The following is a 60,948-nucleotide window of genomic DNA, read 5'->3' as shown; positions in this document are numbered from 1 at the left end:
GAGTTGAGTTCGAACTTAAAAATAATTGTCCGATCTAATTTAAATTGAATATACAGCTTAACAGTATTCGAATTCAGCTCGACTAAATTACACCCTATAGTCTAATTTCACCTGTCACTCATCTGCAATTACCTTCTAAAGAATCATAGATTAGGAAAGGAATTTAATTATTTGGATTACATACCTAAATGGGATGGAATCTTATGGTATGTCTACTTTTTCTATTTTATCTATTAATTTGGCCAAACATAAGCAGCATCGAGTAATTCATTCTTAGCCTCCCCCTCCCTCTCTTTACATATATATATACACACATATACATATGTGTAAACAAAATTTCTCTTAATCTAAATCTAGCTTTCGGTGTTCTTCTAAAGATGACTGGTGTTTAACAAGAAGGTGATGATCAAAGTGTGAGCATCCATCTCCTTAAGCAAAAAATGGCTGATTTTGCCAAAGAAAGGAACTGGGATCAGTTCCATAGCCCTAGAAACCTCCTTTTGGCCATGGTAACTTATGCTAACACATGATTCTCCTTCATTGAAATCTGTTGGGGGAGGTCGCTCTCTGGTCAGTCTTGTACCTTCAACGAAAGTATTGTTTTCGGAGTATTTAGCCTTAGATTTTTGTCTCCCTACTTTGAGGAGAACAAAAAAGGGTTCATGGAGTTTGGCAAACTTATTTAATCAAGTGGTAGTGTTCTTACCTACAAAGACATGTGTTAAGGGCATGGATTCGAACTCCACCAAAGTCAAATGCTAAACATTTACTTGGTGGACTAAGTGCTCTTGTCAAACTCCGTGAACCCTTTTACCCGAGGCTAAAACCGAACATATAAGCATCCCAGGCACAATACTTCCACCCTTCAAGGGCTAGTTCAGCAGACGATACCTCAAACAGATGATGTTAATGAATATATATAGCTTTTTATGTCTTTTTTTTTCTATTATTATTGAATATTTGAAATATTGATTATATATTGATATAGGTAGGTGAAGTAGGGGAACTCTCTGAGATATTTCAATGGAAAGGTGAGGTTCCTAAAGGGTTGCCCGATTGGAAAGAAGATGAAAAAGTTCACCTCGGTGAAGAGCTTTCCGATGTGCTACTTTACCTCGTTAGGCTATCTGATATTTGTGGCATTGATTTGGGGAAAGCTGCTTTGCGTAAAGTTGAACTTAATGCTATCAAGTACCGGGCCTCGAAGAACTACAGCACCAACGACGACAGCACTGCGGAGATGTGTGGTTGATGATGGTGAAACACCCATGGTTTTAATAATATGTTTGTGATGTTTACTTTGTTGGTTGATTCTTCAGGGTTTTGGGGTTACTTTTGCATGGGGGACTGGTAGTAGTGTGGGTAGGTATGTTTGGTATTTATTCCTATATTGATTTCTTTTGTCACTGTTTTCGAATCCAATCCTTGTGAGAGATAATTTATAAGAAACGATTAAAGTAGACCGTTTCTTGGTTACACAGGGTAACGTACAAATATATTCGATTAATGATAAATTTATATGTTAACCGGATGCTTAAAGTTGTAAATAGTGATAGATTTGGTCAAAGAATTGAAACCAGCAATGAATCTTCTATAGGGCAAAATATTGATAATCTTTATTATGAAGTTTGCTTGGAATACATTGATTTACCCAGTGTATTGGGTTGTGATTAAAGGTACTCATGGGCCGGGTTGGATTAGGTTCGGGTTGGGTCTAAGTATGATATTAACATACTTTATACTTACTCAACTTAAAATCTAGGCCTAAAATTTTACCTAAACCCGTCTATATTTACAAAAGACTAACCGAGGCTCATTTTAGGTCTGCCCATATTATTTTTTAATTTTTTTAAAAAAGTATTTATATTATATTATTTTAATATTAATAATTTTATACATTTTTTATTTATTGAAAATTTTTATATAGTCATCTTAACAATTTTTTTATTGTAGAGAAAAATAACACTCCTATTAGCTAGGAATGAATAGAAACAATGGTTCCTTTATATAAGGAATCATAAGTATCCTCTTCTAGTAGCTACTGTGGTGGAACTGGAAAAAAAATTACTTGGTTTAGCTTTCCTATTGCCGCCTTTGCCAAACAATCAACTACCTTGTTGCTTCCTCGCAAGACATGCCTAAACTTCACTTTTCAATCCTTATTACACATTTCATGAATTAACCAGACTTCTACAATGTTACTAATTAATGCGAACCCATTATGGATAGTATCTATAAGCATCGCATTATCACAATTAATCTCAACCTGTTTATAACCCTTCAACCAAGCCAGTTTCATCCCTTCAACAATTTTTGTGCTTCAATCTTGAATATCTCATCCATCTCTGTTACCATGTTAAAACCCATCAACCACTCCCCGTCTGAGTTTTGCATAGCTCCTCCAATCGCTGCTTTGGTGTTGTTTTTTGATACAGAACCATCAACGTTAATCTTGAACCAACCTGAATCGGGATGCTGCCATCTTTGTTCAGTTTTAGAAGAGCAAGCCAAATGATCTATAACAACTCAAATTTCAGTGGTGTCGGAAACAGTGGTTCAAGACCACTAAATCTGACGAGTGAATTTGAAAGTTTTATTATTTAGTATTTACAAGTTAAACGTGATTTTAGGAAGACTTTTGAAATAATGATTTGTGTTTTAAAAGAAAGTATTAAGTTAAGTGGTTTCGAAAATGAGGTATCGAGACCTCAATTTCATAAACCGAACCGTAAATATTTTTATAAATATTTACAGAGTGTCATTAAGTTAGTATTAAAGTTTCTTTAGAAAATTTTAACGTTTTGATAGTTAATTAAGTAAAAAGGACTATATTGAAAAAGGTAAACTTGCTAATTAAAGAAATAATGATTAAATAGCTTAAGTGGTAAATAAGGGAGGACCAAAAAGGCAATTAGATACCTATTAGAAGGCTTGGGCGGAATAAGCAGAGAAAAATCTTGAAATTAGGTAATTTAGGGGCAAAATGATCATTTGGGAAATTAAGGTAAAAATTAAAACAAAGACCAAATTGAATTTCTAGACATTTCTTCATCAATCTTCAGCCAAAAACAACCATAGAGAGCTCTTAAAGCTGGTTTTTCATATTTTTACTTCATGTGAGTTCAATTCTTGCCTTTTTCTTGAAATTTTTATGATTTTGAGACTTTTACGATTAGATCCAATTATCTATTTCATTAGTTTTTGATTTTATGGGTAATTTTGAAAGTTACCATTGATAATTTCTGGATGTTTGTGATGAATTAACATGGATTTAGAGCTTTAATTTTATTATTTGATGATTTTATCAAGTGATTTCAATAGAAATTGATTTTAGGACTAAATTGTGAAAAGATTAAATATTAGGGTTTGATACTAAAATTATATTGATCAAAGGTTTTATAATAGTTTATAATATTTAGATAAATTGTAAATTGAGAAAAATTAGCTCATTTGATAGGCTAATTGGCGAGGGGCTAAATTGCAAAAGCTATAAAAGTTGGGGTAATTGTGTAATTTCAAAAATTAAAGGGAATTAATTGTGAAGTGAATTAGAATTGAAATATATGCTAAGGAATGAATAATTTTATATTTTATATCAAGAGCCCATAGATACTCGTGAAAAAGGAAAATTAGCAGAATAGTCCCTGAACTATTACAAATTCCACAATTTAACCAAGGTAAGTATTATGGTTAAAATTTAATTTTATATGTTAAATTGATGAAAGGTATTATGTATTTATTCATATCATTTGTTGAAAATAAAATTATTGTTAAAGTTATGAAATTGAATTGAATGCTCAAAATGAACGGAATGCGAGATTGAGTACAGTCATTCAGTGCAAAGGAGGAATTGACGGTAAATTACCCAAGTAAACCGAGGTTCAGCATTTGTTGCCAACTTTCGTGTTTACTTTCCATTTAGCTCTCATGAGCTTCAATTAACTCATATGAGTTTCAGTTTAACCCTATTGGGTTTTCGTTCAGCTCTTTTGAGCTTCAGCTTAACCCTTATGGGTTTTCGTTCAACCCTTATGGGTTTCTGTTTAGCACTTATGTGCTTCTGTGCAGCCTTCGGGCTTCTATATACGATGTACTCATGTCCGTAAGATGTTCTCCGATTTGACAAGGGTTGGTAAGTGACATATGGAATTAATGTCTGAAGATTTATACTTATTATTGATATCAATTTGAAATAAGTGAATTCATTGATTAAAGTTGTATTTGGCAGGAATAGTATATTGAATGATTTACTTAAATGAATTGCTATAATATATTCAGTAAGATTTATGTTTAAAAGCCAACGAACTTACTAAGCTTCATTAAGCTTACTTGTGTTGTTTAATGTTATTTGTAGATTTTCGAGAAGTTAGGAGGTCGGATCAACACATCGAGCCACACTGTCCAACTTGTTTCGTTAGATTTTGCAATACATATTATGGTTTATATGGCATGTATAGGGATTGAAATGATTGAGTAAACGTCAAGAATTACATTTTGTTTATGTTTCAAGTTAACTTATATATGTATGGTTTTATCATGTTTGGTATAGTATTAGTGTGGTTAAAGAATGGTTAGTTCCTAGGCTTAGTGATGAATAAATTGGTAAAACATGTTGATATAAGCAGTTGCATGTGTGAATTGTTTTATGTTCTAATTAGAATGTTAGAATATATGTGATAATATGATCATATTAAAGATAGGAGTTGGTTGCTTTAGAGATCTTGTTATGGCCTATATGTATGAAATTTGAGGTGTGTAGGTTGAAATCAAGCATGGGTGAGAAAAGAGGCCATAAAATGACCTATTTTCGTCCACACAGGCAAAGAAATAGGCGTGTGTCTCAGCCGTGTGTGACACACGGCCTAGCACATGGGCATGTTGTCTGGCCGTGTGTCCTCTACATCTTAAAAATTCGAAACAGAATGCCCAGGTTTTTACACACGGCCTAGCACACAGGCATGTGGCTTGGCCGTGTGACCCTTGCACCTTTCACACAGCCTAGCACACGGGCGTGTGGTTGGCCGTGTGACCCAAGTTAGTGAGTTACGTAGGTATGGACACAGGTTGGGACACAGCCGTATGCCTCACATCGAATGCCCACACGTCTTAAGACACGGGCATGTCTCATGGCCAGCCACACAGGCGTGTGTCCCCTACTCCTAAATTTTTTTTTGAGATTTTGGGAAAAATTTCTTGAGTATCCGGTTTAGTCCCGGTGCACTTCTAAGGTGTATATTAGGCCTCGATGGCTCATTCAAAGGACAATATGGGTACTTTATGATTGGTTTTTGATATGTTTATTAAATGTTATAAAATGTTCATATTTATTTTGTAATATCTGGTAATGCTTCATAACCCTGTTCTGGAGACGAATAAGGGTTATGGGTGTTACATGATCCATCTTGGCACTATACCCGCAAGACTTTGTCCAAACAAGAGCCGATGCAATGAGTTCATGACTGCTACTTCTACCATTTTTAAAAACGAAAGCATTGCGATTTTTCCAAATGAACCAAGTCACTATTGAAAAAAGGGTCGACCATTCACCACCTCCCCAATATGAAAGTTGAAAAAAACATTCCAAGCATTCCTAGGTAATAAGGACTTCTACACCAAATGGGCGAAATCACAATCTCTCATAGCATGGATTGTTGATTCAATTGACTTACCACATTTTTCACAAAAAGGAAAAGAAGACATACCTCTTCTACTCCTCATTCGTATTTATTCTGTAAATTCTGGTAATGCTTCATAACCTTGTTCTGGCGACGAATAAGGGTTATGGGTGTTACATGATCCATCTTGGCACTATACCCGCAAGACTTTGTCCAAGCAAGAGTCGATGCAATGAGTTCATGACTGCTACTTCTAGCATTTTTAAAAATGAAAGCATTGCAATTTTCCAAATGAACCAAGTCACCATTGAAAAAAGGGTCGACCATTCACCACCTCCCTAATATGAAAGTTGAAAAAAACATTCCAAGCATTTCTAGGTAATAAGGACTTCTACACCAAATGGGCGAAATCACAATCTCTCATAGCATGGATCGTTGATTCAAACGACTTACTACATTATTCACAAAAAGGAAAAGAAGACATACCTCTTCGTGTGCTTTCCTCATTTGTCAAAATCTTGTTCCAAACAAGCATCCACAAGAAAGTTCTTACTCTTTAAGGGATTTTCATTTTCCAAATGACTTCATCATCCTTCAGCTGATTAGATGAGATGGGACAACAAAGATGTTTGTATAACTCACGCATAGAAAATTTCCCGGTAGCCATCCACTTCCAAGAGAGATGATCCACTCCCGACTCCCTTATAGGAGGGTTGCAAGCTTGTATTCTGTCAACCACCTCTCTAGGGAGGATTGCATCTTAACATTATTTTAATGTTTACATTATAGTAGAATTATATATTTAGTATAGGTTTATTTTTTTTAATGTGTTCTAAATTACATAATATATAAAAATAACATAATATAAAGTATTATAAACTTAAAATGGGTCAGGCCAGGCTCAGGTCTTGAATGTTCAAGTTCGAGCCCAATCCATATTTTAAATGGGTTTTTTTTTGCCCAAACTCATTTTTTGAGCCTAATATTTTTGCCCAAACCTTTCCAAATTTCAGGCGGGCCTTCGGGCTGAACAGATAGCTTGACCCATGAACAGGTCTAATCACGAATTTAAAATATTTTTCAAGGTCAGACTTAAATTTGTCCAAACTTGTATATTGTGTTTATATATTATTATAATTAAATTTAAATAAAATATTTTTATTATTTAAATTTAATTTAAGTCAATTCATTAAAAGTATTATCCAAACTTGATTCGAGTCAAATGAGCGATTTATCTCATGAATAAGTCTAAATTTCGGAATTAAAACTAAGTTTCCTCTTCTATATTTGCTGCTGTGGGCTTAATATATATTTCATAAAAGATTGGCCTTTCTTTCGGTACTTGTTGGCTTTAGGCTATTAAGACCTAAGGTATTGGGCCATAACTAGTATACTATAAAGGAAATGAATACGAGAAAGTCTAATTATAATAGTTGATAATATTGGAGAGAGATTTTAAATAATCGAGTTTTTAAGTAAAGTTTTGGATTCAAATTTCATAGATTAAGAATATAGTATTAGGTTTTATGCTATTAAATCTAATGATAAGAAATGATCTTAAGCTCTTAAATAAAATTTTATGTTTAAGTTTTGTGAATAAAGAAAACAACGTTTATTCCAGTTTAAAAATTAATCTAATTAGACTTTAAATTTAAATTTAGCTAAGATGTAATCATTTAAAGTGAAAGTATTGGATTCCATGATGATTGATACCTCTTACCTACTAATTTTCATTGAACCCATTTGAGGAAACCCCATATCTTCTAATCATTACCACCACAACCCTATAAAGCTAAAAAAAATAGCCATATATTATTAAGCTTTTCTATTGCCATCCTCCCTTTAATAACATTAACATCATGTTATAATTGCTTCCATTATGACCATCATGATTAGCAAGACCTTCCTCCATCTTTACACTTACTATATAAGAATTCAAAGAAGCAAATTAACAAACACTTGGTAGAGCTTGTTTGTTGTTTTCAAAAATAAAGGATGATGAAGAAAGGTTCTATAGCTATCTCAATTTTCCCAAATTCATCAATGTTGATGGGGTGGTGCCGAGGACGGAGGCAGCTACGACGAAGGAGGGGAAGTACTGTACGACTAGGGAATAAGCGACGAGGGTTTAATATGGGATTGCGACCGGTGATTCGGTTAGGAATGATGATGGTTGCTCCTTTAAGATTGCTGAAGAGGATGATCATGGAAATTAGACCAAAGGGAAATTTGATTGAAGCTTATTATATGTACTTACCTTTCTTAAGGCCTCAATTGTTTCCTTTGTGTTGATATAGTGTTGATATTTCTTTTTATTGTTAGACGGTGTACTTAAGTGTACATGATTTCAATTAAAATGATATCATAATAATAAAATAAAAATAGATAAAAAAATCACTCAAAGACTTCAAATTGTTAATTTAGATCAAATTCTGCTTTTGATCCTTCTACCATGCTAAATTTAGCATTTAATCCTTATATATTTTAATTCGATATGATTTAATTTATTTTTTATTCTATAATGCGATTAGTTGGTTCATATTGTGAACACTATTAACTATTCTTATTAAATTGCAGATAAGTTGCATATTATTTTCTTAAAAATAGTTAAAAAGTGTTAATAATTCGGTAGAAGGACTAAATTAAAATTTTTAGTATAGTATAAGGACCAAAACAAAATTTTGATCTTAGTTTTACATGGATAATAAAATGGATAACAGTATAAGTCTTTTCCTTCCTCAACCTTAAAACCTTCTCTTCAATTTTTTTTTCTGTTTGTTTCTCGAGAAAAAAGAAGTTTCCCAAACATGATACTCAGCCAAACCCTTCTTCTTCGAGCTTCAATAAACCTTCCTCCACGAAACGTTAATGCCCCAATCTTCACCTCAAAACCCAGTTCACCTCCCTTTTCTCTCCCCATTAAACCCTCAAACCCCAATACCAAAACCCCCAAATTCACCCCATTAGCTTCCATTACAGTACCCTGCAACAACAACCCCCAAACTCAAACTCAGTCCCCACTCAACGATTCAACTCGAACCCTCAAAACCCTTTTCTCCCTAACCCTCGCCGCCACCATTCTCTTGACCAAAACGATCCAAAATCTCGCCGTGGCAACAATCCACCGAAGCCCCACCGCACTATCCACCACGGGCACTCTCTTCTTCGCTTCCTTAAAAGACCGCCCAAGCGGATACCTCAACACGCCGTTGACGGTGGTGGCGGCTGGTTTATCTAAATGGCTCGATATTTACAGTGGGGTTTTGATGGTTCGGGTTTTGCTTAGTTGGTTCCCTAATATACCTTGGGATCGGCAACCACTTTCGGCTATTAGGGATCTTTGTGATCCTTATTTGAATCTGTTTAGGAATATAATTCCACCCATTTTTGATACTCTGGATGTTAGTCCATTGCTGGCTTTTGCTGTGTTGGGTACCCTTGGATCGATTCTTAATAACAGTAGAGGAATGTATTGATTGAAATTTTGCTCATGCCACAAGGAAAGTGAGTAAGAGATTTTAATCCGAGCTTTATTGTTTGCTTTCTATTTTTTTTTTGCTTATTAAAAGTTTTTTGTTATTAGATTCTTTCATGGTTGTTTTATTAGAATGCTCTATATTTTTTCTTGTTGTGTATGGAAGAATTTTTATGGAGGAATGCATTATAACTGTTCTTTTTGTTGAATTCAAGCTTGAGAAAAGAAAGTATATTTTGGTTTTTGTGATGGGAATTTAGAACTAGCCATTAGTTTCATCAGTTCCATGGCAATTCTAAGAAGAATCAGATTCAATCATACATGGCAACAATTCGAGCTCATCAAATCTGAAATTGATCCCAATTTGAAATAAATTTAATCTGAAATCACGTCATCTAGAACAATTTGATTTTAAGTGATTAAAACCTAAAATCGGTAATGCTTTGACGCAAAAAAAAAAAAAAAAAACTTCAACCTTAAGCTTGTATTACCCCTAATGATCCAAAAGTTTTAAATTTTGAGCAATGACAACCTGCATCTGGAGAATTTTTAAGATAAATTTATCATCGTCTTTATATTAAGAATTAAATTGTATTCAAATTATTCTATTTACATTATATCTATTAAAAATTTTATTTATTTTTACGATTAAGAATTGATGTGATTGTCAGAATAGTTAAATCATACATGATCTACCATGTGTACCTCAAATTATTAATGTATAAAAATTAATTTACTTTTTGATTTAATATAAAAAAATATTTTTAATTTTTTAAAAGAGATGAAAAAAAAAATCTAGCATAAACATGAGGGTGATATGTTTAGAGAAACGTCTATTAATTAGTGGAAATAGCGTGAAGATTTGGTCACCATTTCACCCTCACACATTCATGTGTGCTATGTTACTGTTGATTGTTACATGATGGTGGCTTGTGTCATATTCCCTAACCTACGTCTTGGAATTCTTACATTATGAATCTCATTCCAAATTCGACATTATAATTTTTTGATTGAATTGATGTGATTGTCAGAATAGTTAAATCATACATGGTGAAAGATGTTCACTAGTATGAGTTCGAATCGCGTTAGTCATTTTTATTGTTTGAGTTTTATTTTGTTATTGTAATTCATAAAAAAAACTTATAATGTCGAATTAAAATAAAAAATATTAAATTAATTAATTTATAAATAATTGAACACCAATCGGTGGATGATGAATTCAAAAATTGGATGATATAATGAGTGGGATTATACTATTACATATAAAATTCACAAATCACAAATCTACATGACTCGTCAGTCGCCACAAATATAATCAAAATAAATATTTCCATATTATCAAATCCATTCCCTAGCACTTTCTCTTTCATCCATGTTCTATCACACAAATTTTTTCCTCTACCAAAAATAATCAGGTTTTTGACTTAAATTGGAGTACTCAAAAAAGACTTTATAAAGAAGAATAATTATGAATTTAAAAAAAAATAATTTTTATAAATTATAAAACCAATATAAAAGAAGCTTCTAGACTTAATATTGAAATGACGGCATTAAAAAAAGATATTTATAGATCTCAAGAATATTAATTTTTATAAATTATTTAATGCATATACAAAATATTTTAGTTTCGACTAGATCTATTCATGGGACAAGTCATCCAACTTGACTTGAAAGTCCATCCGAAAGGTGGGAGGATTTGAATAAGAATATAAGCCCGAAAAAAAGACTTGGACAAAAAAAAGGCCCGTTTTTGCCTCGGGTAAGGCTTTTTTGGCCCTAGCTCAATTCGGCCCAAATTAGCAAAAAGACAAAAAAAATGCTATTTTCTTGTTGTTTTGCTACAATTTCACTATGTTACTATTATTTTGTTGTTATTATTTGGATATTAATAACTCTTATTTTAGTGTTAATTGTGTTACTATTTTAGAGGCATTTGTTTGTTAAGTTACACCTATCTTAGTGTTATTTAAGTATAAATATTTTTTAAAAAATTTATTTTTAATTTGTTGGAAAATATTTATTTTAATATTTTTAGTATTTTTTATGTATTATATTTTTTAAATTTTTTATATAAAAAATTAATTCGAGCAGGTCAAGTCGAGCCTAGGTTTTAACATTTTTATCCAAGCTGGGATTGAGTAAAATTTTAGGCTTATTTTTCGTGTCAAATTAAACCCAAGTCTAGCAAACGAGACTAAAATTTTGGCAAGACTCAACCCACAAATCTACTTGCTTCCATTCAATAACAAATATACCATATTTTTATAATAATGATAATAAATATAAAATATTATCATTGTGTATTAAAATGATTTTCCGAAGTTAATTGGATTATTTGCTAAAATGTGACTTAAATTTTAATGAATTTTAGATTTACAAATTTATCTAATTGTATGTCAAAGTATTAATATTATATTAGTGTTAAATATTGATTTAAATCTAATACAGATGTATTAAAACCTTTTTCAAATATATAAATCAAATTAAAATTATTACAAAGTAAGTTTTTTAGAATTGAGGATAGAATTCAATTAAATAAATTATTAAAATAATTATAAAAATAAAAAAAGTAATTCAATCATTCAATTTCACTGTTTTCTTATCTATATCAATTAATGTATACTGATTTCTAAATCAATTTATTCAAACTTTTCTCCGAACTAACATCTTAATCACTTCAGGATAAGTGCAGTCAAGTTTGATTAAATCCTTGATGTAATGCTAAATTAGTAAACCCAAGTAGTTCTTTAAGAAAAGAAAAGAAAAGAAATTACAAGTAGACTTATCATTTAACATCAGCCACCAACGATTAACCACTGCTGTCAAAAGAAAACGACAAAAACCATTTCCATACAACACACACAAACAGCAGTATTACATCAAAAGAGCCGATGGCAGTTTTAAGCTTCCACTGGGGCGCATTTGTTGGAGGGGGAGCAGATGAGCCAAACATATCCGTATGGATCCTTAACCTTACCTACGCGACCGCCGCAGCACGCGCCGCCTCCTTCGGTTACCTCACCCTCTACAACCGCTCCGGCGCTAACGGCCTTGGAAATGGCGGCTTCCACGTCATCAGTTTCCAGGCAGAGTTGATTTCCGATCCCTTCGATTTTCTGTCTGTTTGATTTTAATAACCACAAAAACCAAAACAACTCACAAATAATAATAAAGAATTTGATTAAGATAAATCGTCGATGAAATTGAATACTCATCAATAAAAATACTTAAAAGGGAGAGGAAGAGATGAAGATCGTACGGAGCGGAGTCGTCGTTATATACGACGAAGGAACAGCCGGCGAGCTCAAGCTGAGCGCAGAGGATGTTAGGGAGGTTCTGTTCGGCCGTTGGCGGGGGGCAGCAAGCAGATCGGCCTGCTTCGACGGCGCCAAAAGCGGACTTGTAGAAATTAACTGCATCAACTGCCTTTGGCGTCTTCACCATCAACTGTGGCTTCACCGCCGTGAACTTCACCTGAGCCTGCTGCTGTGCCATCGATGAAAATTTAAAGAAAAAGAATATCTAACTGAGAAAATCCCAAATGAAAATGACAGAAAATTGGAACGAAAATAGCAATGATGAATGACATGAGTGAGTTTTCGAGGTATTTATAGAAGCAATTAAGCGGCTAAGACTAGATTTTTAATGTTTTGCGGTTCCCATTTTGTCCATTGTTTTGCTATGTGTTACTGAGCTGTACCATTGTTACGAGTAGGGTATATTCGAGAATGAATATTTATAACCTCTATTCGAAATTCGGAATTTATCAATTTTCATTAAATTACTATTTCAACTCAACTCAATAATTAAATTTAATATTAATAATATATATTAAAGATAATAATCAATTAAATAATATAAAAATATGAAAAGTTTTATAAAGTTTGTGAACTATTCGAGTCAAGTATTACTAAACTTAAATTTGATTCGATCAATAGCTCAAACTGCTCGAACTCAACTAGATAATTATCAAATCGAGTTCAATTTTTTCTTTTTCGATTTACGAGTACTAATATCTCATTTATATCCTCAACTATAAATTACAGTTATAAGAGTGAAATGGTAAATTGGATACTTTGGGTTAACACAAATAATAACGATAATAAGGATTTCAACAATTTTTGCAAATAAATAAATAAATCATTCAATCAATATAAATAAATGGTTTCAAACAATGAACATTCCTCTTTTACTCCGCTCCAAAATGCTTAATTCTCGACTATGCTCAAGGCTTTAGGCCTGCAACACAAACTTTATGTCCGACTTTATACTTCGAGACACTAAATTCTGTTTACCTGGATTCAAGATTGTTTGTATGGGAATTATTTCAATGACAAAGTTCTTTTTTTCAAGTCAATAAATCTATTGATAAATTTTTTAATTAAATATGAGTAATAAATTTATTGAACCGAAGTATGGCCTGTTGTAGTCATAATTTATGATCCTATGTCCTTATTGTTGGAAAAGTTGTTAGTTGGTTCTGTCGAAACCACTTTTCGAAAACAAAAATTAGTTGTCGACTTAAAAATAAATTAGAGTCGTCACTAATTTTTTATTGAAGTGTGATTGGATCACCTAAAAAATGACTTTGGTCTACGAGTTTTAAAAAAACGGGTTCGGGAGTCGGTTACGTACGATGAAGGATTAGCAACCTCGTAACGCCCAAAATTGGTACCAAATTAATTATTTAATGTCTTAAGGTCGAATGATTGAAAATTCGAAAAGAAATTTAAAAATATGATCCTTTTAAAATGACCAAAAAATTTAAGGAAGGGTATATTTCATATTAATCGAGAAAAAGAATTATATCCCTTGAGTTAGGATACAATTCCTTTAATCCCGACACGAGAATAAACACCAAAAATTTATCTATTTTTAGAAATTTTGATTATCTCGGTTTTAGAAAAAAGAATCATATCCCGTAAGTTGGAACACGTTCCTTTTCTGATTACAAAGTTAAATTTTTTTAAAAACATGTTTTTCCAAAAAAGAGAGTCATATATCTGGAATTATCAAAAAAATCGAGATCTCGTAAGTTAGGATACGATCTTTCTGAATTTTAAAATACGAAGTATTTTATTTTTTAAAAAATATGCATTTAGGTCGAAATTGATATGATACTTGAAATATCACACGAATAAAATATTAAATCAACCAATGGCTGTAATACGAATGTATTTAATAAATAGTTCATAGCATGTACAACAACAATAATTACATAACAAACATCATTCTAATGCTAATATTATCAAAAAGAATAAAATAAGTAATAACAATGAATAACAAACAATAATAACCATAACAATAAATTTTAAATTTGAAAATACTTTAAAAAAAAGACAAATAAATTAATCATGGAATCAACTAACATGACAAAAACATCAATACGAAATGAAAAATAAATCAACCAATAAACCAAATGAAAAAAAAAACCTAATATCTGATAGATTTAAAATTGAAAGTAGAAAATAAATAAATGAAATATTAAATGAAATATTAAATAAAACAGTAAAAAAATGATAATGATGATAACAATAATATTGTAAAAATAATATAATAAATACAGAAATAAAGTATACATATGACAATATTTAAGGATTATAAAAAAATAAAAATAAGTTAATAAAAGAAATATTAAGATTTATAAAAAATAGAAAAGAATAATAATAGAAAAAAAATATTAACTGAAAAATAAGGACAATAGACAAATTAATAGGTAAATAATAAAGTAAAATTAGTCAAAGGACCACATTGAAATAAGAATAAAATTTGAAGCAAAATTCGTAGTAAATTTAAAGATAAAATCAAAATAGGATTAATATGTAACACGTGCGAAGAAACAAGGGCCAAAGGGGCAATAAACCCTTTTGCCGGACATGCGTCACTTCCCCAGGGGATCAGCGCGTCAGGGACTAGACTGAAAATCTAGAAAAATATGAGGTCCAATTTAAAAATAAAGGAAAAAGTGTGAAAAGGGATAAATTGAAACATATCGAAAATGGGGAAAGACTTAAAACACAAATAACCACTAATAGAAAACACGCGGATCCTACCCGAGTCGGGTCACCGCGCGGGTCAGAGGGGAATAAGGGCCAAAACGGCGTCGTTTTGCCCTCTGAACTTAAAACTCAAAACGGCGTCGTTTTGATATGGGTATTTAAGCCCAATTTTTTTATATTTTCATTTCAGCCTTTGTTTTTAAAAAACCTTCAAAATTTTTCTTTCAAATTCTCTCCCTCTCCCCAGGATTCGGCCATGGCTCCGGCGCCGGACCACCGTGGCTGCCGCCAGTCGCCGGCAACGGCGTCGCCATACACGGTGGCCAAAAAAATCAAAAACTCATTTTTTTTGTTTTTTTGACTCCCGGACTCTAAAAAAGGTACGACCTTTGCCCTTTTTATTTACGGTTTATTTTTTTTAAAAGAAAAAAAAAGAAAAAACAGTAAATAATAAATAAGACAAAAAAATAGAATAAACACCATTGAGAATGCCCGATATTTGAACTGATTTTTTTCTAATCTCTTTTGATTCATTCGTGTCCCCCAAAATACATAGATTCGGGGCCTTTTTATAGCCCGAAATTTCCTATTTTTTCTACTTTTACACTGTTTGTGTTTTTGTTAGACTCTCCTAGTCTTTTTACAGGTACAACATGGCTGCATGTGCGGGGAAGGCGGCACGCGCTGAGGCTGGTTCCGAGTCGTGCGGGCTGGAGTTGTGCTGGAGGCGGGGGCTGCTGTTTTTCTCTGCTTAGGGTTTTTTTTTCTTTTTTATTTTTTTGGGCTAGGGTTTAGTTTGGTTTAGTTGGACTGTTTGGGTATTAGGCTAATGGGTTAATAGTTTGGGTCTGGTATTAGGTTTTTGTAATTTGGACATTAATTGGACTTTATTTATTTTGGTTTGGTTTTATATTTTTTTGTTTATGCGGGCCCGGGCCAAAATTTAGGTTCTACAGCTACCCCTCTTTGCTCATTGCCGTGCAACAGGAATGAAGCAAAGACTTTAATAGGGACAAATTTGCCCGGTCTTGTCGAGTATTGACTTCTTTTGGTGAGTAGCTTCACTCCGACCCACTGTGTCTTCAAGGGTATAAGAGTTGCCACTTCGATCCACTCCACTACAATGTCAGGGAGATAAGGTTCGTCATCTTCTGTCTGCCCCACTGCAACTTTAGTGGGATAAAACTTGCAATCTTCAGTCTGCTCTACGTAACTTCAGGGACATAAGATTCGCTATCTTCAGCCTGTTTCATTGCAACTTTAAGGAGATAAGACTTGTAGCTTCAACTTGCTCCACTGCCACAGTAGGAAAGTAAGATCCGTTGTTGTAACTTCAATCTATTTAACTGTAACGTCTGGGAAACAAGATTCACTGTTGTAGCTTCAACCTGTTCCACTACACTGCCTGAGAAGTAAGATTCGCTATTGCAGCTTCAACCTGTTCCACTGTAATGCCAAAGAGATATGACTGGTGGTTTAAATCTGCTTCCCTACTACCTTGGAAAGATAAGATTCACCGTCTTTGATCTGCTCCACTATTGCTTAGGGAGACAAGATCTACATTTTTCAACCTACTCCACTACTGCTTAGGGAGATAGGATTGGTGGCTTAAATCTGCTTCGCTACTACCTTGGGAAGATAAGATTCGCCGTCTTCGATCTGCTCCACTACTACTTAGGGAGACAAGATGTACATTCTTCAACCTACTCCACTGCTGCTCAAGGAGATAGGATTGGTGGCTTAAATCTGCTTCCCTACTACCTTGAGAAGATAAGATTCGCCGTCTTCGATCTGCTCCACTGTCAGTACAGGAAGGCAAGATATGCTATCTTCAGTCTGTTCTCTAGGGAACATGACCTGTATAATCCATTTTATGAACTTAATTATGCCTAATGATTAGGATGCCATGATCAAAATGAATCAAATGCTCCTAACTAGTCATGTATGAATGATGTTTGAATGAATGCAAAAATGTCATTTTTCCGAGAATGATCCTTCTTTATCACTTAGGTTATCATTACTCAAAGTTTATTAAGGTCTTATCACTGACGTGCTATAATGCCTTCTTACTCGGCCAGCATCCAGAAATTTAATCAGATTGCCTCACTATAAACCTCAAAGTTCAATCCACTGGGACACAAAATTTGTACCATCTTTCTCCCGCTGTAACCTAAGGGTAGAAAAAATATGGTTTTTCCTCAATCTTTTCCTATACCAATTCAAGGATATAGAATGTGAAACTCTTTGGTCCTTTACACCGTTCCTAATGTGTCAAACCAAATGCCTATACATGAATAATTCTCTTCTCCAAGGAAACCCCTTTTTATTGCTTGGTGATTGAAGCTTTATCACCATATGACATCTTGTCATTTTGTTCAATCAATACTTTTGACAACAAAATCTGAAGGGATATCTGAAAGGATATTTTCAATTTAGAATTTTCCTTCTTAGATATTTCAACATTTAAGCTTGGTGTATTCTAAACAATAGTCTTGTTTCAGATTACTGTATTATTTAGAAACTTCTAGAGTAATATGCAAAACTTCCATTGTGAAAGTTTTATTAGTCCGTTAATCATTATTCTAATGCAACATGCTTGCAAAAAACTATAACACTGGATAAAAATAAAATTGATCTGGAGCATAGCTCAAAATGAATAAATTATCGAGAAGGATGTATATAAAAAATAATAAATAAAAAAGGAACTGATTGAGAACAAGTATCTTGAAAAGAATAAAGTATTCTAAGAATAGCAAAGAATAAAGTATTTCAGGGACAACAAGTTTAATATAAATAGTACGAAGACTAGGTGCCCCAGATATCGCAGCTTGAGCTTCTTTGTACAAACTTTCTGAAGACATGTGTTTAGGAGATCTACAGTACTCTGTCGATGCCCCAAACGTCGCATACCCCATTTTCTGTTAATTCAGGCATAGCAAGATCACCACATGCCATCAAAATTTTACGTTGCTCTAATCACCTTATGTCTCCTTCTGATCAAAATTTGAGCCGCCCTTTTTGGGTTTTCAACTCAAATCCCCTTTGGTCTCAAGGCGCCCTTTGCTGGTTTTCACCTTGGCCTCTCATTTTCTCTTTTTTTTAAAGGACTCAAAGCGCCCTTTCCGAGTTTTCACCTTGATCCCTTCTCCTTTTAGGTAAAGTACCTCTTGACTGCATCTGAGTTTACAGGGTTTGACAAGTTTTTGCCATCTATCTCACTCAAGATTAAAGCTCTTCCGAAAAAAGGCCTTTTTTACAACATATGGAACTTCCCAATTTGGCATCCATTTCCTTCTAAAATCCTTTTGTATAAGAATGATCTTTTCAATACGAGGCTCCCCTCATGGAATTCCCTTGGACGAACCTTTTTGTTGTAGGCCCGCATCTTTCGTCTTTGATACATCTGACCGTGTTGGATAGCTTTTAGCCTTTTTCCCTCTATTAAGTTCAACTGATCGTATCAAGACTGGACCCATTCTACTTTATCTAACTTTAGCTCAGCCAACACTCAGAGAGAAGGGATTTCAAGTTCGATGGGTAACACTGCCTCCATACCATAAACCAAGGAGAAAGGCGTTGCCCTGGTGGAAGTCCTGATTGATGTTCGATAATCAAGGAGGGAAAATGGTAATTTCTCATGCCAGCCCCTGTAAGTCTCAATCATTTTTTCGCAATCTTCTTAATATCCATTTCTGGGTGATACAGTGATGAATCGTGGTGTCTGATTTTGAATTGATTACAGATCTCAACTATTGTACTATCTTTCAAGTTCAACGCATTTTCCAATACCATCTTCTTTGGAATTCTATATTGACATATGATGACATTGTCGTATGAAGCAGCCTCTACCCATTTAATGAAGTAAAAAATGAAGCAATGCCCATTAGAAGCCTTCGATGATGATGACGTCCAGGCTCCATTTTGCTTAAAATTTGAGTTGCCCTTTTCTAGTTTTCAACTCAAATCCACCTTTGGTCACAAAGCGCCCTTTGCGGGTTTTCGCCTTGGCCTATCCTTTTCTTTTCTTTTTCTTTTTCCTTTCCTTTTCTTTTTTTTCCTTTTCTTTTCTTTTTCCATCATTTTCATTTTTTTGTTTTTTTATTTTTTTTGAAACTCATAGGATTATGCAAGTCCTTGTTATCTTTTTCGATTAGAATCAATGCTTTTCCAAATGAAATCTTTCATACAAGATCTTTCCCATCCACTCTCATTTTGTATGCGAATAATCTTATTTGGTATCAGGCTTCTTTCATAGAGCTTTCTAGGCGAGATTTGTTTTTGAAAAACTTTGGATCTTCCTATTCAATTAGGGTAAAATCCAATAAAAAATACAGAGAGATGACAACTCGACTTCAATGGGCAAAGCTATGATAAGTCAAAGAGAAATGCGTTGTCCCGGTAAAGAATTTTCACTGCATCGTTCATGATGTTAATCTTGAACATACTATAAATTTCTGATATCGTGTTGTTGTTCAGATTACAATATCAGTGTTTAACCCGGGCATATCTTATTATGACCATGCGAAGACATCCTTGAACTCAAGGTCTTGTTTTGCCTCTTCTGTTATGCACGTTCCCTTAAGGTCACAATCTCTATTGTCTCCTCAGGACGTAAAATTTCCTTCCTGCTCTACCATCTTCAACAAGTCCGGAGATAAGCTACAATCTATGTCATTTTCAAAGTCACGAGATCCCCCTAAACACATGCCTCGCTCAAAAGGAAATTCTGAGTCTGTAACAGTGTCACTCATGTCATTGATATTTGGGGACCTATAATAAGTACCAAAGAATATACAAAAGAATGTATGAATTTATAAATAATGATTTGTACAATATGATTAGGAATGAATAAAAGAATGACGTGGAAGAAAATCCAAAAGAATGAAAGAACAATTATTCGAAAAGAATGAAAGAATATTGGCTCAAAAATAAATGTAAAGATGTATTTTATTAGAATAACGACGTTTAGATTAGAGGTGCTCATGGGCCGGGCCCATAAAAAATTTCGGCCCGACCTGAAATATGGGCCTAAGATTTTGCCCAGGTCCGGCCCGGGAAAAAAATCATAAGCCCGGGACCGGCCCGGCTCGGCCCGGCCTGGCCTATTTTTATTTTAAAATTTTTAAAAAATTTAAAAAAGTATTTTAAAAATATTTTAAAATTAAAAAAATTAAAAAAAGTATTTTAAAAATATTTTAAAATTAAATAAAGTATTTTAAAAATATTTTAAAATTTAAAAAAATTAAAAAAGTATGTAAAAAATATTTTAAAATTAAAAAAATAAATATATTTATTATATCGGGCCGGGCTCGGGCCGAAAAAGTGGTGCCCGAGGCTCGGCCCATTTTCTAAACGGGCCTCGTTTTTTTGCCCAAGCCCATATTTCGGGCCTATATTTTTACCCAAACCCTCCCATATTTCGGGCGGGCCATCGGGCCGGGCCGGGCCGCCCGGCCCATGAGCACCTCTAGTTCAGATATGAGCCTATTTCATAAAAGAATTCTTATTGCCTCTAGGCTAAAAGCAACAAGTGTGTTCTGAACATTACTCTGAGTAAGCTCTAGATGCTAAAGAGATTTCTTCTACAATCCGATTATTTAGAACACTCCCAAGTTTATAAAGGTGGATATCTAACAAGGTCTCTTTTCAAGTGTGTCTTTATATATGACATTTATGTGAACATTTCCCAACATTGTGTGTGTATTTCTCTCTTCTTTAATTTCCTCACAAAACTCCATCTCTTTGTCGTCCATCCTGCCCTGAACCAAGGTCCTGAATTCCACTCACTCTTAGGTCTCGTGCCCTTCTCGTGATGGAACTCACAATGGTTCCTTGCCTTTCCACGATTTCCTGCTGAATCAGAAATAACTAATCCCCTTCTTGCCCTCACATTTACCCCATTATCAACATGATTGGGTAGCAGATTAGATGAGTCATCGAACTTGACGATACCCTTATTGATGAGCCTTTCAACTAGCTTTTTGAAAGCGATGCAGTTTTCTATCGAATGCTCCGTGATTCCTGCATGATATTCGCACTAGGCGTTTGCGTCGTATCCTTTAGGAAATGGGGGCTGCATGAGTTTCAAGTAGAAAGGAGACCACATGTGCATTGAATAGACTCCGATATAGCTCGCTATATGACATCGGTACAGGCGCGAACCGAGGCATTTCTGTATTTGTCTTTATGTAAGATTCTCGCTTTAAAGGACTCTGATGGTTGGTGGTTTCTGTATTTGCCCGGCCCATAGTGATTGGTTTTGAGTGGCCCTTGTTATATCTGCCTTCATTATTCCCCTTCTTCCTTAAGGCTTTTATAGTATCTGGGTACTCTACCCTCGCCTGTTTTATTTCTGCTGGATTATCAATAGCAACAGGATTAGCTAAATTGTTCCCCAGATTGGATCCTAGGCATGTACCAGTCTGCTATTGTTGGGATCTGATAGTAAAGAGTACCTTCTGTGGACGCCCATTTGGCTGGACCTTGACACTTATCGGAGTAAAACCTGAGGGATAAACAGGGTCTTCATTATCCTCCCTAAAGTGGACCACTGGGCTTTGCTCTCTTTCTAACCCTCTAGCCAATAACTGGGTTAATTGGTTTATCACATTTCTTTGGAATTCTAGCATCTGATCTTTCATATCTTGTTGAAATTTGGTCAATTGCTCTAGCATCTGTATTTGCATTTGTTCTATTCTTTCCAATCTTTGGTCTATGCCTCCTGACTTTGCTCAGGTACTGTAACGGTGTTTGGTTGGTTGGTTGGTTTCCAGGTTAACTGAGGAATGATTTTAATCAATTAAGATCTTTTAATAGTCTTTAATGCATATGATGTAATGTAATGCAAATGCATGAAATGAATGCAAAAAGAGACGTTGATTCTGGTTCAATCCTTTACTAGAACAACTTCACTAGAAAACAAATCTCTTTACATAAAGCGGATATATACGGCTTCACCCTCGTACTCCAAGTGAAGACATCGATCATTCGGGTATTAAGATGCATTTTACGAATTTTAGCTCATTTTTGTTTGATCTAGGTCGTAACTCATTTCTCACTCATACTCATTAGCTTCTTTAAAAAGGTTGGGATGTTTGACGACTCTTGAATAATCTTTGCTAACTTGAATCTTCAGGCAACGCAGCAAGGTCGTATACTCCTCTTGTTACACTTCTCGCATCACGTTTTCTTGGACTATATTCGGACAACCGTATTGACTTTCACTTTATCAAGAAATCCGTTTTTCATGACAAGCTCTCTATTTAGCAACCAAACGTGAATCAACACCTCATTTCTATGATGAAATGCCATGCAGTCAAAATGCCATGCATCCAAAACAAAACACAACAAGTTAGTATCAGGTATAAACGTAGAATCCAATACAATTAAGAAATAATAAGACACCTATTCAGGTATCTACTAGGGTTCAGTGTAGTTCTACCTAGGGTGAGTTCCTAAGGTTCACTATATGAGGTTTGGCTTCTAGAGTAAAGGTACCTGAACCAGCAGATTCCTTGATCCTCGCCCATTATAGGCTCATATGGACCGAGTTCAGTTTAGGGGAATACATTTCCCTATGGCTGCATGGAGATGAAAATCTCACGAAGACATAGGTACGGATGTATCCCGAAAGCGGTCCACTATCCTGCACAGAAGTGAAAACCTCAAGAAGGACTAGTTTCTCACTCCCACTTAGAGGGGTAAAATTGACCAACCTATGCAATGCAAAATGCAAATACACATTAACATATTTGGACCAACCAAACAAACATATAATGATCAAAATCATGAAAATAATGCATAAGGGGGAATCGTGATTTTAAAACAAATTTTGATTTCTTGACCGAAAGACAAAAATTAATCAATTTACGGCTCGACTCTCTAACCAGTCCCCAGTGGAGTCGCCAAGTTGTCGAAACCACTTTTCGAAAACAAAAATTAGTTGTCGACTTAAAAATAAATTGGAGTTACCACAAATCTTTTATTGAAGTGTGATTGGATCACCTAAAAAATGAATTTGGTCTACGAGTTTTAGAAAAACGAGTTCGGGAGTCGGTTATGTACGAGGAAGGATTAGCACCCTCGTAACGCCCAAAATTGGTACCAAATTAATTATTTAATGTCTTAGGGTCGAATGATTGAAAATTCGAAAAGAAATTTAAAAATATGATCATTTTAAAATCACCCAAAAATTTAAGGAAGGGTATATTTCATATTAATCGAGAAAAAGAATTATATCCCGTGAGTTAGGACACAATTCCTTTAATCCCGACACGAGAATAAACACAAAAAATTTATTTATTTTTAGAAATTTTGATTACCTTAGTTTTAGAAAAGGAATCATATCCCGTAAGTTGGAACACGTTCCTTTTCCGATTACAAAGTCAAATTTTTAAAAAAATATGTTTTTTTTCAAAAAAAGGGTCATATATCTAGAATTATCAAAAAAATTGAGACCCCGTAAGTTAGGATACGATCTTTCCGAATTTTGAAATACGAAGTATTTTATTTTTTGAAAAATATGCGTTTGGGTCGAAATTGATACGATACTTGAAATATCACACGAATAAAATATTAAATCGACCAATGGCTGTAATACGAATGTATTTAATAAATAGTTCATAGCATGTACAACAACAATGATTACATAACAAACATCATTCTAATGCTAATATTATCAAAAAGAATAAAATAAGTAATAACAATGAATAGCAACAACAATAACCATAACAATAAATTTTAAATTTGAAAATACTTTTAAAAAAGGGCAAATAAATTAATCATGGAATCAACTAACATGGCAAAAACTTCAATAGGAAATGAAAAATAAATCAACCAATAAACCAAATGAAAAAAAAACCTAATATCAGATAGATTTAAAACTAAAAGTAGAAAATAAATAAATGAAATATTAAATGAAATATTAAATAAAACAGTAAAAAAATGATAATGATGATAACAATAATATTGTAAAAATAATATAATAAATACAGAAATAAAGTATACATATGACAATATTTAAGGATTATAAAAGAAATAAAAATAAGTTAATAAAAGAAATATTAAGATTTATAAAAAATAGAAAAGAATAATAATAGAAAAAAAATTAACTGAAAAATAGGGGCAGTAGACAAATTAATAGGTAAATAATAAAGTAAAATTAGTCAAAGGACCACATTGAAATAAGAATAAAATTTGAAGCAAAATTCGTAGTAAATTTAAAGATAAAATCAAAATAGGATATTAGTAACACACGCGAAGAAACAAGGGCCAAAGGGGCAATAAACCATTTTGTCGGACACGCGTCACTTCCCCAGGGGATCAGCGCGTCAGGGACTAAACTGAAAATCTGGAAAAATATGAGGTCCAAATTAAAAATAAAGGAAAAAGTGTGAAAAGGGCTAAATTGAAACAGATTGAAAATGGGGAATGACTTAAAATGCAAATAACTCACTAATAGAAAACACGCGGATCCTACCCGAGTCAGGTCACCATGCGAGCCGGAGGGGAATAAGGGCCAAAACGGCGTCGTTTTGCCCTCTGAACTTAAAACTCAAAACGACGCCGTTTTGATGTGTGTATTTAAGCCCAATTTTTTTTATATTTTCATTTCAGCCTTTGTTTTTAAAAACCTTCAAAAATTTTCTTTCAAATTCTCTCCCTCTCCCCAGGATTCGGCCATGGCTCCGGCGCCGGACCATCGTGGCTGCCGCCGGTCGTCGGCGACGGCGCTGCTGTACAGGTGGCCGAAAAAATCAAAAACTCATTTTTTTGTTTTTTTGACTCCCGGACTCCAAAAACACAGATTTTCATTGGAATCGGCACCTCTTTTGCAAAAAAGGTACGACCTTTGCCCTTTTGATTTACAGTTTATTTTTTTAAAAGAAAAAAAAGGAAAAAACAGTAAATAATAAATAAGCCGAAAAAATAGAATAAACACCTTTGAGAATGCCCGATATTTGAACTGATTTCTTTCTAATCTCTTTTGATTCATTCGTGTCCCCCAAAATACATAGATTCGGGGCCTTTTTATAGCCCGAAATTTCCTATTTTTTCTACTTTTACACTGTTTGTGTTTTTGTTAGACTCTCCTAGTCCTGTTGCAGGTACAACATGGCCGCACGTGCGGGGAAGGCGGCGCGCACAGAGGCTGGTTCCGAGTCGTGCGGGCTGGAGTTGTGCTGGAGGCGGCGGCTGCTGTTTTTCTCTGCTTAGGGTTTTTTTTCTTTTTTATTTTTTTGGGCTAGGGTTTAGTTGGGTTTAGTTAGGCTGTTTGGGTATTAGGCTAATGGGTTAATAGTTTGGGCCTGGTATTGGGTTTTTGTAATTTGGACATTAATTGGACTTTATTTATTTTGGTTTGATTTTATATTTTTTTTGTTTATGTGGGCCTGGGCCAAAATTTGGGTTCTACAGGTTCCATGTTTTGTTATAATGAAATTATTTCTCTACTTGATTATCAATTTGGATCTTAAATAAGTTTCATTTGTACTGAGTTCGATCCACTTGAATGTAGCATATTTGACAAAACTAAAAGTATGAGTCGATTATGGTGCTAAAACTTCCTATCAAATTGCTTGAGGTGATTGGATAAACATGAAAGTCTTATTATTAAAATGCTACTTTTTAGAGATAAATATCAGATTTATTCAAGAGAGTTTTTGAACAGTTGAAAGACTACTTTATGAGGACTTTTATGTGATAAATACTCAAGATAATTAATGAGATAATTCCAGCTTTTAAATAGGAGTTTAAAGCCTATCAAAACATTATTGATTGGCCACTTGAAGAGGCCTATAAATAGGCTATTTTGTGCCACACATCGAGAGAAATTTTGGAGTGCCTTTGTCGACAACTTTGTTATGTTATCTTGTGGTTTTTTTACACCCTTTTAAGTATTATTCAGAGAGTTTATTGGTTGTATTGTGAGGTATTTAGGTGAGTGATTTGTAACAATTGGGGTCAATATTGAGGCTGCAATTATTATTATTTTTTTGTGTAATGGTAGATTAGACTTAAGCCAATAGGTGACCCGGACGATTGTTGAATAAAGTCATTCATTTGGTTAGGCTTTACAGACGTAGGATTGTTGTGTCTGAACTGTGCTAACAAAGATTGGTTGTGTCAATTCTTTTTTGCCCTTATTTTTCACGCTGCCCATTTTCATTGTAACTGTCATTACAACTAACATTAAACAAAATTCTAGGAGGTGATGCCATTGCTCAAGGTCATGATGAGCACCAAACAGAGAGTCACGTTGCGATGATAGACTTCGTTGTCAGAACGTGACAAGGCAGTGAGTTGCGTTATGATAAGGAATACCTGGCATCGTGACGTCAACCCAAAATTTTCAAATTTGGTTTTATTTCAATTTCGAGTTAGTAAAAGAGCTTTCGTAAATTCATACAAGACTTGAAAATAATTATGAATCATTTTATACACTTGCATTAGTACATTTTATTGTTTAAGGCATTGTTTGGATGGACAGTGCATTTACCTGCGGTTAGTGTAAAAATAGCGTTGGCGGTGAGATTAGATATTTTAGCGTGAGACAAAAAGTAAATTAAACACACCGCATCACACCCAACCGCCCATCCAAACCCAACCTAAAATGATTATAAACGAATGAAATTTGACAGTAATTACTTCAGCAACGAATGTGACACCTTGTAAGTTTGACTCGACGATCGAGTTAGTTAACGGGGTGTTATAAGTGACCTCATGACGTGGAATAGATAATGTTACGACATCGTTCCTAAACTTTAATAACTTTTCAATTTGGTCCTATTTCGTGCTCGGGTTGACAAAAGGGCTTTTGTAAGCCCGATTAAGACTTGAAATTGATTATTTAACTTGAAATGAATATGTTTGACATTTAATTGCATGTGCAAATGATTATTTTGTTGTGATTTGACTGTAGTTGCTCTAGTAATAAATGTAGTATCCTGTAGCTCGGATGCAGTGATAGGGTCAGGCGAGAGGCGTTACAGTTAGCATATGATTTATTTTTTTGTGTATAGGTTTAGGTATCCCTTAAAGCCTCGAGAATTGAAGTCAACATCCATACCACCAATTTTGACTTAGCAAAATGTGTATAGTTTGTTTTCGTTTTAGTTTGTGGCATGTACCTAGAAACATTTGTTAAATGTCTCAAGTAGTCAAGGTTGTATATATATTTTGTGATCAAGTGAATCCATTAATGTTCATGCTTATAAGATGTGTTAATGGTTAAACGTTATATATTAGCTTTGCTTTTATGGTGAATGGCTAAATTGGGACCTAGGATTAATGGTTATAAGGTTGATAAAGCTTTTGGTAAGGTTCAAGTACAAAGTTTAAGGTTGTGGATAACAAAGGCCATATGTTGCGATGACGTATCCCAACGTTGTAACGAGAATAAGCTTAAGGCTCTCGCGGTGACAATACAACCTCGACATCACAATGAACTCTAGTTAGAGAGTCATGTTGTGACAAGGAAATCTCGAAGTCGCGATGTCAACTCAAGTTTTGTAATATTTACAATTTGGTCCTAATTAGACCTTGGGTTAACAATAGAGCTTTCGTAAGCTCGTATAAAACCCGAAAATGATTATGTATTGTATTATATACATGTTTTACTTATATTTGAATGTTTAATGAATTTAAATCGAATATAATTTAATTGTAGTTGCTCTGTGATTTCCTGTAATTTGATACATCAAACTAGGCTCCTCATTAAACTAAAAGAGCTTATTCTTGAGCAATTTAGGTTTCTTTTCTTTACTTTTTTTATTTTTATCTTTTGTTATTAATAAATGTTTTTTATTAGTTTTATGCCCTTTTGAAACCCAAATTAGCCAAATGGCGTAATGGGGACCTAATGATATGATTGAGTTGGTGTAGGAAGTCGATAATGGCTTGAGCTCAAGGAAATCATCATTCAAAGTGAGTATTGTGACACGGGGCCATAGAAGTCGTGATATCCCTAAAGGTATTGAAGTGAATAAAATTGAGGTCAACTTTAGTGATATCGCGACACCAAGGATGGGTCTCACGACATCGAGACCCTCAAGAGCACATTTGAGTAATGAAGATCAATATTTGATTGATGCTCGTGTGAAACATGAGGTTGCAACTCATGATGACGATGTTAAATATTTATCAAGGATTGAAGAAACACCATCTAGGTTTCGTGGAAAAAATTATTGTTGTTCTATAAGCCACCACTTCTCTTGTTAATAAGGTAGCATTCGATCTCATCCCCTCTAAACAACATGATGGAAGTTGATAGGGGATGAATAAAGTAAATGGGGAGTAATGATGCTCATTTGGGGATTTTGTCTATTTTGATTTCACTTTTCGTTACACTTTTGGCATATTTTCCAAAAAGGGAGAGAATGTAGTAGCAATAAATGAAATGCTTTGTTCTTGGTTATGGTTGCTACATTTCACTTTGTCAACGGGAGAGATGATGTTGATTTTTTTTTAAAAAAATATGATGATTTTACTAAATATTTATGACCTTGGTGCATGCTTAATTGATGATGAGATGAGCAAGCATAATGATAAAGGAAGTGTGTGATCAAGCGTGGTTCTACCTCTTAAGGGGAGACATATTTTAATTCCCTTGCTATGTGACTTGTTTGGATTGTGGGCTAATCATTTGCCGCATGGTTTTGTCAAAAATGCCAATGGGAGATTGTTGGAAAAGTTGTTGTTGCTTGTTTTATGTCATGTTATAATAAAGATGTTTCTCTACTTGGGTCATCGACTTGGGCCTTGAATAGGTTTCGTTTGTGCTGAGTTCAATCCATTTGAATGTGACATATTTGACAAAACTAGAAGCATGGGTTGACTAGGGCACTAAGACTCCCAACCGAATTGCTTGAGTTGATTGGATAAACATGAAAGTTTTATTATTAAAATGTTAATTTTTAGAGATAAATATCATATTTATTCAACAGAATTTTGGAGTAGTTGGAAGACTGATTTATGAAGACTTTTATGTGATAAATATTCATGATAATTTCATATTTTAAATAAGAGTTTAAAGCCTATCAAAACACTATTGCTTGACCACTTGAAGAGGCCTATGTTTTGTGCCACACATCAAGAGAAGTTTTAGAGTGTCTTTGTCTACAGTTTTTTTTTGTGTTTTATTGTGGTTATTTTGTGATACTTTTTTAGATATTTTTTGGAGAGTTTATTGTTGTATTGTAAGGTATTTAGGTGAGTGATTTGTAATAATTGGGATCGGTATTGGGGCTGCAATTACTTCTTTGTGTAAGAGTAGATTGGGCTTAAACTAATAAGTGATCTAGATGATTGTTGAACAATACCATTCATTGGGCGAGACTCTATAAACATAAGACTGTTGTGTCTAAACTGCATTAATAAAGATTGGTTGTATCAATTATATTTTTCTTTTATTTTTTACGCTGTTTATTTTCATTCTAACTACCGTTATAATCCGTGTTAAGAAAAATAATTTATTAAATCTGCAGAATAATTATTTTTTACAAGAAATGAAAAGCAAGCCAAACATTTTGGTGGTGTCCATTTCAAAGTGTGGGTCAATTAGCAAAGATAGAATCTACATAATACTGATAGAAAGCGCGGGGGGGGGTAATGTAGGGGCGAAATAATGATGGTCCATTGGCTTAGTTGAAAATGCCATTTGAGTAGGCCTCACTAAAGATCTTACTAGATATGCCTATAGATGGGGTCAATTCGATTCGTGCGGAATTTGAATTAAAAAAAAATATGTTTCAAATAAATTTATTTGAAATTCAATTTAATAGAAAAAATATTTTTAAAATTTAAATTTATTTATAAAATATATTTTTAATAAATTAATTTTTAAACAGTGAAACAGATTGATGCCCAAGTTGAGTTAATTAAAAAACAAGCCTTGACTTAATATATATATTATTAAATTAGGAATAGTTTTAGACCCTGCCCAAATTACCAGATTTTATGTACAATAAATTTAGAATTGAAATTTCAATGAATTTTAATAGAATACATGCATTTCATTTTTTCGAAAGGTTACCCTAAAAAATACAGATTATAGACGTTAATGAAATTTCACCCTATCATTAAATTCTAAAAGCATGAAATTATTATTATACGTCTATCTATATTTATTATCTTCTTCAACTTAATTTAACTTTAATTAAATTATTTGAAATAATTAATTTTTTTAAACTATAAACAAATATCTTTTCTTCTTTTATAATTTTTAATCATTTTGTTTTTTTAATATTTTTTATTTTTGTGCAACTAAATTAAAAAAAAAGTAGTTTCTAGACACTGGATTTTTTCCTTTTTTCATTTCAAATTTTTTTCTATTTCATATTATACATTTTTTAAAAGTAAAAAAAATATATTGCATTGAATCTTCAGTAACAAGAATTGTGTAAATTTTAAAGTTTCTATGTTATTTGATTTTTTTAATTTTAATTACTTATGTTTTTATTTTTATTTTTAAAAATAGAGCTGTAGATGGATGGAAGTATAATAATAATTTCATGTCTTTACATTTAATGATGTGGTGAAATTTTATTAGTGCCTAAAACTTATACTTTTTAGGATGATCCTAATATAAGTTATTCCTAGGGAATTTATTTTAATAATTTATGTATAATCATATTGAAACTTAATTTAATAATATGTGCATTTAAGGTTAGAGATTACTTTAAAATTTGAAAATTATTTGTAAAGACATTTGATTAAATTAACCCAAAAAATGGGTAAATTATACTCAAGTCATTAATTTATTAGTAAGTTTACGTTTTGGCCACTCAATTTTAAAAAGTTACAAAATGATCACTGAACTATTCAAAAGTTTTGGTTTAAGTCATTGGGATGTTAAAATCGCTACTATTCTGTTTGCACTGTCTGCACCAATAAAAAACTCTTCTTCCCTTTTTCTTATACAATTCAATTTTTTCATGAAACAATTTTAAACATCACAAATTTGTGGACCAAAATTCAAATAACTTTCTTCTTCGGTCTCCAACGCTAGTTATCAGATCGACTTAGATCTAAGACATTTTCTTCTACTTGTCGATAGGTATTGATTCACTGTATTGATCGTTGAATTGTCATTAGAGCTTGCTAGCCAATTTTTTTTTTGAAAAAGCCTTAATAATTCAGTAACTTAAATAAAAGTTTTTGAATAGTTCAGTAATTTAAATGAAAACTTTCGAATTGTTCAGTAGTCATTTTATAACTTTTTAAAGTTGAATGATCAAAACGTTAATTTACTAATAATTTACTCAAAAAATTCAATGAATTTTGGACTAAAAAAGAGAAGCTTTTTACCACCAGAATAAAAAAAAAAATGGAAGAATCCCATTGGGATCAATCAACCATGGTGTTAGAAAAAAGTAGAAACTCTGAAAAAAAGCACTCAATTGTACAAACAACGCTACTTGGTGAATAACTTAATACCAATAGATTCAAAACTATAAAGAAGATGACAAGATACTTTGAATTATTGTTGGCAAGTGAAATCCAGATTCGCCTATCTCTTTCATGTGAACACAAAAAGATAGATTACGCTAATAGTGATTCCATTTACTTTTCGATTACTCTAAAAAATTATAAAATTATAATTTAATTATTTAATTTTGTTTTTTTATCGTTTCTAAAATTAATATAATAACAATTTTAACCCTTAATATTTACACATTGTGTAATTCAATCTTTTTTGTAGTTCTATTTCACCCTAACACCTAAAAAATTGAAAATTTAAATTTATCACCTAAAAAGAAAAATTGTAAAAAAAAAAATACACAATATGTAAATATTGAAGGTTAAATTTTTTAAAGTCAAAACTAAATTTATAAATGTTGAGCGTTAAAATTGTTATTATGTTAATTTTGAATATTATCACAGTTAGCTAGCTGATGATAAAAAATTAAAATTAAATAATTGAGTGATATTTTATAATTTTTTATAAAAAATTTATGTGACTAGTAATAAAATTTTACCCATGCAAAATTTAAGTTGCCATTGAAAAGAAAGCTCCAAAATTTGTCGGTAAAAAGAATTTAGCATCAAAATCCCTTTTATTTTTGTCTCTTTATTACTCCATAATTGAAACATTATACACTGCATTGCTTAAATTCATGGTGGGTCAGTTTGTAAAGGGAAAAAGAAGAAAAAACAATGGGACCCAAAGCCAGAAAAATAAAACAAATTGGCGCCTTAAAGATGGCCTCTTTGCCAGTGCCACTTTCCCATGTGCTCAAAATCAGCACCCTCGAACTCACTGAATAACTCGGTTAACCCTTACTACAGCTCACCGTTTCCTAGAAAAAAAAACCCATTGTTTTTTCTTTGTCTTTATAGCAAAGAAGATAAGATATACCCTAAAAAGCTCTTTTTTCGGGGGTGCAAATAGAGAGATCTAATGGTATCTGGGTCACCAGATTTACAGGTTTCTTTCTTCTTCTTCTTGTTTGTGGTGAGTTCTTTTGCAGGTGACCCTTATGTGTTCTATGATTGGACTGTTTCTTATATCACAACTTCTCCTCTTGGTGATAAACAACAGGTTCTTTTTCTCTTCTTTTGCAGCTTTGATTTTGCTTTTTGAATTGAATTTGGGTACTTGTTTAAAACAATTGGCCTTTGTGGGAATTATGTTTAGCTTAATGGGCGTTTAAGATTTTGGATTAAAAAAATGTATGTTGAATTGTCTGCAGATTCCAGTTTTTCTCTGCTTAATTAATAAGTTACAGTGTGATTTTTTTTCTTTAATTAGTTTTCGATTTAGTGTTAATTCTTAGGAGTGAAATTATTGGGTATATGGTTAAATTATAGCAAGAAAATCATCTCTAGAATCATATTTTAGATAATGCCAAATAATTGTTTTGGAAGTCTTTTAAAAGGCAATCGGATTCCATTAATTGTAGCTTTTGTCTACACCAATTATGCCAATTTACTGACATTAGATAAATAAATATCATTAGTGGCTTTAGCATAGGTAAAAGTAACATGGATGCCTTCTACTAGAAGTCGGATTATATTTTGCTGTTTGTACTAAAAAAATAGTAAATTAGTTTCTATACGATAGATCAAAAAAACAAACTCACCATTCTATGAAAATTTTCATCAATTTTCACTATTAATAACTAGTCATTGTACATCGACATGGGGTATACAGAGCATGACATGTGTAACTTTCTGGTTATTTCATTAGTCACCCTAGTTTTTAACATTAGAAATGGATAAAAATTTTAATTGAAAGGATTAGTTTGCTCTTTGATATAATATATAGGGATTAATTTGTCCATTTTTGTATTAGAGGGGGCAAAATGTAATCTAACTCCTAGTAAAAGGGCCTCCATGGTAAATTTACCCCTTAGTGGAGTTCTTACAACTTATTGCTATCCAGTTATTTAATTTTGGTAAGAGTTGCTGGACTTTATATGCAATTCTAAAGAAAAAAATCATTTTTTAAGAATGTTTAGTATGTTGATTCTAATTTTTATCTCCCAAATTGATGGTAGTAAATAGGTAAAAGTACCATGGAGGCCCATGTACCAAGAGTCAGGTTGCATTTTGCCCCCTTTACTTAAAAAATGGATAAATTAGTCCCTGTGCATTAGATTAAAAAGCTAACTGGTCATTTTTGTTAAAAATTTCATCCATTTTCACTTTTAAAAATTGGACAAAATAACCAAACAGTTACACGTATGCCTCATTCTGACATACATGGACCAATTTTTAACAATAGAAATGGATGAAAATTTTAACAGAGGGATCAGTTTGCTCTTTGATCTAATGTACATGGATTAAATTGCCCATTTTTTTAGTTGAGGGGGCAAAATGCACTCTAGCTCTTAATACAAGGGGCTCTATGATACTTTACCAAGTAAATATGGAGGTTGATATTGTGTATTTCACCTTTTTGTTTCTAATACTTTGGTTTTCAAATGCATGGCATTTTGCGATAGTTATACATTTGAACTTGTTAACACTTTTCTGCTTCTAATCTTTGATATAACCGGTCCTATACGGTGAAAGAAATCTCAGTTTTCGATAGTTATTGTCAGAACCGGCATGTTAGTCTTCTGAGTCTTGCCTGTTCAGGACCTCGAATCATGTCACGAGTTATGACCTATATATATGTAATGCCATTATTCCAGGTGATTGGGATCAATGGACAGTTTCCTGGACCGATCCTCAACGTCACTACAAATTGGAACGTACTTGTCAATGTGAAGAACGATCTTGACGAGCCACTTCTGTTTACATGGTATGAAGGATTGAATAAAAGAGATCAATATCGAAAAGGGTAATATCTGTCTTAATATTTGTAAATTGCTTATTGTAATGTAGGAATGGTATACAACATAGGAAAAATTCTTGGCAAGATGGTGTTTCTGGGACTAATTGTCCGATTCCTGCTGGTTGGAACTGGACGTATGAGTTTCAAGTCAAAGATCAGATAGGGAGTTTCTTTTACTTCCCCTCTTTAAACTTCCAAAGAGCTGCAGGCGGCTATGGAGGAATCATCATAAACAACCGAGCAGTCATTCCGTTACCCTTTGGGATGCCCGATGGTGATATTACTATCTTTATTAGTGACTGGTATACTAAGAGTCATAAGGTCGGCAAATAATTTATTTATTCTTTTCTCAATGCTTGTAGTGTCTGTCAGCTGATCGGGTACTAAATTGTTTCTTGTGTGAAAAAACAGGGATTAAGGAAAGATGTCGAGAATGGAGTTGACCTTGGTGTTCCGGATGGTATTCTTATTAATGGATATGGTCCATATCGCTATGATCCAACGCTTGTTAAAAACGGGATTGTTTACCAGATCATAAATGTCGAACCAGGTACATAAATGCTCAGTTTTTTGCCGTTAGACCATCGGTTTTCTTTTCCTGGTGCCTACTGTAATAGCTAGATCTTTTATATTTAATCTGAAACAGGAAAAACGTATCGCTTTAGGGTTCACAACGTCGGAATTTCAACTAGCTTAAATTTCAGAATTCAAAACCATAACCTACTTCTCGTCGAGACTGAAGGATCGTACACAGTTCAGCAAAACTACTCAAATATGGATATTCATGTGGGCCAATCGTACTCGTTCTTGGTTACCATGGATCAGAACGCTAGCACTGATTATTACATCATAGCCAGTCCTCGGTTTGTTAATTCATCCGACTGGTCCAAAGTTAATGGAGTCGCTATCTTGCACTACTCTAACTCTCAGGGACCTGCTTCGGGTCCTCTTCCTAGTCTTAATGATTATGATGCTTATTTCTCAATGAATCAAGCACGATCAATAAGGTTATAGTTCGTTTCTGCATCTTTTTATTTTAGCTGCTATAAGGATTGAACGGTTTTCATTTAAACCGTTCAGTGCATTTATAGGTGGAATGTCTCGGCTGGTGCTGCTCGTCCGAACCCACAAGGATCTTTCAAGTACGGCGATATTACCGTGACAGATGTGTACGTGATCCTCAACAGGCCTGTGGAGCTTGTAGATGGAAAACAGCGTACGACCCTTAATGGTATTTCGTATTTACCACCTTCAACACCTTTAAAGCTTGCTCAGCAGTTCAAGATTCCCGGGGTCTACAAACTTGATTTTCCAAATAAACTGATGAACAGACCGCCGAAACTTGATACATCTGTGATTAATGGCACTTTTAAAGGTTTTATGGAAATAATCTTTCAGAATAATGACACCACAGTTCAAAGCTACCATCTGGATGGCTACGCATTCTTTGTTGTCGGGTAAGCTTTTAGCTTTCGATATCTTACTTTCTTTATCAATGGATGCCAGGATACACGAACTTGACAATTTTCCATTACTTATTTTAGTATGGATTTTGGAATGTGGACGGAGAACAGCCGAAGCACGTACAACAAATGGGATGGCGTTGCACGTTCTACCACACAGGTATATATCCCTGCCTCGTGATCTCATTCGCAAATGCTTTCGTACGAAGCTGTTCCAAACTTGATGGAACTCATATGTTTAAAATCTTGGTAAAAGTACTATGAAGTCTCCTGTACTAGAAGTCGGATTGTATTTTGTCTTTTTTACTAAGAAAAAGGCAAACTAATCTCTGTATATCAGATCAAGAGCAAATCGATTTTTTCTTGTTAAAAATTTTATTCATTTTTATGGCTAAAAATTGGCGTGATTGACGGAGTAACCAGACAGTTACACGACTTTATCCTGATGTACAATGACTAGGTTTTAATAGTAGAAATGGATAAATTTTTTTACAGTAGGAATAGTGTGCTTTTTAATTTGACATACTAGGACTAATTTATTTATTTTTTAAGTAGAGGGCACAAAATATAATCTGATCTCATGTATGAACAATGGCTTCTAACATGATACCCGGTTGCAGGTCTTTCCCGGAGCCTGGACGGCAATTCTAGTTTCTCTTGACAATGCAGGCATTTGGAATCTCCGAGCGCAAAATCTCGATTCATGGTATCTAGGACAAGAAACCTATGTAAGCGTCGTAAATCCCGAGGTTGACCAATCTGAGGTTCTGTTGCCGGAAAATTCTATATACTGCGGTATCCTGTCGTCATTACAGAAGTAAGATATCAAAGCAATGCAGCTATATATATATATATTTTCTTGATTGCTGTTAATCTCTCTACTTTTCTATGTTCTGCAGGGATCAGGCACAGAGAGTTAATTTTTCCGGTGCAACATCGATTTCCGGTTCGAGTAAAATGGTATTCATTATGTTAATCATTGCTTTAATTGGACATTCATTTAGGTAAGCAGGCAAACTCCATAAAATTTGGTGAATCAACCATCAATGGCAAATGGTAGATCAGAGATTTTGTTTGGTTGGCAAGAAAATTTTATGGGCAGGAAAGTAAGATACAATGTTGTTGCCCTGAAAATCTTGTACCATTGTAAAAGTAATTTTTTAAGAGTAATTTGACTGTAAAGGAAATTGAACAGTTAAAAGTATGTCAAAATGAAATTGAGAATTATATCGTTTTTTCAATAATTTAATGTCACATCAACATTTTTCGAAATTTAGAATGAAAAAATTGCTGACTAAATGAATTATTTTATCATGTCAAAATGTGTTATATTTATATTTAGACACTTTTAATACAAAATATATTTACAAAAATCAATTATCAAGTTTTTATATTGTTTTTGTGCCGTGTCTTAATTTGTTTTAAACTTCAAGCTATCACTTTACTAATAATAATATAAAAAAGCTAGAGAGGTTAAATTTTAAAATAATAAATAATACTAAATTCATTATTAGACCCATTAATATTAAAAAATATAAAATAAAAAGTGACCTTCCATTTATATAATAGGATTAATTGCATACTTATTCTAAATTGATTTTTTAATTTTAAAATATTTTAATTAAAATTTAAAAGTATTACCAGTGAATAGCATCAATGCAGCACAATTTGTCAAATCATTAATGAGCAAAATATTAAAAAGTTGGAAGGACTTATGTAATTAAAATTAATTATAATGTCTCATATTCATCTCTTAATAACAATACTAAAGTTTTAACTTAGGGTCCTAAAAGGTGGTCCTTTTTTTGGTTCTTTATTACTATTGGCGCAATTCAATTGAAAGCATGATTTTTTTTACGCAGTTTAAATTTAGTTTATATGATTATGAATTTTGAGAAATTTGTAAATTATTTTAAAGTTTAAACTCATTTAATCAATTGCTTACAATGATAAAAGGGAGAATTATAATTATGTTTAAATAAAAATTTAAGTATTTATTAGAAAGTTTCTTAATTTTTAAATACTTTTCTAATTAATGATGGGTATATCAAATATTATCTCTAATAAAGTTTTGAGATTATGAGCGTTCAAGTTCAAGCTATACCTATGCAAATTATATGCGGGTAAGTTAATTTATGTTACTTATTTAGTTTAAAATTTATAATAATTAATTTTTATAATTGTAAATTGTAAGATTCTTGAAATACTAATATCATATCAAGCCTAAATATAAGTTTATTATAAGTTGGATGCCAAGTCAAATTTGACATGGAACTATTTAAGCACGTGGATTAATTTTTAAATATATTTGTATTTTTTATATGGACAATTTGATTCTAACATATTAAAAAAATTAACAAGTTATTTCCGTGAAAAATTCGCATGTTTAAAATTTTATCCATGTGTTTTTTAATAATAGATATATATTTTCTGCTTAAGGGTATAAAAAATCCTCAAAATTTTTCAAAAAAAGTAATTAAGTCTCTTTTTTTTTGCATTCAATTGGATACTTAAACTTTTAAAATACAAAAAAGGCACAGGAACTTAAAAAAAAACAATTAAGGCCCTGCCTTTTTTTTACACTCAATTGGGCACTTGAACTGTCAAAAGTTATAAAGAAGGCCCTTTGACTGTTGACTTTAACAGTTGACTGTTAAAGTTAACTACTCTTAATTTTTTTTTCCAATTAAAACCACCCATGTCACAACCACGGCTAGACATGTGGCAAAAAAATTGCAAAAATAATAAGCAATAAAACATATTAAATTATTAAATTTTAATAAAAATATTAAAAATTTATTAAAAATTAAAAAATTATAAAAATCGTAAAATATTATAAAAAATTTTAAAATTTTATAAAAATCATAAAAAACTATAAAGTATATCAAAAAGGTCATTTAACCATTAACTTTAACCGTTGATCCTTAAAGTTAACGACCTCTAGGTTTTCTCCAGTTAAACCCATAACGTATTGCAATACAACGTAACATGTGGTGAAAAATGATAAAAAATAAAAATGATAAAATACTTCTTTTGATACGATAATTTGTTTAAATTTTTTTTACGAATTTTATATATTTTTTATAATTTTCTTACTACCTTATAAAATTTTTATATATATTTATATATAATTTTTTACTATTTTTATAAGATTTACAGTTTTTTTATAAATTTTTTACAATTTCTATAACAATTTTCTAATTTTTAATAAATTTTAAATATTTTTTGAATAAAATTTAATAACTCTTATAATTTTTATTTTTTTATCATTTTTGTCACATGTCACGCTGTGGTTGTAACACTTGGTTACTTTAACTGAAAAAAATTAGGGGTAATTAATTTTAACGGTCAAATGACCTTTTTGATGCATTTTAACCGTTCAAGTACTCAATTAAGTGAAATAAAAGCAAGGGCTTTATTATTTTTTTTTTAAAAAATTTAAGAGTCTTTTTGATGTATTTTAAAAGTTTAAATACACAATTGAGTGAAAAAAATATTTAATTATTTTTTTTGAAAAAGGTTGAGAGTTTTTCTCTTGACTAAAGCCTATAATTTTTTCTGGTAGAAAAAATAGATTTATATATTTTAAATATTATTCCATCAAATACTTAATATAAAATGACATCGTTCATATGATTATGTTATTTTAAGAAATGAGCTAAAACATTTTAAAGTTTAATCTCAATTTAAAATCCCAATCATAGTTTAAGGACTTATTGTGAAATTAATCCTTTAATATTGGCGACCTTTTTTCGATTATTTCAATGCAAGAAAGCGTAAACCGCCGTGGAAATATAAACCAGCAGAGCCAAAGAAACCAGCACAACCAGCGCCGCCGCCGCATGAACCGAAGATTTGCTCCCACAAGACAACAGCCCCAACCGTATCTCAATCACATTCACCATCGACAGCATCAAAAACAAACACCCCATGACGGACCCGACAGCGGAGCCCATCATCCCGAACCTCAAAACTTTAAGGTTAATGTGCGCCCTGAACGCTTCGTCGACGTCTTTACTGTTCAACAAATTGATGGCCAGTTTCAGTCCTTGCGCCACCAACGACGAGAAAAGGAAGAAGCTGAAAGAGACAACTTCGAAGACCAAGAGCTTTTTCGCGACATCGACGCCGGCGTCGCATGGTGCTCGGTTCTCGAGACTGTGTTGACCTGGGGTTGTCAAAGAAAGGCCGACGAAGACAGCTACGGTGAAGAGGGAATTGACGTTGACTAGACCGTCTAAGGCTGTAACGTGGACGCTTGTTTTTGATGATGACGAAGAAGAAGAGGCTGTGGACGTTAGCCTTCTGGACTGGACCGCGGGGTTGCCGTCGTTTCGGTGGTCCCTTTGGTGGTGCTGCTGGTTGGACCTGGAAAACAAATGAATTTACAGTGTTGAAGTTCCTAAAAAGGATTAAAAAAAATGGAAGTTTACGATGAAATAATGAAAAGGAAAGGTGATGAAAAGGAAAGTTTACTCCTCGTTCATTATTGATCAATCGTGGAAGATTTTGGGTTGTGTTGTTTGAAGGGTTTGTGGTTGCTGGTATAGAGATGGCCCCAAGGTAGACCCCAGGATTATGTAATATATTTTCTGTTTGTTTAGGAAGAAAATTGGGTGAGAAAAAGACAGATGCTTTGCTTTACATTTGCTTTTGGATATTCCTTTTGGACTAAGGGAAATTGTTGGAAGAAAGTTGTAAACTTGAATAAATTATAAAAATTATTAAAAAAAAATCATATATTTAATTTTATTGTTATAATTTATAAAGAAATATAAAGCAACACTAACACTCATAACTTCAGAATATTTCTTTGGGGAAATTACCAATAAAAGCTGTTTTTTTTTTAAATTTATTGAAATGGGCTGTTTTTTTATTATTTACCGGAATGGTCCATTTTCCGGGAAATCGCGTTCACGTCAGCGCGATATCAGGGTACGTGTCAGGACATCGCGTCCACGTCAGCGCGACCTGCTGACGTGGACGCGATGTCCTCCGCGCGTGAACAGTACCCCAACGGTTGCCCCCTCAACGGTAGAAAAAAAAACTATAAATACCCCCACCCCTTTTTTTTTCACAAACAAATCCTATCTAATATTTCCTCTCTAATCCTCTCAATTTCCTTCCAAAATTCTCTCAAACCCATATTTAATTTCAATTTCCTCTCAATTTCCTTCCAAAATTCTCTCAAATCCATATTTAATTTCAATTTCCCCTCAATTTCATTTTTTAAAATAATTTAAATTTTTTTATATTTTTTAAAAATAATTTTAAATTTTTTTATATTTTCAGCAATGGCCGGATCATTGATTCGTCTTGATAGGAATCACATATCGGTGGAGCAAATGAAAATGGTAAGTATTAAATTTAATTTTTAAATATTATTTAAGATTTTTTATTTATGTATTTTTAGATAATTATTAATTTATTATTTGTTATAAAAGTCTGAAGATCGGTTATTGGAATGTAATATCCGGAATATGCATGCTCCTCCATCACCGTTAGTAGAAAACTACCTGCGGGAAGCGGGTTTTTGGCACGTGGCGACTGTAGGCCAGGGATGCAAGTTGGACCCGAAACTGATCAGTGCATTGATCGAGAGGTGGAGACCCGAGACGCACACATTCCATCTTCCATGTGGAGAGTGCACTATCACTCTAGAAGATGTCCATCTGCAATTGGGTGCTATTCCGGATAAAATAGATGGAGGTAAGGTCGAGATGGGCTGGTTACGTGCCACCTTCCCCGATCTAAATGAAAATTCAACCGAAATTGAAAGAATCCGATATGCTCGATCATACATTCTTCAAATAATTGGAGGTTATCTGATGCCCGACACGTCATGGAGCCGTGTACATCTAAGGTGGATGCTAAAACTTGTTGATTTTAGAGGAGCCGGTGAATTTAGTTGGGGGCCTGCCGTCTTGGCAACATTATATCGGGAGATGTGCGGGGCGACGCGACCGAGAAGAGAAAACATCGGAGGTTGCCTGTCACTACTGCAATCATGGGCACGGTTTCGCTTTCCATTTCTACGTCCTCGAGTGAACCACCCATATACATTCTCACTCGTAACGAGGTAAATTTTATATTACATTTTGGAATTATTATGTAGATTTAAAAAAAATAAAAGTATGCTAAAATTTTATTTAATTAGGTGGAACCATCCGGCAAGTTATCGTGGATTACCGTCTGAACTTGAAGATATACGGCTTCTATTGGAGCAACGGTCGGAAACAGAAGTAAGTATTATTACAAATAGATATTTCCATACATTTACTAGTCGATTGATATTTAGTATTTAGTATTTAGTATTATGTACATAACTAATATTTCTATCATGTTCATATAGTTTCAATGGACACCATACGAGGATCCGGCAATTCGGGTAGTAATCCCAGAAGAGTTTTTACAAAATCCGAACGCTTGGCACGCGAAAGTGGTGTTGATCAACTATGCAACCGTGGAGCCCCACCAGACAGACAGAGTGCTACGACAGTTTGGATGTAGATAACCGATTCCTACGAACCCTGAGGTGTTTGACGATGAGGTGTTTGACGATCACCACAAAATCGACCTTCGGCTATTAGGTACGGATTGGCCTAGATACTGGTCCGAGTACACTGAAATGTGGGAAAATCGGCATGAATATCTACCTACTCGGGAACAAATCATCGTTTCGGAGTTAGCTTGCGTTCTAGAATACATGCCATGGTTTAGGATCCATGGCAAGCCGTATTTACTTACGCCAGAGGAGAGGCAGCGGCAAATACGTGTCGGAAGGGAAAGGAGCGGGCCTCTAAATCCAAGACGATAAGACTACGAAGACAGCCCCTCAACGAGGCCCAGACAGTCACTCGGCTCATCATCAGCGGCCATGCAATCACCGTCCCCAACGAGAGCACCGACGCAGTCACCTGACGCAGTCACCTGACGCAGCAATTCAACAGATGATACCTACGCAACCGCCTTTCCCTATAATGCCAGGTGTGTTCCCTAGCCCTTATATGTACCCTAACCCTTACATGTATCCTTTTCCGAATCCTATGGCAGGTTAGAGCCAAATACCCGGTTCAGCTTCATTTCCTGTTATACCGAGCGGACCACTGATATCTAGGCTAGCGGCGTAAGAGGGATCGCAAGGGGGCCGTCGGGGAGCTCTCCTTTTTACCAATCGCCACCAACGTATGGCTTTCAAACACCGTCGACGTTCATGATGTAAACACCTCCACATACACTATTCTTTGAAGGTGGATCATCGTCCTAAGTCCGACAACCAGATGCCGAACCAGAAGAACCACAATCACCACCGGAGGAAGAACAACCGCTGCCGAAAGCTAGAGGAAGGAGGAATCTAGCGCGCAACCGTCGACGACCGCCATGTGGAACCGAATCCCCCGGGCATAGACATTGATTGCCGTATTTAAATTTATTATTTGATGTAATAAAATAGAAGTTTATTTGATGTAATACGCATAGAAATTTTTTCGAGTTATTTTGATATTATTTGATGTAATAAAATAGAAGTTTATTTGATATAATAGGCATAGAAATTTTTTCGAGTTATTTTGATATTATTTGATATAATAAAATAGAAGTTCTATTTGATGTAATAAAAACCCTAATTTAATTAAAAACCCTAACCCTAACCTAATTTAATTAAAAACCCTAAACCTAATTTAATTAAAAACCCTAACCCTAACCTAATTTAATTAAAAATCCTAACCCTAACCTAATTTAATTAAAAACCCTAACCATAACCTAATTTAATTAAAAACCCTAAACCCTAACCTAATTTAATTAAAAACCTTAACCCTAACCTAATTTTACATAATTTGATAATTTTACTAACCATTAACACAATTTTTGGACTTAATAATTTTACATAATTTTACATAATGTTAGATTTGGTAAAATGTTTTGACTGGTACTAACAATTAAGAAATTAAACTAATTTGATAATTTTACTAACAATTAATACAATTATCAATTAATTATTGAATAAAATATAATTTTTTTTCTAAAATTACATTCAACTATTGCGATTAGGGCATGATCGACTTGTATGGCCTGGGTTCCTACACCATCCGCACAACTTCTGTTGAATGGCTGTTTCTCGGATATCCATATTGTTCCGTATTCTAGTGGAGCAAGGTCGACCCTTTGTTTTGCGACGCAATTCTCTATCCGGTAACAACTTAAAAGGAGCAAGAGATACGGGCGGCCACTTACGTTCATCTGGGACCGGTGGGAAAATGTGTCTCCATACGTTGTACATGTTTTCTAATTTGTACACTTTGTCCACATAACTCATTGGATCTAGGCGGAGTTTCTGACAAGCTGCAATAACATGAGCGCATGGATAACGAAGTGTATCAAACTTCCCACAATCACAAGTCCTGTTTCGCAAGTGTACACGATATTGCCAGCCAACAACACCTTGGTGCGGTCTGTCAAACTCTGTCACGCGAAACCATAAATTATCTCAATTGTGACACACTGTGTGCATGATGTTTGCATTCGCCTTCGCCTTGTTAATTTCTTGAACTACCTTACTGCACCATATATGGCCACCCTGCATCTGGCCTGCATAAGTTGCTGCTCGCTTTGGAAATAGCGCCGCCAAACGGAAATGTCTCTCGCACAACCGATGTTATCGGTAGATGACACGTTCTTTTAAGAACATAATTTATGCATTCTACCAGGTTCGACGTCATATGGCCATATCGTAGGCCTCCGTCGTATGCTTGTGCCCACTGTTCGAAACGTATGTTACAAAGGTAATCCGCCCCTTCTCCGTTTTGAGATCGTAAAATTACTAACATCTCGTGAAAACGATCTTTATTTATTTCATACCTTGCCAATATAAGATCATAGCGAATCTTTTATACCACTTCTACCAATAAAACTAATTCAAATTGACAAACGAAATAATACAGTTATAGACTAAATACCCATGTTGGTCACTTGTCGTCGTTCGCTCTTAGATGGATATTGCCTGTAGTAGTTCGAAGCAACGTGTCTTAGGCAATATCTATGGTGTGTGCGCTGCCACAAGCTTCCCTCTAGATCAAATGCAGCTAGTATACCGGCGCCCCGATCTGAAATAACACAGATATCAGGTTGGGGGCACACATGCCTCCTTAACCTAGAAAGAAAGAAATCCCAGTCATCAGATGACTCCTCCGGTGTTATTGCAAATGCAATTGGAAGAATTCTCCCACTACCGTCCTGTGCCACTGCAACCAATAGCCGATGAGTATACCTACCGAACATGAAGGTATCGTCAATTTGTACCAACGGCTTGCAGTATGGAAATGCGTCTCGGCATTGCTTAAAGGTCCAAATAGGCGTTTGAACACTTGGCATCCACGTAGCAATCGGCCGTTGTAGTACGCATGTTCCGTTTCAAGGTCTGTGATGGCACCTGGGACGTATCTCTCTAGCACCTGACACCACTGCCATATTTCATTATATGAGGCGTCCCACCCACTATGCATCTTCTCCAACGCCTTTTGCTTAGCTATCCAAGCCTTGCGGTAAGAGGGCGTGTACCCTATTTGGCTACGGATATTGGCAATTATCACCGGCACTAAAGTCCTAGGATCTGCTTTTATCGTGGGCAGTATCAAGCTAGCTAACATAGCTGAATCCATTTTGGGATGATCTTGTGAAACACCTACAGAGGGAGTACATTAAATAATGCAACATTGCAAAATAAAATTATTATTCAGATACATTAAATACTGTACCTGTAGCACATGTATGTGGACCTTTGTACTTTTTTATCTCCCACAACACTGTCCTTTTCCTTAACGAGGCGACGATTTTCCATGAATATGTGCCGTCTTACACCGCACACTTCGCCTCAAACTTATCAGATTTTGATTTAACGACATGGTAATTAACGCTGTTTTTGATGCTATGCTGTTTCAAAGCACCAATAAAACTATCCTTGTTGGTAAACTGATTACCAACTTCAAGTTCACCGAAATCTACCCCCGAGCTTGTACGATCGCGCAACCGGTGTGGTAGATCTGGAAACTCTAACGCATCATCTGCTGACAGATCGACATTATGCATGTGGGCTGGAGGTGAGTATGCTCTGAATCGTGGATTTTCATCATCTGAACTCCTTTCAGCATCTTCACCTTCTGTTGGAATAGGCTCCGGTTCAGAAAATAATCCCACTTCTGCACCATCCGGCCCGGGCTCTCGAGGTGGATCCACTAGAACTTGATGCAGTTCCCCAGTACGTATTTCCAGTATCAAACGTCGAGCCACCGACGTACATGTCCCATCCACCGACAGAGTGTCTTGCAGGGGATGTGCTACCGAATATGGGCTGTTCCGTATTTTGTAACCCGCTAACCGAGTGTCGGCCAGAGGTTGTGTATACATCTCGAACACCGGACGGAAGTACATCAGTTGGCGACGTAAATTGTACATATAACTCAATATAAGATGCTCCACTAGCAAGATGAGTCTGCACCATTACCTCCAAGCTACGAGCACCTTTTATGTCGAACGAGTCATATGTCACTGGATGGGTTTTTTACCTAATTAGGATAGAAAAAAAAATTACTGAAATAGTATGTCAGAAAAAAAAATTACCAAAATGGGTTACTTTTTCATTGGAGCCTATTTGGTAGGCGCCAATGAATAAAATAATAATAATAAATTTTTTTTAATAAAATATAATTTTATATTTTTTAAATATTTTTTTGAAAAAAATACGGGTTAAAAATACGGGTCGGGTCGGGTGGCGCCTCTCAAGTAGGCGCCAATGAAGGAGCCTGATAGAGAAGCGCCAATGGGTGTCAGCCCCCCTGCATGCTGCTGCTGCTGCTAGTGAATTGTCCCTTCATAAGCTTTTATTTTTGCTATAAGTAATAGCAAATGGTCCCAAAATCAGTCCACACGATAGAGAAAAAAAAAGAGAGAAAGGAGAAGAAGAAGAGAAGAAGAAGAAGAAAGAAAGAAAAAAGGTAATGTATTTTCTTAATAAATAATTTTGTTTATAATTTAAAAGGTTTATAGTTTGTGAAATTTTTAGGATATATTTTAGAAAATATTGTGAATTTTTTTATTAATTATTAATTATAAATTATCTATATTTAGTGTTTATAGTTTAGATTAGAATTTTGTATGAATATTTTAAATTTTTTGTATGAATATTATAATTTTTTTATGAATATTGTAATGTTGTATGAATATTGTAATTATTTTATAATTAAATTTGTATTTATAGTTTTGGATTAGTAATTTTTTGTATGAATATTGTAATTTTGTATGAATATTATAAATTTTTTGTATGAATATTGTAATATTATAGTTTTGTATGAATATTGCAATTTTTTTGTATGAATATTGTAATTTTGTAATTTTGTATGAATATTATATTTTTTTGTATGAATATTGTAATATTATAATTTTGTATGAATATTGCAATTTTTTTGTATGAATATTGTAATATTGTAATTTTGTATGAATATTATAATTTTTTATGAATATTGTAATGTTGTATGAATATTGTAATATTATAATTTTGTATGAATATTGCAATTTTTTTTATGAATATTGTAATATTGTAATTTTGTATGAATATTGTAATGTGGGGGATATATTGTAATATTGTAATTTTTGTATGAATATTGTAATTATTTTATAATTAATTTGTTAGTAATTTAGGAAAAATTCACAATATTTTGTGTTTGTAATTATTTAAAATTTAATTTATTAGTAATTTAGGATTAAGCTATAAGTTGTTGTGTTTAGTTTAGTATTTGGTGAGTTTAACATATAAAGTTTATAAAAAAATTAAAAATCATTTCATTAAAAGTTTAATTATAAAAAAAATTAAAAATCATTTTATTAAAAGTTTAATTATAACTGACTTTTTTAATCATATAGTTGTTGTTAACTCATTTAATTTTTATATAATGTAACTTTTATATAAATAAATTTTATTTGATTTTGTATTTATTTAACAGTAATTATTGATTTTTTGAAACAAATTAACTGAATTCATTTTTTTATTGCAGATTTGCAGGAAATGGGTTCTCTAATTATTAATAATAATAATCACATATCAAGTACTATTAATGAGATGGTAATAAAATTTGTTTTTGATATTCATGTTATTTGTTGAATTAAATTATATTGTATTAATTATTTTGCTAATTTAATAATGTCAGGGTCCGTACCGCGCATTGAGGGGCCGTGTTAATAGTGTAGGGTTTCAGCCAGATGAACGCCTAATACCATACTTAGAGTTAGCCGGGTTCTGATCAGCGGCATTGATTCGGACTTTTGAACTGCATACGACTTGATTTCCGCTTTAGTCGAGCGATGGCGTCCGGAGACCCACACATTTCATCTGCCGTGCGGAGAGTGTACCGTCACTTTAGAGGATGTTGCAGTACAGCTCGGGCTTCCCATAGACGGGAATGCGGTCACGGGCGTAAGTTCAATCTCTAGGCCGGTTACCCTTTGCAATGAATTACTTGGACGCTCGCCAAGTTAGGGGAAATTTACCAGTTTGAGATTTTCATGGCTACATGCCAATTTTGAGCATTTGCCAAGTACTGCTAATGAATGGGAGGTGATGCAGGCTATTCGAGCTTACATTATGCACCTTATAGGGGGTGTACTTATGCCGGATGCAAACGGCAGTAAGGTCCACTTGATGTACTTACCCTTATTATCCAATTTGCATAACACACGTTCATATAGTTGGGGGTCCGCAGTTTTAGCCATGCTATATCGTGAACTTTGTCGGACAACAGCTCCTTCTGCGGTTGACATGGGCAGATGCCTCATACTGCTGCAGTCATGGGCACTTTTTGGCGAAAAATTTGTGGCTCTAGCTCGTACGCTGCATATGTATTAAAAAAAAATTTAAGTTACAGTATTGCTCTAAAACATTAAAACTTATATTTAAAAGATAAGGTAATTCTTTACCCATTCTCACAACTTGTCTCTTCCAGTCTGCATTCTTATAATCTTGCTGGAAGTTAGCCGCAATGTGCCGGATGCAGTAAACAGATCGCCATGGTACACCAGAACGCCTAATGGCTGCAATTAATCCTTTTCCTCTATCAGAAATGATGCAAATATTATCATTGCTAATCACATACCTCCGCAGGTTGGTAAGAAAGAACTCCCACGATTCCATGTTCTCCTTATCGACGATGGCAAATGCTATCGGGAGTACGTTCCTATTGCCGTCTTGAGCAACCGCAAGAAGTAAGATCTGTGTGTATTTTCCATATAGCCAGGTTCCATCTACTTGCACAAATGGTTTGCAGTGGGGAAATGCGTGCACACATTGATCAAAAGTCTAGAACATCCGATGGAAAATTCTTTTTCTCGATTGTAGTTGGTCATTTGGACCGTCATAAGATCGTGCCTGCAACTCAATTACAGTCCCTAGCACGTGTTCCCTCATGGCGGCTATCCATCCCTGTAATTCATTGTACGATGCATCGAAATCTCCGTACAATTGCTCCATTGCCATCTGTTTAGCTATCCATGCCTTCCGGTATGATACTCGATACTGGAATCGTGCTTGTATTTCAGCAATCAGTACCGAAACTTTAATGGTCGGCATGTCTTTCACCATTGGCATGATGCATGTACAGATAGTTTTGGAGTCAATTTTTCGATGATCTTCTGTCATACGTGTTGAACTGCATGTGTGGGGCTCCACAAATTTTCATATTTCCCATGTCTGCGACTTCTGCATAAATGCAACTCGTACCCGCCAATTGCAGCCTTCTGCCGACCTCCAACACTCTCCAATATATAATGTTGGTTTAGACTCGATGACTTTGTAATCTACTGATATATTCATGCTATACCGCTTAATTGCAAACATACATTCTTCCTTACTTTCAAATCTCTGGCCCACGCGTAACTCATCTGGATCAGAATATACGCCCATTCGGTAACTATGTGGTATTTCAGGGTACTCCGGAAACTTAGCTGCCCGTGCCGCATCGGGGTCTATCCGAGACATGTGTGCCCCAGGATTATTGTGTATCACAATACGATGAATCTGGTTTTCGACTGAAGACGCATTAACATTTCCATCCTCATTCACCCCTTCGTCGTCAATATCATCCGGGACCTCGTCTGCGTCGGGATCACTCTCACTATCCACTTCGTAATCAACAGGATCACTACTATAGTATACATCATCACCAACCACATCAGTCTCGGCTGCAGCATTAAGATCAATATTTATCCCATGTATAGGTGATTGGCTATCAACATACGATACCGGAACCACCATACATGGCGCTTCAACTCCATCTTCTTCACCTAATGGAGTGGGATCTTCAGTTGCCTCCACACTGGCTAACTCAGCAAATAACTGAATCAGTGCATTTTTGTTACTCGAAGTCCCACAATAAAGAGCGATCATTGTTTCCACGTCTTCATCGTCTACAAGTTCTATTTCGGTAAATTTTATTGGATCTGTTGATACTGGAAACTTGTAGAAAACTTTTGATATCCTTCTCCCACAACGTCTATAAATTTTTTCACTAATTTTTTCCTTCATATCATCAAACAAGATATTTCTATCAAATCTCATTGCTACTTGTTTGCGACATTCAAATATACATCCCACAGTTGTTAAAATTTCTCCATCGAAATAAACGCATACAAAAAACTGATTCTCCATTTTCAATATTAGATCTGTAAAAAAAGAATTTCAAATTTCTTAAAACAGTTTCAAAATGTAAACAAAATACATAAAAATTTTAATGCAAAATTTTTCATTCAGAAACTAACAAAATTAATAACATGGCAAAATAACTTTCGAATAATAAATTTACTAACAAAACTCTACATTCTATTTAAAAAAAAACCAAAATACCTAATTTTTTTCTCTTTTCCTTCCTTCTTTTCTTCTGCTTCCTTCCTTCTTCTTTCTTCCGTTTTTGTAGTCAAATTTATGTCTGTGTTGGGGGTATTATAGAGAAAAATCACAGCATTGGCGCCTTCTAATATGGCACCACCATTGGCGCCTCCTAGATAGGCACCATCATTGGCGCCTCCCAAATAGGCACCACCATTGGCGCCTTCCAGATAGGCGCCAATACTATGTATTATACGGGTTATATATTAACCCGGAAAAGTATAATTTATATTTTAATCAAAAAAATATTATTATTTTATTTATTGGCGCCTACCAAATAGGCTCCAATGAAAAAGTAACCTATTTTGGTAATTTTTTTTTTCTGATATACTATTTCAGTAATTTTTTTTTCTATCCTAATTAGGTAAAAAACCCTCACCGGATCAACACAAGAACAAAATCGATACGTGATTGACAGAACTTTCATTGGCGTCATTCCGAAGATTTTACGCCTAATTTTTTTACGAAGTTCTATCAAATCTATGTTCTGGTTAAATGACAGTCGCACCGTATTTTCCGACAAAAAAACACCATTCTCGGTGTGGCAAACCTCACCATCGTAGTAAATAACAGCACTAATACGTTCACTCATTTTGAAACTCTAACTTTCTTAGCCTCTCTAAATTGTTTCTGCTATGACTTATGCATTCTAAGAACATTTTCTGCCTAATTTATACTCAGCCCAAACTTGCTACTGTAGCAAAATTGCGTCCACGATGGCGCGATTTCACAATTTCTTCTCAAATAGCATCCTGGTAGAAGCGATTTTATACTATTTGCTCAGAAACGTCAAAAAAATTATTTCTTACATGACCAACTGTAGCAAAATCGCGTCCACGAGGGCACGATTTCACAATTTCTTCTCAAATAGCATCCTGGTAGAAGCGATTTTATACTATTTGCTCAGAAACGTCAAAAAAAAAATATTTCTTACATGACCTACTGTAGCAAAATCGCGTCCATGAGGGCGGGATTTCACAATTTCTTCTCAAATAGCATCCTGGTAGAAGCAATTTTATACTATTTGCTCAGAAACGTCAACTCGAAATAATTTATTCAAGGACCTAAAAACCCTAAAAAGCCTGAACCCTAAATCCTAAAAGCCAAAAAACCAAACGTGAAAAAATGTTAAAATCGCGTCCCCCGGAACGCGCTACGTGTCAGGACATCACGGCCACGTTAGCGCGACCTGCTGACGTGGAAGGAAATCGCCGCGATGTCCTGACACGTACCCTAACATTGCGCTGATGTGGACGCAATTTCTCGAAAAATAGACTATTCCGGTAAATAATCAAAAAATTGGCCCATTTCGATAAATTTAAAAAAAAGACGACTTTTCTTGATAAATTGCCCTATTTCTTTTATCTATATTAATTTTTGACAATTTTTCTAATTTAATCTTTAAATTTAAATTTTTTAAGATATAATTACTCAAATTTAAAATTTAATCCTAAGAGAGGATTTAATTTAATCTTTCTATTTTTATAATAGTACAAATAATTAACTTCATTAAATATTCCTGATAGAATATTTTCCTTAAAAATAGCCATAACCAAAATAAAAAATCATACAATTGAGTTAAATGTTTTTAATAAAAATACATTTTAATCAAACACTAGAAAGGTACACATATCTGCATACTATTAATTGCAATCAAAGCATTTCCTTTCTCAATATTTGCTAAGCTACTCAAACAAATGCAATTTGCAAAAACTTGTTATCTTCATTCTTTTTCACTAATTTAAGTAACAAATAATTATGCAGCAAATTAGGGTTCATTGTTTATTTCACAACAAAGAAACAAAGTGTAAAACACAATTAAAATAAGATAATTAATCAGAATTTCCAAGCATAACAGATTGGATTGAAACAAGGAAAAACTAAATTTGGGGTTAAATCCTGCTATTAGAAGGTGCCTATGCACAAACAAATCCACGGAACTATGAAGTAATGCGATCCGGCATATGCAATTACTCAAGCAATGGGGCATCTCCTCCCCCTACTGAAACCAATAATACCTTACAGCAGCAGTACTTGGAGAAACTGGCCCCTCTGGACTGACCCTGGCGCGAATTAGAGAGTTGATGTTTATGCAAAGATCAAATTTGAAGCTCTTAAAGCATTACAACTATCCGAACTTACTTTCCTGATGGACCTAATGAGATGCCGGTAAGGACCAAGTTCGTAGCAAATGCCATCAATGGGAGGTTTATAGGAGTGCTGCCCTCCAACTGGCTCAGTAATTGTCCAAAGACCCTGAACATGCAACAAAACAATAAAAAGATCCACATACATGCATGCATGCATGATCGTTCACTTGGATGTAATACTGAGGATCGGAGAAGTACTTGCTTATCTGTTAATTGAAGCAGACCAACTACTCGGGAGATTACTTCAATGGTTTTACCTCAGAATTTTGTTGAGCTATCTGAATCGCTAAAATGGTATTGTTAGGATTAAAAGGAAAAAGAAATTGTCAATCGCTGAAACTCGTGTTTGCCTATCTGAAAAAAGTGAAGTAGTAGAATTGTAATGCATTTACTAAAATGATGCACAAGAAAGATATTTGATGGAATGGTTAGCTACCAACCTAATCCTCCTCGAATCAGTCCAGAACCAACACTGTAAAATGCATTCCCGAAAGGGTTGGATGGGGGATTTAGTGGTGGTCCCGACACCTTGGAAGGGGTCCTAGATTATCATTCATCTCTGTTACAAGCATGCACATTGCTATACAAGAACTTAAAAAGAACAAAGAAAACTGCCAAAACCAATAACCAAATCGATCGAATGCAGAAACTCTAACATATGGAAGGCCTATAAATAAACAACTCATTGACAGTTCAAGCATGGCATATAGTACATTTAGAGCTCAAAAAGGCTAACATATACATATTGCTATAAAAAAGAGGTTAATATATACATATTGCTATCACCCTAGGAAGGGAAAACAAACATGCACATCGAATGCAAGAGAGATACGGCATGCAGGCCAACCCCTGCAAGTGAAATGAGAAAAAACTTTCTAATAGAGCTCCAATACCAATCAGATACGGGCGCATTCTTGGAAAACAGTCACATTTTTAGGTTTTAGGTTGACCGATACTAAACGAGGTGCCAAACATCTCTTGTCAACACTTTCAAAACAAGAAGATACAAGATTGGAGGTCATGTTATTCAATGTAGAATCAACCTATTCACCATTTCACTGATTGATCTTCACTTCAGTTCTACACATTGCCTGGTAAACCTAAAAAGTTCAACATCAATAGACCAATGCTCAAGCAATCATACATGCTTTAAAACAAGGTTTCAGCTATAATCAGTCACAAGCATAACACCAACTCAAGATGATTACATTCATCGGGTATGAAATCCATGAATCCTATATCTTCAAACCGAGTTAAATTTCCCGAGAGAAAACAGTGTTAAAGTGTTGAAACGAAGGCACTTACCGCTATGTTTATCATTATGAGACTTGAGAATGAGATGCTCCAAAAAAATTAGTCTTCACAGATGGTCAAATGGACATGAACGATACCTTGGCCATATAAAAAAAAGCCTAAAAGCCTATAATTATGAGTGATAAGGGCAGTGGTTTCGTTTCCCTCATTCAAAAATTCAGAGAGAAGAGTGATAAAGAGTTCAAGCCATTTCCGACTCAGAATAGATTGAAGCGTGATAGTTACCACCTCTTAGAAGATGGGTACATGAACCAATTGAACAAGCTCCCGGTTCCGATCCAGGTATTTCTTCCTTGATAGCTGATACATTCAACAGCTTCTTTTTATACCTTCGATTCATCGGATAGGTATTTAACGGTAAACCGAAATACCTATATGTTTTGAGAAATTGAAATTCATCTTTTTATGCAAAGAGCATGCATTTCATTATCACAATTTATATAACATATCAAATCTTTCACTCAAATATGAGCTATTTATTGATGCATGCAATTAATATCTTATAAGACTTTATGTAGGAAAAAATTTGTATCTATTTTGCGCTAAAAACAATATGCCAAATGTCCTAACAACAAAAATCGCAAAAGGTACTTCTAAGCATGCATGCCTACAAACAAGGGGAAGGGGGGGGGGGGGCGAACAACAATGGTGCAGGTCAGTTGGGTTGCCCAACTGGTCATGGATATCATATTGAATTGTTATAAGTTGCCATATCTATTTACCCTATGTTACATTGACTCTTCATTCTCCCTATAGTATCAGTATATAATTGCCTACCAATGATATTACATATAAAAAATACGGTCCAGAGTCATATTTTAGTTCTTTCAAGCAAAACAAAACCAAGTAAAAGTTACAGTGCAATATCAGCCACATTCACCAAGCACGGGCAAAGAATTTACCTACATGAAACTTCTCTTTAATGTCAATGAAGAAATTCCTGCACAACACAACAGTATATAAACCTGATACATGTACATCTTACAAAGAACAATTGATCAAACGGACAATGGATCTTATAAGGTTGGAATATGAAAAGAAACTGAAAAGCAAACACTAAGGATCTTATAAGGACATTGATTTTAGATTCTGACGATAGAAGTTCCTTACTTCCTTTAACATCATTCAATGAGCTTCAAATGATCATAATGGTTCAAAGCTAGCAAAACGGTTTAACTTCATCGCCACGAACAAAAGCAAGACACCATACCTAAATTTCATCCTATTTATCTTAAGATGCAAGCAGTTTGCGAATATCGGTGCAATGACGAAAGGACCAATATGCATACTACTTATTCTAGTAGATATTATGAACAGAACTTTAGTTAATAAACAGAATAGATACTTGGGTTTAAAATTCGTGTTAATTTTTCTATTTCTATTTTCTAGTGAAGGAAATATCTTCAACCCCACAAATTCATGATCAAACATTAATAATGGAAATCTATTGAGACTCTGAGGTTACATGCTTGTAGCCACTCCTTGTATTCACGATAATGACGATCAATCTATTTTTTAATGTTTCATTAAAGGAATTGGAGCTGAATAAGAAAGAATCGCCTGCCAGCTATTGCAGCAAATAGACACCGAAGAGAGACATGTACAAATCACATGACACCGATAGAGAGCACGCTTGTATGCATCCATGACCATGTATGAATGGCTACAAACGTGCTCTCTCTCGTTGTCAATTGATAATGTATCATATCTTTAACTAAACTAAGATCTGCAAACAGGAAAAAAGTAAATAATAAGAATATACTGCCTAGAAGATATACTTAGTAGACAAATACTCTAATCATAATGGATTGCTTACCATAGAATATGATAAATTCTGTTACCATTACCCCAATGCAATAGAAATACATCCATAACTCGCGATTCCAACCATCCTGAAAAAATTAAAGATAAATGTCAAAAAAACAAATCATGTAATAACATGAAAAAACTGTTCAAAAGAACATTAGCCTCTATGCACATCTCTAAACTGCAGTAGAGAATTTCATTGCAGATTTCGTGGAGGTAACGTGTCGCTACTGTCGTGGTCGTGAACTTTTTTGTTCAAAAATCACATTTTCTTTGAAAACAATTTATTTATTCATTTTAGAACCATTGTGTTATTCTAATATGTAATGGTTTTATATGAGTTTCAATTTCTTTATAAAAATTAAAAAAGGAATAGTTTTATGCGTGATATAATATTGTTTCACCTACATGTGTTTATGATGCAAAACACTCGCATAATCACAAATGTAACATTCCAATTGCACTATTTTTTAATTCAAAATCATCTTTTGAAATTTAAGTTCCCAAACACAACCTAAGAAATTCATAACCAGTGTTGTCAAGGTGTGCGCCTTGCGCCTTAGCATTATTCAACAAAAATGCCTCAGACCCTTCCAGGCGAGGCCCATTTGATCAGTGCACTTAGGCGCACTTTTTATAAGGCGATAAGCATAAAAAAACCCTGCCTGATTGAATTTCTCTTCAATTTCTTTTAATTTTCACTTATTTTCATTAGATATAGCTTTACTAGTAAGAAAAAGATAATATCAAACTCTACATTTCTCAATATTTGAGCATTCAACAACATTGACCATAAGGAAATCATGCACATTGACCAATAAATTGCAGACCACACTTTGGAGTTTATATCTTAAGCTTTATATATTATATATACACACAAACACTTACAAAAACTCACACATATGCATATTTCCCTTCACTCGGGCTAACGTTTTTTGTAGCGCCTTGCGCCTGAGGCAATATAAGGATGCTGGCGCCCAAAGTGCACCTTGCGCCCTTGACAACACTGTTCATAACCACAACAGCGCAACCGTATGTAACATTCAATATACTATGATCTTAACAGCAACATTAGTACTATGGACAGCATATACATGTATATACATACATATATATATGTCCATTCAAAAAGATAAAAGAAACATAACTTTGTGAGCATTAAACAGTGAAGTAATATCACATGTAATGAAAGATGATAACTTCGATTTAAGTCACCGATCCTAGACAATCCTGGCAATATAATATATATGTATATATATTTCACTGTAAATGGAGCAAATTGTTCACCAAAAACTCGCCGAAGATTCTGGAATCTTCCTAGCTGACTGGAAAAGTAAGAAGAAAGAGGGGCACTTATATATATGTGATGATCATGCATATTATAAAGCCTTAAGAATTAAAGACAAAATGTCAAACACCTTATGATCTTCCATATTTTTTAACTAAAAACTTCAAAAGTCAATAAGAAAATTTTATTGGATTTTAACACTAGTTCAAGAGCTGAATTTACTAAATAAAAGCTTAGAGAAGAGAAGAAATCAAGGGTTTGTTTCAAGCTTCAATAAACTAAAATTTTTCCAGGATTTGTAATTTTTTTTTCAATATTTCTCAGTAAACAAACAGAACTAAAATTTCTAGAAGAGAATAAAGCTCAGCTTATCCTTACTCAAAGCCAAAAAAGACAAGTATATTGAAATCGAAAGCACAAAGAGTTTAAATCTGCTAGAAAAACTAGCAATAAACAACCCTAACATTAAAATTCAATAGAAAAATAGGGCATTAAAGTTCAGAAAAAAAAAACATTTATAAAAGAACAACCTTGAAGCCTAATTCCCAGATCCAAACCAAATTTATCAACCATTAAAAAACCCTAAAAAAAGGTTTCATATTAAAGCACAAATAAAACTCAGAAAAAATGGAGAAAAAAAGAGGATTAAACATAAAGCACCCCACTTGGCCACTTGCACTTGCACGAATAAATTTTTTTCTTTTTTTTGCAAAATTAGATGATTTTGAAGGTACAGTTCTGGAAATCCGCATCTTTGTCTGGGATCAAGATAAACGTGTTTGATCAACAGTCCAGATATTGACACGTAGCTCATCGGTGCAAATGTACGATTCATGATTTACTTGTGATGATAATGATAAGATTTAATGAAGATCAAAACCACAAAAAAGTACAAGACCAAATTAGATCTTTTCGCTGTTGTATAAAATGTACTGAATTGTGTTACCGCGAGTTTATAGCGCGTGATGTAAACGTATGGTGGAAAAGGAGGTTAAAAGGGTCATTTTATGAGATTGGTGAGAAGTCAAATGTGGATGTGAGGGCACGTGATGGTGAGTGCAGTGGGGGCTGAAAGTAAGTTGTCCTCTTAAGGTTGAATTCCATTTTTTCGTCTCGGGCTGGATTTACTAAACTGCCCCCAAGTTGGTCGGATCACATCGATATTTTTATCTAAAGGGTAAACTACAATTAAGGTCACTAAACTATTTAGTAAGTTTCGTTTTGATCAGTCAACTTTAAAAAATTACAAAGTGACCACTAAAGTATTTAAAAGTTTTTATTTAAGTCACTGGACTATTATATTTTTTAAAAAAGTCCAGCTAGCAAGCTCCAATAGATGGTTTGACAACTATACTGTGAATCAATACACATTGACGAGTAGAAAAAGATACTTTAGATCTAAATTGATCTAATGATCAATGTCGAAGATCATAAACGAAAGTAGTTTGGATTTTGGTTCGTAGATTCGTGACGTTCAAAGCTATTTTATGAAAAACTAAACTGTAGAAGAGAATAGAAAAGAGAGCTTTTAGTTGGTACATGTTGTACAAACAGAGAAGGTTATACAACAACTATTTTAACAACTTAGTGACTTAAATGAAAACTTTTGAATAGTCCAATAATCATTTTATAACTTTTTGAAGTTGAGTGACCAAAATATAAAATTACTAATAATTTAGTAACCTTGAGTGTAGTTTACCCTTACCTAAATATTATATTCTTTTTATTTTTCGGAATATGGATTCTAAAGGTTATTAATAGAAATGTGTATTTTTTGTGTTAAAGTATTTGGAAGGTCTTTGTATTATAGGGATTGATATAAAATAGTTCTTTTATTATTAAATAGATCAATTTAGTCTCTATATCATTAAAAACAATTAAATAAGTCCAAATTATAATAAAGTTAACATTTACTATATACAAATATCTTGAAAAATATTATTTTTTTCAATTGCAGTTCAATTCCAAACAAAAGATTTCATTTAAAAAATCATAAAAATTGTAAAATATGTTAAACAATAAATAATATTTTCTTTAAAAAAACACTAACTCTATTCAAATTTGATCTGATTTCAATATAAGTCTTTTGCTACCATTTCAAAACAAAAGCTTACCTCGAAAGGGGTCACCCTAGAAATCCTTGGAATGGAGGATTGCCCTTGATTTGTAGGATTTGAACCATACATAAATGCTAGAAAGTGGAGAATTTAAATAATTAGCTCTAGAAATTACGGATTCATGTTGTTAATTATATAATATGCATTCCAACACTTGTTTGAAGCAGTGATTAGAGTTTCTGTTAGTCACTTAAATGACACGGGTTCAAATTCATTCATCCTCTCTCCTTTCCTGTTTCTCAATATTATATTAATAAGAATTGACGAAGTTATAAATTATTAGGTTTAATTTGCTCTCAGTCTAATACTTTTAAAATTTAATTATTCTACTTTTATTTTGTAAGAATTTAAAATTAAAATCCAATTTACAATGTTATTAAATTTGAGTGTATGACATTTTAATATTCAAATCCTAGGGCTAATGTCACTTGGATCATAAATTGGTATCCAAGCTTTTTATTAAATCGAAACTTTTACTTCCTTTCTATTTACAAAGGAAATTCAAAGGTGTTATTTAAAAATTAAAATCAAATTAATAACACATATTCATATCTAAAAGAAGTTAGTTAACAATGTTATCAGTTAAGCTTTAATTTATGGAATTAAAAGTAGCAGGCTAAATGTTGAAGGTCTCAAAAGTACAGGAGCCGAAAGCATAATTAGACCTAAATTATTAGAAGAATCATTTCTGGGAATTGCTAATTAGAACAATAAGGAAACATCATAAAAAGAATCTATATTGTTGGTACAGCAAGTTGCAAATTAATAATTTGTAAAACCAATTAGCAAATTCTTTACAAATAAAAGGCTCATGAGTCATGATATGGTTTTATGAACTTTGTAGATTGTCGAACTCTGGGTGTATTATGTTTGCCTCTCTTCTGTTTCTAAAAATGTTCATGCAAATGTATTCTTTCACAAACCCAGGCTGTCCCTATTTTTTCATAATACGGAAGTTCCTGTAAAGCGAAGAAGCGAAAAAAGAAAGAGAAAGGCTAGAGCTGAAATGGTCCGTTAATAACGAACAAGCCTTGAAAGTCACCTCCTATAAGTGGGTTCATAGTGTTCGATGTATCCCCTGAATCGAAATTAGTGGTTAGAATTGTGATCCATGAATTTTCAAGCATTTGAAGCCTTCCATCTTCTCTTCGTTTTGCAATTTCCCTTGATATGTCATGAGCCATAGTTGAACCCTTCGGAAACACCTATAATTTCTCATAAAGTTAAACACTAGAGCTAATATACTCACTTGTGTCTGCATATATATATATATGTATATATACTCCGTTAGATCGACTTGTGGGTCAAGATTTGGATATCTCTCCAAGCACTTATAGATATCTCAAAGTGTTGTATTTTAAAAGTGTGTTTCTTCTAGATTCTAAAGACCTCCTCCCAACACGTAAAACAAATTAAAGACCATAGGATTTCTCCAAATCAATGCTTAGATTCTACTTTGGTCATTAAATTTCAAAATATTTTAACTGAGTCTTTAAGGTATCATAATTCAAAATTT

The 60,948-nt window shown here is 33.8% G+C and overlaps 6 protein-coding genes across 6 annotated transcripts; 3 read left to right on the top strand and 3 right to left on the bottom strand.

Annotated features, from left to right (window-relative positions):
• Positions 1-305: 305 nt before the first annotated feature.
• On the top strand, positions 306-1,587 carry LOC107956611 (dCTP pyrophosphatase 1). Its single transcript, XM_016892216.2, has 2 exons — positions 306-509; positions 989-1,587. Exons 1-2 carry the CDS (start codon positions 441-443, stop codon positions 1,250-1,252), a joined length of 333 nt encoding a protein of 110 aa, XP_016747705.2. The 5' UTR covers positions 306-440; the 3' UTR covers positions 1,253-1,587.
• A 6,756-nt stretch (positions 1,588-8,343) lies between these two features.
• Positions 8,344-9,299, top strand: LOC121219399 (ylmG homolog protein 1-2, chloroplastic). Its single transcript, XM_041097491.1, has one exon. It carries the CDS (start codon positions 8,423-8,425, stop codon positions 9,089-9,091), a length of 669 nt encoding a protein of 222 aa, XP_040953425.1. The 5' UTR covers positions 8,344-8,422; the 3' UTR covers positions 9,092-9,299.
• A 2,521-nt stretch (positions 9,300-11,820) lies between these two features.
• On the bottom strand, positions 11,821-12,763 carry LOC107954000 (uncharacterized protein At5g48480). Its single transcript, XM_016889450.2, has 2 exons — positions 12,350-12,763; positions 11,821-12,210 (listed from the first exon to the last, which is right to left on the bottom strand). The coding sequence occupies exons 1-2, from the start codon at positions 12,583-12,585 to the stop codon at positions 11,991-11,993; spliced, it is 456 nt and encodes a 151-aa protein (XP_016744939.1). The 5' UTR covers positions 12,586-12,763; the 3' UTR covers positions 11,821-11,990.
• A 19,430-nt stretch (positions 12,764-32,193) lies between these two features.
• Positions 32,194-37,058, top strand: LOC107954001 (monocopper oxidase-like protein SKU5). Its single transcript, XM_041097490.1, has 9 exons — positions 32,194-32,628; positions 34,226-34,335; positions 34,419-34,689; positions 34,780-34,918; positions 35,015-35,375; positions 35,460-35,825; positions 35,913-35,991; positions 36,452-36,648; positions 36,731-37,058. Exons 1-9 carry the CDS (start codon positions 32,488-32,490, stop codon positions 36,837-36,839), a joined length of 1,773 nt encoding a protein of 590 aa, XP_040953424.1. The 5' UTR covers positions 32,194-32,487; the 3' UTR covers positions 36,840-37,058.
• A 2,346-nt stretch (positions 37,059-39,404) lies between these two features.
• LOC107954002 (uncharacterized) lies at positions 39,405-40,518 on the bottom strand. Its single transcript, XM_016889451.2, has 2 exons — positions 40,308-40,518; positions 39,405-40,199 (listed from the first exon to the last, which is right to left on the bottom strand). Exons 1-2 carry the CDS (start codon positions 40,316-40,318, stop codon positions 39,593-39,595), a joined length of 618 nt encoding a protein of 205 aa, XP_016744940.1. The 5' UTR covers positions 40,319-40,518; the 3' UTR covers positions 39,405-39,592.
• A 12,045-nt stretch (positions 40,519-52,563) lies between these two features.
• LOC107954003 (uncharacterized) lies at positions 52,564-54,561 on the bottom strand. The gene is made up of 4 exons (XM_041096810.1): positions 54,447-54,561; positions 53,106-53,164; positions 52,900-53,013; positions 52,564-52,820 (listed from the first exon to the last, which is right to left on the bottom strand). Exons 1-4 carry the CDS (start codon positions 54,559-54,561, stop codon positions 52,728-52,730), a joined length of 381 nt encoding a protein of 126 aa, XP_040952744.1. The 3' UTR covers positions 52,564-52,727.
• Positions 54,562-60,948: the final 6,387 nt, after the last annotated feature.

Source organism: Gossypium hirsutum, chromosome D07, assembly GCF_007990345.1.
Source record: "Gossypium hirsutum isolate 1008001.06 chromosome D07, Gossypium_hirsutum_v2.1, whole genome shotgun sequence".
Taxonomy (NCBI): Eukaryota; Viridiplantae; Streptophyta; class Magnoliopsida; order Malvales; family Malvaceae; genus Gossypium; species Gossypium hirsutum.
The sequence above is the reverse complement of the archived record's forward strand: the minus strand, read 5'-3'. Positions and strand labels throughout refer to the sequence as shown.

Coding starts and splice junctions, on each gene's coding strand:
- LOC121219399 (XM_041097491.1), top strand. CDS start 8,423: ATGATACTCAGCCAAACCCTTCTTCTTCGAGCTTCAATAAACCTTCCT.
- LOC107954003 (XM_041096810.1), bottom strand. CDS start 54,561: ATGAATCGAAGGTATAAAAAGAAGCTGTTGAATGTATCAGCTATCAAG. Junction 53,165..54,446: donor TACCCATCTTCTAAGAGGTG/GTAACTATCACG, acceptor CAAAATTCTGAG/GTAAAACCATTGAAGTAATC. Junction 52,821..52,899: donor TCATTAGGTCCATCAGGAAA/GTAAGTTCGGAT, acceptor AATTCGCGCCAG/GGTCAGTCCAGAGGGGCCAG.
- LOC107956611 (XM_016892216.2), top strand. CDS start 441: ATGGCTGATTTTGCCAAAGAAAGGAACTGGGATCAGTTCCATAGCCCT. Junction 510..988: donor GAAACCTCCTTTTGGCCATG/GTAACTTATGCT, acceptor ATATTGATATAG/GTAGGTGAAGTAGGGGAACT.
- LOC107954000 (XM_016889450.2), bottom strand. CDS start 12,585: ATGGCACAGCAGCAGGCTCAGGTGAAGTTCACGGCGGTGAAGCCACAG. Junction 12,211..12,349: donor TATAACGACGACTCCGCTCC/GTACGATCTTCA, acceptor AAAATCAAACAG/ACAGAAAATCGAAGGGATCG.
- LOC107954001 (XM_041097490.1), top strand. CDS start 32,488: ATGGTATCTGGGTCACCAGATTTACAGGTTTCTTTCTTCTTCTTCTTG. Junction 32,629..34,225: donor CTCTTGGTGATAAACAACAG/GTTCTTTTTCTC, acceptor CCATTATTCCAG/GTGATTGGGATCAATGGACA. Junction 36,649..36,730: donor ATCCTGTCGTCATTACAGAA/GTAAGATATCAA, acceptor TATGTTCTGCAG/GGATCAGGCACAGAGAGTTA.